The sequence below is a fragment of the Cupressus sempervirens genome, chromosome 9, assembly GCF_028749045.1.
Source record: "Cupressus sempervirens isolate cs-2001-9-10 chromosome 9, ASM2874904v1, whole genome shotgun sequence".
Classification (NCBI taxonomy): Eukaryota; Viridiplantae; Streptophyta; class Pinopsida; order Cupressales; family Cupressaceae; genus Cupressus; species Cupressus sempervirens.
In genome coordinates, this window is record NC_143126.1 from 534,689,489 (window position 1) to 534,761,577 (window position 72,089).

A 72,089-nucleotide genomic window follows, 5' to 3' on the forward strand; every position below is an offset into this window, starting at 1 on the left:
CAAGCAATTCAAATGAAGTCAATGAAGCAATCAGAGAACTCCTAGAAAAGAATGGTTCCCTACAAGAAGAAGTAAGAAAGCTAAGAAGCAATAAATTCAATCGGTAAGGTTATGTGAAGTCTTGGAATAGAGAAACAAGATAAAAGAAGAGATGGATGGAAGGAACAATGAAATCCAAAACCAATCCCTTTAGCAAGCAGACCTTATTGATCAACTCTCAAATGCAAATGAAGAAATCATGAGTCTAAGATTTAAAAATGAAAGAATGAGGAATGATCTAAATTCTAAAAGGCAAACAAATGAAAGAATGAAAAATGATTTGAAATTTGAAAGACAAATCAATGAAAGATTAAGGAATGATCTAAACTTTGAGAAGCAAATCAATGAAAGAATGATGAAATCTAAAGCGACATTAATCAATTGAATGAGAAAAACCTCTATAGGAAAAAAGGAAAAGCAAGAATTGGATATACAAAAGAAGGTGAATCATCCAAGCAAGGAGCTCAAAAGAACCAAAGACCTACTTGCAATCATTGTGGTAAGACAGGTCATACATCAAACAAGTGTTGGAGTAATGGAAAAGAAAAATTCAATGGAAAATGCTACAATTGCAATCAACATGGTCATAGAGCTAATGAATGCAAAGAGAAACCAAGATTTGAAATGTCACAAATTCAAGAAACATGGACACAAGTCATCAAAATGCAAAACCAAGGTATTAAATCTAGTAAAGCAAATTGTGAAAGCAATATTTGGATGGGACTACAACACTTGGTGCAGATGTCATTATTGTGGAGAATTTGGACACATTGGTATGAATTGTGCTAAACATCATATGAGGAAAAGAGATACCACTAAAAGATATTTCATTTGTATAGAACTTGGTCATCTTGCCAAGAACTGCATGAATACTAGTAAAATTGAAGATGAGAAGAAGGTAAAAGCTAATAACATTCGAAAGCAGATGAGACAACAATGGGTTCCTAAGTCTACCAAGGATACAAGTCCGAGCAATGATGGTCAAGTCACTCAAGAATTGGTGACTCTACCTTTTTTAATTAAGTTCTCATAAGAGAATTGGAACTAGGCTATCATAGATGACATCTAAAACAGTTCCAATTGAAAGGTGGCAAAGATCCAAATCTATATTTAGGATACAAAGGGACCACTAAGTGAGATCGGTATCAGTTACTACCGAGTTACTTCTCTACTGAGTGAGGTCAGGTCATAGACTCTACCGAGCAAGGTCGGGAGTAATAAAGATTCATATGGTTACCAAGTCACGAAGACTTCACCGAGTGTTCAATGCCAAGTAGTGGATGATAATCTATCAACATATCTATCATCATACTAAGCATTAATGGCAAAATTTCAACAAAAGGCATGGAATCAAAATCATTTCTCCTGTGAAATTTTGAGTGCTATTATGAAGAGTGATTTTCAATGCAATCAAAGCAATTTAAGTGAATCTCCAGCCAAAGTTTTTTGAATTCTCTCAAACCCTACCAAGTGAAAATGACATCTAGTAGTAGCAAGGTTAAGCAAGGATCTGACATGTTGGTTCGTGGAGTTGAGTGGAAGGCACTAGATTTCAAGCTCACTCCTGCTGTCACTGAAACCCTAGATCTAAGCGGTGTGCAATCCCAAATTCCTCCCAAGGTACTTCTTAGTAATGATATTCCCACTAATTTCAAATTTATTATTCAAGAAATTAGTACACTAGAAATGATGATGCCCTAGGTTAGTTATGTGTGAATGGAGTCCTAAAACCTGAGCATCAACATCTAGAAACTAAAGGGTTGACACACATCCCTCGCATGCCCTGAGAATTCCAAATCAAATGGATTAGGTTTATCCTCAGCCAGGTGCATAACGGGCAGCTATGGTTAGAACAACCAATTATGATAACAAAGAAGATGATTCATCAAATCACTGGCCTCCCTATGCTAGCCAAAGCCAAAACAACAAAAACCCTAGGTCGGGCAGAACTGGAAAAGAAAACCCTAGTTGAATGGGATGGCAGAGGAATGAAAATCAGCAATGTCACTAATGCAGAACTAAAGTTTGGTATTCACGTCATTGTGCACAAGATATACAGTTCGAGCATACTGAATAGTGTGTCATGTGAAGCTGTGGACTTAGATTACAAGGTGGTCAAGAACAATATATCATATGAGTTTACCGAGCTATTGCTGAGACAATTCAACAAGAACATGGAAAGCATAAGAACTTCGAAGAACAATCCATGTAAGTTTGGTTCCTTGTTGACTTGCCTATTCTTTTATGTACAGAAATTCTTTCCTTCTAAAGGTACTATAGTATGGAGAAAAGATGTGCCTATGCTTTATCAAATCAATGAGTATATTACAAAGATGGGTGAGAACTACAACAGTATTATGGAGAATTATTTTGATGTATTTAAGGAGAAAATAAACAACAAGTCCAGAATCCCCAAGAAGCTAGTTGGGGACTACAAAGATGATATATATTTTATGGTAGATAGTGATAAGGTGTATATTTAGACAACTAAGCCTAGAATAGTGTGGGTAAAACCTCTTGGCTACGAGGTCAACATTGATGAAGTAAAGGATATCATTGAAGCTCTTATCAATGAACCAGTTGATCCTAAGGTTGCATACTTTGGAACGTATGATGAAGTAAAGGCCAAGATTGAACTTGAAATAAAGCTCCCTCAAGTAGTCAACAAAGGGAAAAGAAGGATTGCAAAATTGAAATCAAGTTCACCCCTTTTGTTAACCGAGGGAAAAGGTGAGATGAGCAAGGTGAAGAAGTAGAGGATGAGGAAGAGTCTAAGGAAGAAGAACCTTTAAAGAAGAAAGGCAAGGTGATCATCACCAAGCTAGCAAAACCATCCACTATAGTTTTCACAAGGAGGTCAAAAAAGAAAGCTGGCAAAGAAGGAGGAGACATCATATTTAGAAAACTGTAAGGCCACACTAATACCCTATTATTGATAAGATGGAATGAATGTGATTAGGAGCCAATTAGGTTATGAATGACATTTTGTTACTAATAACGATTTATGAGATCCTATTAGAGACTAATGCAGATTTAGGTTATTATAAGTGTAATACCTATTCAAAATAATAGATCACATGAAATGAGACTCAACATGTTCAAGCTGAGAACCTAGTCACAAGATTCAAGGTATGATTTCCTAGAATTAGGGGAGATGAATTAACATTCACTCTCGTGAGAAATAACAATGAATATAGATCATATGATAACAAAACATAATGATTACACTCAAACATTGGTTTTAAAATATGATGACATAATTTGGAAACATTCAATGGCATGAGAAATTAACCCTAGGGGCACACACACACACCTCGTAATGAGATAAAAATGACATTGTTAGAAATATGACTTTGGTCAGTTGATTTGAAAGGATATTAGTTAACAAGTCTACACAATAGTGATTTTATCTTATGACATATATACTAAGATCGATTTTACATGTTTTAATAATTTAATAGATATGACTTCAGTGTTTCATTGCTATGATAGACACGGATTGCGATGGTATTTAGAATGGTAATGTTGTTATGATTAGAAAGATTAGTGTTATACATATCTTGATATTTCAATGTTTTGAATATTTTATGGAAACAATTAGATGAAAGTTAATTGAATATGTTAATGCAATTAAGTGATATTGGATTATTCTGCACTTATCTACATGTATTTCTATATTATTTCATTGGGCTACTAACATTGTTTTGAGTGTACAGGAAAGTGGAACCATGGAAATTATTCAGGGAAACAAGGTTCAAACCCATGTGAACACGGTAAAGCCAAGGTGAATCTTTGGAAGATTCAAAACTTTGTTGTAATTGTGTTTGTTTCGTAATGTGATTGTGCATGGGTGTTATAAATTTATAGATCGTGATTATTTAGGGACATGTCATTATGATGTGTAAGTGTTTTAATGTGTGTGTGTCATTTGAAACTTGTGTTTTCTATGCGTAAATGACATGTCATATAGGGTTTTGGGCATGAAGTCACTTAACCTGAATTTAATTCCTATTATGAAATTAAGTTAACCCACCCTAGAGAGTGTTAGGATGAGTCACCTTCATGATGGAATTCAAATTAAATTTGATAGTAACTTTAAAGAGAGCCTAAAAGTGGTTCCCAAGTGTTATTTTGGTGAAAATAAGTCACCCACATGGTAGAAGTATAGGTTGGGGGTTAAAATCTAACCATAAGTTGGCCTAGGGGACTTAGGAGATCTCTAAACTAGTCATTTTCAAGCCAATTCGAAAATTAGAGTGTCACATGACTCCTTCCTCATCCCACCACTTGGTTAAGGTCTTATTGGTAGAAAGGTACGAGGGTGTAAGAGGGGTAGGTGGGAATGGAAGTGGAGGTCCTTTTAGGGAGTTTGTGCCAAACTTTGTGGTTTTTCACCCACTCTAGTTGTAGAGACACTTAGGGTTTGGAGGGAGAAACTTGGAAGCAAAGAAGGGAAACTCTTCATCACCATTTTCATAACCCTATCTTGGAAGGAGGTTAGTGCGTCATGCCATGTTCTCTCTCATCTCATGAAAGTTAAAAGGAAATTGGAAGAATGTTCTTGTAAGATGTATATGTTTGCATTTGGTATGTAGTAGTTGTTAGGTAGGCAAATGAGCATGTTGGATTTACTTGCATTTGATTTTGTTTTTTGATTTTGTTATGGTGGATTGAGTGTTGAGTTGGGTGTGAAGGCTTCACTCACCCTTGGGAGGGAAGAGAAGCCTTGGGGTGAAGGGGTTAGTTGGGCTTTACATTGGAGTTGAGAAATCCTTTTCTTGGAGAGGGGATAGTTTTCATGGAGTATGGGCTCCAATGAAGCCAAATGCCTTTCTATTGTTCTATGGGAGGTATAAGAGAGCATATGTGAAGGAGCAAGTATAGATAGCCTTGTTGAAGAATGTGACTATTGATAGCCTTGGATGGCAAGTGTTTCTTGATAGCCTTATTGGAATATTGCAATTGCAAGATTTGTTGTTTCACAAGGATATGTCATTCTCCTCCTTGAAGAACCCACCTTCACCCAATGTTTATTATTCCATCTGTGAATCATTATGCAAGCCTTGGTTGGGAATTGTAGATGTGTTGTCAAACTGAGGTATTCATGTCAGTTCTTGTTATTGTGATATTGTTGCATGTATGTCGTTTGAGCCTTGTTTCCCCTGGCGCGGGGGTGGCCTCCTTGAGGCCTAGGTTGGGAGGTGAGCTTCCATGGTTCCATGATTTTGATCTTTGTAGGTTTTGATGCATTTGGGTATTTGGAAGTCATGAAGATTTCATTGCATAAGAGGAGGAAATACTGTTAGAGTTGGTTTGATAATGGAGTAGCAAACTCCATCTTGTTATGTGAGTCTAAATGTAGTGCAAGAGGATGTTATTGTCTTAGTTAAACTATCAAATGGAAAGGTTGTGAGCATTCATGTGTAGCTAAAAAGTATCTCCATTGTGTTTAATTTATACGTTGATTCCACCACCTTTGTGTATTATGAGAGTATCATGGAAGAGAGAATTCATTGTAATGATATTGTTGTCTCAATGTCTTGAATAGAAGTGTATTGATGTGAAGAGTTAAGCATCATTGTAAAATATGCATTCTAAGATAATGGATTGTATTTGACTTATGGTCATGTTATGAATATTAATGAGGAAATTAAAATACTTTAAGGTTCATGAGTTGTATAAATTAGGTTTCTCCAATCTTCTAATTCCATAGATAGGAATAATCAGTTTTGTTCACATAAGAATTCTGTCATGTTTCTATAAGTGTTTCTGTGTTGAGATTATTGTCCAATGAATCAATAAGATCATTAATTTAGTCTATCATAACATAATATAGTAAACCTTAAGGTATCATTGCAATAAATATCATGGTAGGATTAAAAGAAAATTAGTTTGAGAAGAATACATAGACCAAATGCATATGGAAACAATCTTGTAGGTGTATGTTATGTCCTCTAGAAAATGTATGGGGAAGAACATTAATTCCCCCCAAGATTATAGACCATTAAAATAATATAAAGAATATCCTTGGAATCTTGTGTATAGCTTGACAATAAAACAATACATTGTTGTTAAAGATGAAGACTCAAATATTAATAGGCAACTAACTCCTAAATATCTCATGAGTGAAGACCAATCAAGTCTGTCACAATATCAAAAGAAAATCTTCATGTCAGAAACCTAGGCGCTCATTTTTCCTTTGACCTAGGTAAAGGAGGAAGTACCATATAATAATTCCCCTATAAAAGAGAAGTAAATAAAAAAAAATCAAAAAAATAAAGCAACTTGAAATATGAGTATGGGCGCCATTTGATAAAGATACAAAAAAAAGTCATTTAAACACACATGTTGGGTGGGGAAAGAAAATGGTGGTCCCCACACTTACCTAGCACCTAAAAAAAAAAGAACAAGTCTTGACCTTGTTACATGGCAAGACCATCTTCGTAGGTGCTCCTTTCCTTTACTTGGACGCATGTAGTATGGTAAAAAGACAAAACTACCTTTACTTTGACCTAAGTCAAAATACCTTCATTTGGACACCACCTTCCTTGATTTGGGTAAGTGTGCTACCCTAGATGATTTGGCGCTTTGAAAAAATGAAAAGAGCAGTCTTAGGATAAAAGGGGGTAACTACTAGGTGGTAAGGAGATGTTGGGATCCTTGGAAATTGATAGTTGGCGCCTAGTTGGAGGGGATGCATTATAAACAAGAGACGCAATGCATCATAGTTCCTGCCTAACACATAATGGTTGTAGAGGTGTAGATGAGTGAGAATCTAAATTAACGTTATGAGTGCATTAATTTTTGCCTAGAAATGCACTTGTGATCTGATAGGATTGCTCATATTTTGTTGTTAAATTCTCATCCTAGAAATGCACTTATGATCTGATAGGATGGCTCATATTTTGTTGTTAAGTTCTCGTGCTATATTATTATATCTTTGGGCATTTAAGCCCAAGAATAAGAGGCAAAAGTCCCCAATATGACACTAAGTACTTAATTCATACTACGATCAATACATATGCTTTAGACAAATTTGCACCTTCTATATTGACAACTTAAATTATGTGCAATGAGGAAAGCTATCCATATCAATATTTGAATTATAGAACTTGAAGAAGTGATGAAGTATTTGGAGTATCGCATTATATGTTTAAGCATACCATGCATGCTACTAGACAACCAGAAGTAGTTGGAATAACTCCCCTAACTATGTATTATTCTCATCTTGATTATCAAATGGAACTCACACTATTTTTAATCATTAGCACTAGACAAAAACTAGGATAGAGATATAGATAGAGATAAATAGCAGTATACAACAATAACAACATAAACATATATGCAGACGAAAAAATGATAAATAATATAGAGGAGGAAGAGGAAGAGAGATAAAATAGTAAGATAGAGTGATACCAACATAAGTTGTGTGTGTGAGAGAGAGAATTAAATATAATTATTTTTCTTAATAAAACAAATAGTCAAAATAAAATCATGGTTATAATAAAGAATTAAAATATATTATATTTAAGTTAATGAAACAAAGAATTTAATTTTTATATTAAAACTCACATTTCTATAAGAAAAAATGAAATGTATTGAAATATAAAAATATTTTATAAGTAAAACTAATTGTTTAATTTTACACAATTAGAGAAGGTTTACTATTTAATGTTTTGTATTTCCAAACTTTTCATAAAATTAAGTAATTTTTAATTATGAAATAATATCTATATAATTTAATATGTACATTTGTAAATAATAAATAGATGTAATACATATAAATTTGATGTTGATGAATAAATATGATGTAATAAATAAGAAATAAAATATAATTATTTAACTTTAATAAATAGTTTATAAAAACCTAATAATAATATATATATCTTTTAGAATTGAATTATTTTTATTTTGTGGTTATTTCTTTAGTATGTTTTTTGATACAAAATATAATTATTAATTTAATATTAAAATATATATTTAGGTTTCAAATATATTTATACTAAATGATAAATTGTTTAAATAAATAATAATAATAATAAATAAATAATATAATTGCCAATAGTAGCATGTTGTGATGGTTAAGTTGTTGAGTGGGTATCCTTGCCATCAAAGTTCAAATCTAATGGGGATGAGGTCCCCCATTTGTGGCCTCACTAGTTCATAGCTCCAGGTCAAAGCGTTTACCCCTCTTTAAAAAATTTTAAAAAATAAAATTTAAAATGTAACACTTATCAATTATACATATTACAAACACTATTATAAAATATAATTGAAAAAAAATTGTTTAATTTATTTTTATAAAAGTAATATAATAGTAATAATTTAACTACTTTTATTAAAAAAGCAAAGTTTTAAAAAAATTTAAAATTCAAATACAAAGATATAACGTATTGAAATTATATTAAAAAGTCATATATATATATATATATATATATATATATATATATATATATATATATATATATATATATACATGTATACATATATATATACATGTATACACACATATGTATATACATATGTATATGTACATATGTGTATGTATATGTATATATATATATACACATATGTATATGTACGTATGTGTATGTACATATACATATGTATATACATATGTGTATATATATATACATATACATATGTATATACATATGTGTATATATATATATACATATACATATGTATATACATATGTGTATATATATATACATATACATATGTGTATATACATATACATATGTATATGTACATATACACATGTATACACATGTGTATACATGTATATACATGTATCTGTATATACATGTATATATATATATATCTACATGTATACACATGTATATATCTACATGTATATATGTATATATTTACATGTATACACATGTATATATATACATGTGTATATACATATATATACATATCTACATGTATATACATGTATATATATACATGTGTATACATGTATATATATATATATATATATATATATATATATATATATATATATATATATATATATATATATATATATATATATTGCCAATAGTGACATGTTGTAATGGTTAAGTTGTTGTGTTGTATATACATGTGTATATACATGTATATACATGTATGTATATACATATATATACATGTATATATATACATGTACATGTATATACATGTATATATATGTATATACATATATGTATATACATGTGTATATACATATATATACATATATATATACAAATGTATATACATGTAGATATATATATCTACATGTATATACATGTAGATATATATATCTACATGTATATACATGTATATATATATATATATCTACATGTATATACATGTATATATATATATATATCTACATGTATATACATGTAGATATATATATCTACATGTATATACATGTATATATATATATATCTATATATATACATGTATATATATATACATATATATATATATATATATATATGTATGTATATGTATATGTATATATATATATATATATACATACATATACATACAGATACATATATATATATATATATATATATATATATATATATATATATATATATATATATATATATATATTGCCAATAGTGGCATGTTGTGATGGTTAAGTTGTTGTGTTGTTATCCTTGCTATCCAGGTTCAAATCTGATGGGGATGAGGTCCTCCGTTTGTGGCCTCACTCGTTCATAGCTCCAGGTCAAAGCGTTGGTGGTACCGGTGGGCGTGTCGCGCCAGCGCTACCGGTCACGTTAAAAAGTTTACCAGGCGCATTAAAATATATATATATATATATATATATATATATATATATATATATATATATATATATATATATATATATATATATATATATATATATATAATTTCAACTTATGCATTACATGAAGTTTTAGAAACAAGTTATATCAAATAGTAAAAAATAAACATCAATGTAAAACTAATAATAAATATATTTAAAATAAGAAATTAAAAATATTTAATAGATTGTGATAATTAATATTGATTAGACATGTTGTGTGAGGTGGAGGATAAAATGATTGAAAAATAAAATCTTATCAACTTGTCACAAATGTGAAAAATATAAAGTTATAATTAATACATTCATTAATGCAAGAGGAAGTTGCTAGAAAATATTTGTATTTTTTGTTAAAGAAAATTAATTTTCTTCCCCACAAAAAATAGTATGGACCAATAGAATGGATAAAAAATGTGATTTATAAAATAATGAAAAATTAGAAAAAGATATAAACATTTGAAATCTCTTATAATCTTTTAAATTCTTGGATTTGATTGGTTAATGTTAATGTCATATTTGGATTGACATGAATGCATAAGTATTCCTGCCTTGGCACGAACTAATAAGAGGTGTTGGGATGTAATGTTAAGTAGAGTCAAGTGGTTGTAGGTGGGTTAGGTAAGTTAAGGGGGCAAGAAATGTTATTAATGGAAGAATTAGTGATTGGGTTGTAAGAAAATATGGAGTTTAGGAAAATAATTTGTTAAAAGTTAACATAGGGAGTAGGAAGGATGGTTAGAAAATATAGGAATCGTAGCACATAGTAATAGAGTGCTTAATTTAGGTAGGGGCCCTAGCTCGGTTGGTTAAATCTTTCCTATTGTAGGGGTTGGTCACGGGTTCTAGTCTCCCCTGTCCCCGTGGTACCGGTGGGCGTGTCGCGCTAGCGCTACCGATCACGTTAAAAAGTTTACCCGGCACATTAAAAGAGTAAAAATAAAATAAAAAATAGTGCTTAATTTAGTTTTAGGTTATGTCAGTTGTCAATTAATTAGTGATTGATATTTTTAGTGGGTGGTGAGTATGTTTACTAGTTTAGTGATAAAGTAAGTTAGTAGGAATGTTAGTTAGTATAGGATAATTAGAGATGAGATTATGTAATAGATTTATGGGTTGTAGGAAGCCACAATTTGTTTTTGATAAGGTAAACAGGTTTTAAGGGGTCCTGAAACCCATAAGTTTAACAACAAGAAAGGCTGAAAATAAGCGAAAAAACTCCCAGCCAAAACATAAGCCTTACGGCTGAAAATAAGCCCAAAGGCCCAGCCCGAAACAACTGCCCACTAAAAAGGCCAGAGAACCAACCAGAAAAACAGAGACCAGACAAAAAGCCAAAGCCAGGAGAAACAAAAACCAAAGGACAGAGACCCAACCTAGCAGACTACTTCTCCATCTCGAGCATGGTCTGGGCAGCTTCGGCGCACTCTTGTTGCTCTTCTGCCTTATGATCCTGGGCGTTCGTCAAATCCTGCTCCATAGTGTTGTCCTTGGCTTTATCCACATCCAGCCTATCTTTGTCTCTGTTATGTTTATCATCTTCCTCCATCTGGTTCCTGTCTTTGAGATTTTCCAAGAGAGAGAGGATGTTGTCGTTGATCGAAGCGAGGAGGGAGATCATTTGACTTGCCAGGTTGTGATTGTAGTTCTCAATATTTTTTACTCTCCTCTCCATCAGAGTCTCCCAGCTGTTCCGGTTGCCTTGGCTTTCTGCACCTGTCTTGCTCTTAATTTTTTCCATTTGGGAAACCCTATCTCTGACATCCTCAAGCTCATGGAAAAGCCATTTAATTGATCTGAAGTTGTCGATCATGCTATTGCGGGCATTGTTCAACAGATTCATGCCCGTTTCTCTTGCATTATCAGAAATAGCCACCATAGCTGGGTCAATTAGCTCATTGAGTCTAGGCTTCTCGAGGTCGTCCACCAGGAGTTGGGGGATCATTGCCTCTCTGTAGATTCCCATAGTGGCCGTTCTCACATTGAAGTTCTTCCAAGCCTTCCTTCTATTATTAACTTGCACTTCCCCCTCAATCTGTCCAGAGTTGTCATTTTCCTCCAAAGGAGGCTAAGGATGTATAGGGGAGAGGGGAATGGGCAGAGAATCCTTTCCCTGACTACTGGAGCGCTCCATGCTCTCTCCCACCCTCTTCTGTCTTTTTCTCAGTTTCTCCTCATCCAGCTCCTCCTTCGAAACCTTGTCAGAATCATCAGTATCCATTTCCTCCTCCACCTCAGCAGAGCCAGTTTTAGCTGGGGTATGACCTCTAGGGCTCTTTCTGCTTGGTAATTTGATAGAGGGGTAATCCTTCTTATGGCTTTTAGTCTTCTTACCTGAATGCTCAAAAACCTCATCAGAGCTGATGCTCTAGACATCGTCGGAATCTGAGGAAAAACTGGAGCTGCTCTTGTCAACATCCGCCCCCTGGATAGGGTTTTTGCTAATGGTTTGAGCGTGGAAATGCTCATGAATCAGAAGCAGAAGACCCTCATGCAGTGCCGGGTTGATGGTAGCTTTCTTTTTAAAACTAGAAATGGCCTTGTTCATCGAGTTAAAAAGATAATACGGGAAGGAGATCTTACTACCATGGCGAAAATGATTCAGAATCACAAAATGGTGAGTCCTAACCCTATCAAACCTGGGGTCTAGGGTTATATATTCAATGACAGCGTAGAGAACATACCTCCAGAGCTTCTTTATAGTATCCGTTACAAAAAACGTCTCTTTCTTGCCCAGCTTGTTCAGCTCTTCAGTGTTTTTCACAAAATCCTTGATTGCATTAGAAGACATCTTCTTGTCTCTGAAGAATTTATGGCCCTCCATCGGAATCCCCGTGACTTCAGCAACCACATCCTCAGTAATTTGAAAGTAGACCCCGTTCACCTTAACCTTACCATTATTCCACGAATTCACCATGCTGTTAGTGATCTCAGGATCCGAGCCATGAAGTTTCTCGAAGAAATTAGTAACCCCACCCTTTTCCAGCTCTCTCCAAACTTTGGCCTTGTTCTTCCACTTCTGAACTTCCCCCACCGGCTCCTTTCTGCTCCTCTCACCCGTCATGTTTACTTGATCAACTTCCACAATTCTCATGAACTCTGAACTGTGCAAGTTATTTGCATTCGAAAAAATGGTGATGTTTCTTTTATGATACCCGTGAATATACCCCTTTCTGAAAATAATGGTATCATCCTTTCGAATGTGTCGAAATGTCAGAGGAAACCCCTTTTGCTGGTGAAAATCACGATGCCAATCATGGCACTTACCATTTATTAAGCAAACTTTATTATCCATAATTGCATTGGATTTGAGCCGTCCTTCCCAAGATTTTATCTTGGTTGATAAGCAACTTTGCCTCCGCCAGAAAATCTTTTCCGGCATGCTAGGTCAGATTATTGGTGGCGTTAACCCCTTTATTAGCAAACCAATCAGCGACTGGGTTTGCCTCTCTGTAAACATGAGTGACATGGACCTTATCGAACTTTGTGAGAGTGGCACAAGTCTCAGCAATTATGTTTGCAATCGTCCACGAGGGAGGGGAAATACCATTAATGGTATTAATGATGTTTTTGGAGTCCCCCTCAAGCCAGAGTTTAGTAATCCCGGCTTCAAAAGCCAACTTGACCACCTTACTCGCAGCTCTTTCTTCAGCTAGATGAATAGTCTGGATTCCCAGCGAGGAAGCAAAGGTAGCTATTCCCTCCCCATAGCTATTTCTTATGATTCCACCGCAACCTGAAGGGCCTGGGTTACCCTTAGAAGCCCCATCAAAGTTGGCTTTTGACCAACCATCTGGGGGGAGAAGCCAGCTAGCATCCTGCCTTTTGAGGTTCCTGTCTTTTTTTTTTAGCTATCTTTCTGTCCCCTTCTTCTTCTTCTTCCTCCTTCTGCACTTGGAGATTTTCCTTTATATTCTTCGAGACCTTCCTGCCAAGGATTATAGCCGGCTCCTCTCTGTCTCTAAATATTCTATTATTCCTTTCCTTCCAAATTCCCCAGCAAAAATGGGGTAAAATCCAGTCCGAGTGATCCTGCCGACCAGCAATCTTACAAAGACCTTTCCACTGATGGAAAAAATCCATGAGATTATCCGGTTTGCACCAGAGGGTTTCATTATCATGTGTGATGACATTCCACACCTCCCTGGCATAGTCACATAAGATGAAAATGTGATTTCCGGTCTCAGCCTGATTCTTACACAAGGGACATCTACTGGGCATAACATGTCCTTGCTTCATGAGATTGTCATGAGTAAGGATTTTGTTCTGAAGAGCCAGCCAGTAAAAAATGTTGATCTTTGGAGTGAGACCCGGAATCCAAGCCTCCGCCCAAGGGGCCTTCTCTTTTAAGCTCCAAAGGGAATTATAGCCCGAGGCAACAGAGTATCTTCCATTGGGATTATCCCTCCAGACCAGCTCATCCCACAATTTGTTAGATGCCTACAATAGTAAGGTAATTTGGGATGTAGTTTTTGGCACATTATAATTTATTGATAGTTGTTTAATTCAATTTTTATAATAGAGGGTCACTGTGTGAATAGTGAATAATGGATTATTTCATAGATGATAATCTCTAATTAACCAAATTAGATTATTAGTGATAAATTAGTAGGTAAGAAGTATTGGTTAGATAGTAGATTTATTCAATTAAATTGCTTGCTAGTTCATGTAAAATTTAGGAAGCTAGAAAACGATAGGTAGTAAATTGTCTTAATTATTTTGTTAGACAATTCATTTTATGTGAGTGTGTTTAGATAAATGGGGTATTAATTTTATTTTTATGTTATTTAATGTTAGGAGTAAGATCACTTGGGGTGGTTAGTGGTAGAAGACTTAGGAATATATGGAAGTTGTTTTTAAATTATACATAATTAGTGAATAAGAAAATAAATAAATAATAATAATAACAGTGATACAATAATATAATAAAATAAAGCAAAGGGTATGGAATAATTATGTTTTGGGATAAATATTCTAGGAATCATTTATATAATGCTAAAATTCCGTACACAAGTCTCATATTTGAGAAGATGTAATCTAAAATAGGATAGGTTGAGTAGCAAACACGAATTGATACCATTAGGGCCATGATGTTGTAGGGCTAAGATATAGACACTTTATGTCCTAGGGTTCATCCTGTGAAAAGCGTAAGGATTGTTATGAAAGTATATAATAAATATACAAGTAAATTAAATGGTATTCTTATATTCACATAATTTCTTAAGTTGGGTACTTGGAATTTATAAGAAGGAAATGATATTCTATCATCTTAACAAAATGGATTCATAAGCAAGATTTAAATGAATTACATCAAAGTATATATATTGACTAGGGTTTTCACACAAAAGGTATGTATGCCAATGAAGACACGATTGCACCATTGCATTTAATTATGTAATTAAAATACTTGGTAGAGATTTAAATATGAGACTAGAGATATCATGTTCTTAGGTCATAGGATGTAAGTCATCTGCACTGTTCCGCAACTAGGGCTATAATGTACAATCATAATTGATTATGGATACAAACTTTATTGACGAGCATTAGAGAACGAATAACTAACCTAATGCTATCAAATATTAGTTGTAGGGGTAAATTAGTAAATTTTGATACTCGCTCACTAATTCGTAACAGTTTTCCCTCAAGATAAACTTAACCTCCTAACCGATCATCACATCATTTGATATCTCTGATGTATAATCCAAATGTCAAAAAATAAATAAAAAATTGAGATTGTGTTTTTGCCTTATAAAAATTAGGGCATGACAAAAACCTCCACCCACCTTCTAGGACAGATTAAAGCAATTGGAAGAAGGAGTAGGAATAATTTTTTTAAAATCATTGAAATATGAGATTAGGACAGCAAAGGAGTAGAAACAAGTTGAAAACCTAGTGTTGAATAAAGTGGGTAAGTGGAAATACTCACCAGATCAACTCACTTCTCAAGTTCCTAGTGAATTATTAGAAAAGATAAAGCCAAGATGGGATTTTGCTATGCAAACTATCAAGGATATATATGGACAAATTCCCGAGGTAGTTGCTACCGAGCATATCAGATGCTAAGGTGAAAGAGTCATTAAAAAAAAATGAAGAAAAATTGACTCTAAAGTTTAACACTTGTCTAGTTTTGATCAAGGACATTGAGCATGTTGTTAGGAATGCAACAAACACTTGGAAGAATATATATTTGTTACATAAACCAAGTGGTTTTCCAGTCAATGTCAAAGATGATGATGGAGAAGAAGATAAAGAGAAAGATGAAGAAGAGAATGTTGAAGAAGTAACTCACTTTGACAATGAAGAAGATGAAGAGGATCAAGGACAAGAGGTTGCTGAGGAAGAAAAGTAAGATGATGAGGAGACTTACCCAATCAAGATAGCTACAATAGTCATTGCCTCACTTCCTCACTCTCCAAGCAAGCTAGTGTCAACATCAAGTGTGGAGATAACATCAACAAGTTTGATTGTGACCACTAGTGATATGTCAAATGTCCAATCACTCTTTGTTCCCACTTAGCTCAGCACATCACTGACAGAAGTAACTTCCACTTCATCCACCGAGCTGTAGATTCTTCCTTCATCTACCGAGTCAAGTACTTCAGTTTTGACTTCGTCAGTTGTTAGTACATCGATTTTGACTTCTTCAATTTTGAGCACATCAATTTTGGGTTTGTCAAGCATTTCTGTAAGTATTCCTTTAGTCAATACAATATCAGTTTTTACTGCAAGCCCTAGCATCTCTACTATTGTTTCTATTCCAAATATAAAAGCAATGAGTGCAAGGACAATTGAGCCCAAGGCTCAACCGAGCACAATTTTTTTTGGGAAAAGGAAAGGAGATAGAGGAAGACATTGATTTAGATGAGGAAATAGTAATCCCCAATTGGGATATTTACAAGCTTACTCTAGACCAAATATAGGCATTTGGCAAACTCCTCCAAAAGAAGGCTAAACAACAAAGGCTAAGAGAGGAGAGAGATAAAGAGTATAAGATAATTGAAGATGCTAAAAACATTTTGACAGAGGCTACAGGAATTGAGATTGATTCTTCTCAACTTATTTTGTGTCAACTAGCAAAAGCAGTCCAAAAATTCAATGAAGACACTAATGGACAAGATAAGCTAGTGGAGAAGGCTAAAACAAAGTTTAACAATAAAGTGTTGGAGCACATTGCTCGACAGATTGCCATTCATCAAGTAGAGCTCTATACAATTTTGGCCAATTTAGAAACATCATGTTCAAATGTGTCATCACTTTTTGGGAAGCTATGTGATGTTTATGGTTTTACAAAGGAAATAAAGGACAAATTATCCAAAATAGATGATGATCTAAAGGCTAGTGCTCAATAGTTGCAACTTGACCCCAGTTCAAGCTCTGCACACTTCAAGAAAATAAGTTTCTTGTCATAAATGCAAGCATAATTGCTAAGGGAAGAAGCAAGGATCAAGTCCACATTGATTGACATACAGACCACGATCCTTCCCAACATGGATGCACTGCAAAAACATATTGCATATTCAAAAACTCTAATCCATGACAATTCAAAAACTCTAATCCATGACAATAACTTCTCCATTGTGGACCACATGATAGAATTGTTAGTAGAAGTACAAATTGCGATTCATACATGTAAGGTCCTACAAGAAAATTGGGACAAAACTTTGGCAATCATTCCTAAGGTACATTATGAATTTTTGTCTCATTTTGGTATTTCTATGTAAATAAAATAGAATAAAGCTTTGGCATTACTATCAAAAAGGGGGAGAAAAGTTATATTGGAGAAAGCCATATGTTATGGAGGAGAAATATGCTATGGGCAAGAACTTGCAATAAGTAAGACATGTTGTATATAGCAGGAAGATGTATAGTATACTGTATATACTTTACAAAATCAATTTTCAAAATCCCAAAAATAGTATACTCTACCAAGCATGGTGATTGATATAAGGTATTCAGTTTTCGCTGATAAGTGTTTTTGTCACTAATGCCAAAGGGGGAGATTGTTGACATATCATTCAAGTTTGTTGTTAGTGACACACACTTATTCAGATTGTAAATGGTTATCGAGCTCATTGTACAATTTATAGTGTTTGCCATGTATTTCAATTGTCACCGAGTTTTATAGTTGCTACCGAGTCCATTGGACACATCCCAGTGGTTACCGAGCAGATCTAGTTAATGTGAAGACCAGCAGTGCAAATCGTGCATTTCAGTTGATGTTGAGTTTATCAGTGGTTACTGAGAAGTACAATATTTACCAAGTTCATATTGTATGTGATGAGAGTCCAATGTTAACCAAGCTTTCCAGTGTTAACCAAGAGACTAAGTTTATATTGAGCTCGAGGTGAGAATATTTATCGAGTCATACAATGTAAATCAAGAGACTCATTTTATATGACGAGTTTCACAATGTCTATCGAGCCACTAGTGCAGACCGAGTTCAAGACTACTTAGAAGTGATCAGTATGGACCGAGCTTCTACATCTACCGAGTGCATGGTGATGCCAAGTATTGATGGTAGATGTCGAGTATCAGAATCTCACCGAGTTAGTCTTCAGAACTTGAATGTCTTCATGTGGGCTGACTTTGTAAAATTTGTGCTAACTTGTATGATGGCCGACTTTGTAATTTGTATAATTGGATTGATATATATGTAATGCATTATTTCATATCCAATGCATGGATGTATGTAATGTGTGGAAATATGAATGCAAATTACATTAGCGAAAAGTAGAAGGAGCGAATTGTAAAGGCCATAACAACATAAGAAGGAACATAGACATATCTATCAGAGAAAGGTGATCAATACACAAAGGAATCTTATTCAACAAACTAAGTTGCAGATCAAAGATCTACTATTGCTTCATCCTAACAGGTGGATCAATCAAATCCTTTCACAAGGTAGACCTAACAGTCTTTTGTAAATCTCTTTACTGAGTGCATACTTGATTGTATGTTTGTAAATCCTTTCACAAGGTGGACCTATATGAATGTATAGTTTCTGTCTTTTCAACTATGTTAATAACTAACCTGGTAATCTGGGTCAAACTATTTGATTTCTTCTAATAGTTCTAACTATACATTTAAGCTGCATTACTTAGTGGTAGGTGAGCAAGGAGTAATAGTTTAACCAAGAAAGATAGTAGAGTTTTGCACGCAAACTAAGTTCAAGAGGATCTTGCCTCCTTTACCATTCACCCTATCACAAATTTTCTATCAAGGATCGCAATATTGTATTGTAAATTTGTAATGAAAATCAAGAATTGACACTGAACCCTAAAGCTAAATATTGAAAATTGGAAACTTGGGTACGCCCCTTTTAATTTTGTAAAATTTAAGGACTTCGGTCTTGGGCAAGATTGGAGGTTTTCTTCTCTGTTCTTTCCTACCAGTGCTCGTTTGAATGAAGATACTCTGATGTATTTTTATTAAGTTAATATAATCAAAAGGCTTCAGTTCTTTATCGATAAAAATAAAATAAAAAATCTTTTCTTTCTTAGAATGATCATTTAATTAAATATTTTAATAATCTCTTTGGCTGATTTAATTACTCTTTAAATTAAAAAAAGAGCCACATACTCAAATAAGAAGTCAACTAAAATGCAAAGTAAGAAATCGAACTCAAGGGTCAAGATCTCAGATTCATGCCACTTTGAAAAATTTAGAAAGGTAAATAAATCAGATACTTATCCTTTATCTTAAGACAATTAGGCTCAGGTTTAAGATTTGGGCTTGAGAACTATCTCCCCTCTTTTACCATTGAGATATTGTGATAGGGCACACTCATCTTGGCAATTTAGGGAAGTCAATACCCGATACCTATAATTTGCATAAAAGTTGAACATGTACATATGCATATATATCTAAACTAAACAAGCAATGGCAAGGAGTGGTACATCATATAGATAACGACTAGAAGGTGACTACGACTCCCTCTCTCACATGCACACCATACACGTGCAAGTATGGGGTATGTAACCATATAACCACATATAAATCATCCATATAATTGTCATCATGAAAGAAACTAAAATCACTATATGAAGTATATAAAGCATCATCATCAAATGAATAACTATGAACACATAAAATATCCAAGTATGAAGTAGCTCATTAAATATATAGTCCAAACATGTATATAGTATCAACCAAATCAAGTAACCAAGTACCACTAAATCAAATCACATAATCATGAAAGCTAGCCTAAAAGAATTCAACACTATAACATACTTGAGAAAACTAGGGGTAGTCACTGTAAGAAAAATTTAATTTGTTCTTAATTTGCCTTCGTCATTCTCTTTAATCGACCCAAAACATGTCTTCCTATAAAACCAAATCAAACACAACTCTAACCATGATCCAACAACTTATTAAACATCGTAAATATTGAATTTAATTACTTGAAACAACACTTATTTGATAAACCAATCAAATCATTCATTGTCTATCACACGCTGGCCAATCCAATTAAATTGTCTCACTTTAATTAGTTATAACTCACTCAATACTAATGTGTAGTAATTAAAATTATATACACAACAACTAGAAATATACACGATTCTCCTATACAAATTGTGCACTCTAACTCATCACACAAATCAATCACACACTTGATTTGTCACTTACACAATAAATAATTTGGATTTCAAGTAAACAATTTATAACCAACTATTAAGTTAACATCAATGAAAAATAATAACTAATTCAATCACCGTAAAACATGTGCTTCAAGAAATCACCATCAATTATGCCAATATGTGTGTGCATATATATTGTTAAGTGATGTTATATTGTACATTTATAGAAGTCATGTTGGTTTGCACCACATTTTTTATTTGTTTGGTCAACAAGTATTAATAACTTCATACTTCATGGATAGCTCAAGTTGTTTTGATCCTTATAGTGGTGTGCAATGACCATGTTGAAATTTTTAGATCTAAGAGAAGGCACATGAACATGGTTTAATGCTCCACACACTTTAGTTTCTTTCTGCATACTTAAGAGATTGTGGATGGAATCAAGGGTCTATGTGTTATGGGCTACATCTTATTAGGTGATCTCAATAGATGTTATTTGTATTACATTGGATATAGAAAGGAGGACATCCTTCAGAGATTTAAGAAGTGTGATGACTATGATCATATGAGGTATTGAAAAATGCGAATGTGAACAAAAGTATATATGAAATCAATCACAAATATATTAAATAGAAAACTATAACCGACATTTCAAAGAATGTGCTTCAAATTAGTTCATTTAGCATAATTACATGTCTTCATTTAAATTGCATCTTGATCTAACATTGGTGCCTTAGTTTGCAAAAGTCTTTGTATCTTACCTTTAGATTGTTGCCTTGGCCAACAAGCTTTATCTAGGGGTGGTGCACCCCTTTGCATATGGCCTAAACTCCTGTAATAAGTTATTCATATAGTGAGTTTGATTCTCTTTATGGGTTTTCCTTCATTAGGTTTTCCACATTCAAATTTTGCATTCATGTATTTGTGTTGTCATTGCAATATCTTTTATTGATAGTGGGTTGGATAAAATAATTGATAATCATTTGCAGAAGTAAATGTTTTAGTTTTTAGTGCATGCTAATTCAACTCACCTCCCAAACATCTAGAGGAGTGTTCAACATATGAGTTCATAGTAACTATTTGGAAAACCTATAATGAATAATGGACCTCTCTAATAGAAAGGAAATTATAATATTCACATGCTAGAAGTTTTTCAATGTAGGAGAAGAGATTAGGGCAAGATTTGAGAGATGATGGATAGACGATTGAAGAGATAATTGAGAGTCAAGGGGAGAGTTGAATTATTTAGTGGGAGTGCTGATTAACAAGAGTACTTAATCACAAACAAAAATGGTGGCAAAATATTTTGGACAAAAGTAATCATGCATTCTCTAAAGATAATAGGGTCACCTATTTTTCCAAGGTTGGTTGCCTAAATGAACCTACAATTAAATCAAGCCACTTAAACATCCCTCTCGTTACTGATTTGCAAATAGTTTTTGGAAATGTGTGAAGACTTGGAGATTGAAGGAAAGACTTTATATGATAGTTGGGAGGACAAGAAATAAAAGAAAACTATCATCAAACTAGAGAAATATTAAAACTATCATCAAACTAGAGAAATATTAAGATGATGTATAGTTCATTCCACGTGGGTCAAAAATCAACATATGAGATTCACCAAATTGCCATATTTGCTTGTAAAATTTTAGGCATATATAAATACACAAAAAAAAAAAAAAAAAACTTACATACAATTCACAATCATAAACAAATAAATTATATTTTTCCTTTATAATTATCTACAATGTTCTCTAAATTAAAAAAGTTATCTAGCTAGACTATCGTAAATAATAAAAATAGTCGCCCTAGTGTAATGAAGCCCACATCAAATTGAAACATGTGGTAATGGCTAGTATTTGTCAAATAATTGATTATAGTTAGAACAATTAATATGTTTATGATTAAAATATTTATTATAAGTATTGTTATAATATTCAATTACATATAATTTAACTATTAATATATTTATAATTAATTTTCATTATAACTATTGTTATAATATTCAATTACATATAATTTAACTATATTAAATTTAATAATCTAATTTTAAAATAAAACCAATGATTTATTATTAACTTAAGTGTAAATGATAAATAATAAATTAATTTTTTAATAATACTAGAAAATATATATATTTTAAAATTATTTATTTTAAAATATAAAAATAGTATACAAAAGTTAAATTTTCATAATTTTAATATATATGTTGATTTATTTACATAAAAATCTCATCTTAATATTAAATATTGGATTTGTAAATTTAATCGAGAATAAGAGTGAAGATAAATCAATTTCATCATTTTACTATTTAAAATTTGTACATGTTACTTTATAAAATATTTCAAAACTTTTAAAAACTAAAAATAATAAATTTTAGTTGGTTGAAACCATTTTATTAATAACTAGTTAAAGTAAACCAATTACAATTATATATATATATATATATATATATATATATATATACCTTACACAAATATGCCTTTATCATTTTTTTTTCAACATTGTAAATTTCAACATAATTTTGTAATCAATGCTCATCATATTAAACAAATGAATGCATATCAAATTTACTAGGAGATAACCTCGAGTTCATGTATCGACCACAAAATTTGTAACCTTATCACAGGTAGGAGAAGAGGAAAAGAAAAATACGTTTCCTTAGATAATCCATGTTTTAATCGTATAAACCTAACATTGGAAATGTGCATACATGTTGGCCACAGAATCTAATATCTTTTGGCCTCTTTATACGACCATCATTTCATTTCATTCCAATTTTCTCAGGAGGGGGCGCTCGATCCACCAGTTTCCTCCACAGGTAATCCATTCCCTTTTTCATTTACGGGGTTGTTCTTTGGGAATGTTTATTTTAATTGTTTTTTTCATTGCTCCATGATAGAACTGTATAAACATTGTTTTGGCTGAAACCTGTATTGACCTCTCTCAATGATTTGTGTATTTCTAATCCGGGATTTAATGGAATTTCAACCCTGGTTTGGAATGTGGGGCGTTTATTTTTTCCTTATTATATCAACCAGATCGAATATTTTTCAGCTTTTCGATTCATAATGCATTTATCAGATCAGATATAGGCCTTCCTGCAATCCAATGCCCTTTTTTTTCTTATTTTGTCGAGAAGGATGGCATTCTGTCTTTGTTTCTGTTTATAAGACAACTCTTCTTCAATATGTATGTCGGTGTTTCTTTTTTATTTGAATAAGGGACTTTTGTCAGGTACCTGTCAATTTAAAGCCACGCCAAAAGGCCAACTGGTATCTCTGATGAGGAACGAACTTTTGTTTGACTTAATTTTGTATCCATTAAGCTCTATTAGGTGGAGAGTGAGCGTTTGTATTTACAGATAACATGCCACTTTCAAATGGGAATATAACGTAGGGAACCGAACCACCTGTAAATCTACATGTAGTAGGGAAAGGGGAGTTTGAATTAAAATTCATACGTGGTGCGGGTGGAGCTTCTATTTGTATAGCCCATTTCGAAATTATCAGTAACTTTTTAATTTCCGTCGTATTTTAATGGTAGATTAAACTTGTCTCAGGCAGTTTCGCATATTCAGCTAAAGTAAATTAGGATACCCTCAGGGCTACTTTCTTCAATATTCTGTTAAGGGAATCTGGTACGGTAAAACTTGAAGTGTCCTGATTAAGATTTAGAGTCATTTGCCTTTTTTTATAGCGTATCTTGCCTTTGTATTATAATCTATTTATTTAGTTTTCTCTCAAAAGTATCCCAGAAAACCTGTTTTGGTTCAGTTTGCCCTAGTCTGTCAGGTGCATATCAGTAATTCTTGGGGATCTTGTTTTTTGATCACTCTTTATGCGTTGATGCTAGACTAGAAAATAGTAACTGGCTAGTGATAACAATCTAGTTGTGTGACTGGAAGGCTGAGCCCGCCTAGTTCTTTTGTAAGACACAATATAAAACGTAGGATTAAATTTCAGAGCTTTGTAATCAATGCCAGTTTATGGCCTGCTTCTAGTTAGAGTTTCTGTTTTTTTGCTTTACCATTATATCCACGTTTAATCACGATTTATCAGAAATTTATGGGAAAGGAATGTTTTGGCAGCCTCAGAAATCTTGAGCACATATTGCAATGTTTCTTTTCAATTACCTTGAATTTACCAGCTATCATGTGAACACGAGTTTTTCTTGTAAAGTTCAAACTATAAATTGAAAGAAAAACTTTATTTTATCCATTGTTCTCATCATATTGTCAGAGTCTCATCATATTGTCAGAGTCTCTAGAAGTTATGCTTCAGTTGGCTAGTGTGCTTAAGGTTTGGTATTTTACTAATTCGAAAGCTTGTGTCAGACTGTTGATGCATAGGGAAAACTACATGTGCCCTCAATCTTAAACACACAACATCGGACAAAGTAACTTCTAAAATGCCTTATAATAACTTTAAAATCTGCAAAAACAGTCTCTTGTTTCTCATTTAGAATCTCTAGAAATTACATGCAAACATTGCGTAACTGAAATTACATTGATATGACAGCCATAGGGCTGATAAAAATCATTAAAATCATATAAAACTGATCTACAACAACCTTATATAAACTTCAATATGAATACAAACTATGAAACTGTCTGCGATTCTGAGCTTGATGGCTTCAGAAAATCACCTTCAAATTAGTATACCATAACAAAACCACCTGCAAGAAGAAATTACAACAGCAATACCTCCTGCAAATCTGATTTCTACCTTTACATATTCGAATCTGCAACTCATTCTCTGACTAGACCTCCTAGCTTTAACTAATTTCTCATTTTCAACCTGCAGCCAAAGCCCTTGATTCCAAATACAATGCATTACTTTATATGATTGAGTGAGCTGCAAAATAACTTTGGTTTTGCCATAGCATGGGTTGGAACAACTCCAAAAACCCACACCCACAACCTGCAAATTAGAACTTTTGACAAAAATTATCTACTAAATTGCCAAACCAATAATAAGTTAAAGCTTCCATAAACCCAATTTGGCCTTACTTAAATGCTATGCAAAACCTTGAAAAGCCATAAAATCTGTTTAGTAGTCGCCCTTAATAGCAAATAATGTTTTTCCTGCTTCACTTTGCAATATGCTAAAATGGTAGACTTGCCTTCCATCTCCTCCCAGATGGGGCAACACATGGGCACCCAGATGTCACTATTTTGTAGGACTAATTAAGGAGTTGTCATAAAGCTTATAACTCCTGATAACTCACCCGAAGATTGACAAATTTGAATTATCAAATATTAAAATTGTCTCCTACATTATGTCCTACCCAAAAATTTGCAACATTATTAAGTGACCAATAATTTAAAATAATTATTTGGTCTAATATTGCGACGTATTTTCTAACTTAATAAATTACCAAACTATAGCAAATTAAAAAATTTCACTCTTTTTGGTTGATGAAGATAGCTTTTTTACCATGTATGCTCCTTCATCAACTGCTAAGTCTGCCGTCTAGATTTATCTGTACGACTTGTGAATAATAAGTTTGCCATATAGATTTATCTGTTTGATTTGCAAATAGTAAGTTAAGAAAAAATTAAACTAACCTTCAAATAAACAATAAGGAATCATTTACCACTATAAACTCTAGAGATGTTCAGACACAGCATGCAATGATCGACTATAGGACTAGTTGTTTGGTATTTTTATATTGACATACTGATTATAGAATAATCAGCATTCCATGGGGATCCCTCCCTCTGTCGAGGCAGCATTCCTGATGTTGTATTAACATGTAGGGGATGCCTCCTTTTATTCAAGACTGGGTAGCCTCTTTTTTTTGGTGCAGATAACTAAAATAGGCAACTTTTGAGGGAATATAATTTAAAATTCTTTAAGGCTGAAAGGGGGGATTGTAATTGCAAATGCAGCACATGGTATTAACTTTTTAATTTCAGCTGCTTTTGATTTGTCAAAGTCGAATTTAATAGCCATCCCTTTGCCGACCTCAAAATTCACAATTTTTTTGCTTTTTCTGAAGGTGAATTAACTCCTTGCCACATCCTGGAAAACTCAGAGAAACACTGAGAATATTAGTATTTACTCTTAATCATAATGATAAACTGTCATGCCACCATGAACTTTACTGTCTTTAGTATTGAACTTCTCCATTTCCCTTTGCCAACCTCAAAATTAACAATTTTTTTGATTTCTCTGAACGTGAATTCCCTTGTTGCCACATCCTGGAAAACTCAGAGAAACACTGAGAATATTAGTATTTACACTTAATCATAATCATACACTGCCGTGCCACCATGAACTTTACTGTCTTTAGTATTGTACTTCTCCATTTCCCTTTGCCAACCTCAAAATTCACAATTTTTTTGCTTTCTCTGAAGGTGAATTCCCTCGTTGCCACATCCTGGAAAACTCAGAGAAACACTGAGAATATTAGTATTTACATCTAATCATAATGATAAACTGTCGTGCCACCATGAACTTTACTGTCTTTAGTATTGAACTTCTTCATTTCCTTGAGTTTGAATGGTGCCAAAGGTCCTTTGTTATGCACCCATCACAGTTATATAGAGTTGGATTAATACTTGTTTCACATAGATTGTTTAAATTAGGTACATACACATAATAAATTGCTTAATCTAATTAGTAAGTCAGTGACTTCTTCGCATCCCCAGGTATGATATTATGAATGCTACACTTTTTAAATTTATGTCTCATAGAAGGTCTTTTTTCTTTAGTTTGAATTTGGGCTGTCGAAAGAGCGACATCTTTGACTAAAAAGTTTTTCCTCCTGTGCAGAAAACATTGAATTAAACTTCAGGCCTGCACAGTGTATAATATAAAAGCCATAAGGGATGTCTTATTATGGCTATGACAATTGGAGCAAACAATGAAAAAATTGAGCTTGTGGTTTTTGTGAATGAGATGACAGATATCTAAATATAAATTAGGTTCCTCCTGCAGTATCACTCTAATCATCCATGACAGTCTGCTGTTATAGAAATTCTCATATGTGGGCAGCACAAGTATACAAATGAAGATGTAAAAGCAATTCAATTTTTTTTATGGTTAACCGTCATTTTAGTCATTCAGGTGATGGTAGCATTCTGAGAAAGTAGATTGTGAATGGCAGGATATTCAATGTGATCAAATTACCCTCGCTTTTTGCACCTGCCTACTGCATTTATTCTCTGTCTGGATTTTTGCAGTAGCTCTGCTTCTAGTTTCAACTTTCTTTTTGGTTCAATGAGTATTTAGTTCCCACTCTCTCAAATGCCCAGAAAAGTTTTTTTTAACGTTTAATGTTGAAGCTGCTTGACACTGTAATTTTTGTGTTTTTCACTTAAATTCTTGGTGGGTTGTGGATTTGACTTGCCCTTGATTCATTTATTTAGTGGATGGAATTCTTTTCTGAGCAGTTTATCAATTAGTTACTGCTTGTAAGAATTTGGTATAGCTCTGATACCATGTAAGAATTTTCCTTATGGCAAAATGACACCAAGATCAAGAAGCTCAAGAACTTAGCACAATATGGACCAATAATGTATGATCATAATAACAATAGTGAGAATGAAAATCTGATATGTATACACACTAGAAGTGCTTGTATATAAAGGCATCTAGAATGACTAGGAGTCAGCAAAGTGATAAGTATGACAACTAAGCACACATCCACTAGAAGTGGATTATCCTCCATTGAGCACAAAAGTTTGTGCGATGATGAGAGGATAAACTTGCATAGGTGTATCTCGTGAAGAAATGTTGTAGACACCATGTGCTTAAATTAGTTGCTAACTCCTGTGTTGTCAACAAGAGAACTCTTATGACAATGCATACTCCTAAGTGTCTACATGACAACTGATATAATAATGCATTAACCTAAGTGAACTTAAGTAAAGTGTAAATAGTAATTAATTATTTACACTAACACCCCGCCCGCTCACAAAGCTAAATGCAAGATGCAATGTGGGTTTCAGCTACTAGGCCATGTTAGGTACCGATGTGCAAATGCGATGCTCTACATACAATGCTATGCAATTTCTCTGAAAATGGAGAAAGAGGGAAAGCCTTGTGGGAAAAACTCGTCTCTAGAAAGAGAGATGAAGAAATACAAGATGCATACAAGGATGGAGTAATGAAGACTCCCCCATTATGACATACATCATGCATATACAATAGAGAATCCCTCCATAAGAAGGAAATATGGAGAAATGAAATCCCCCCCTTAGTGAAAGATCTCCTAATGATGAGTGCTTGAAGACAAAAGAGAATCCAATGCCTACAAACAACATTTCTTCCTTTAGGAAGAAGATACACCAAGTATAGGTGCGAGTATGCTTCCCACTGTGGATAGGAAGATGGATGAGGAATTCATATGTAGTATGCTATAGATGCTGCCTTTGAAGTCTGCTCATATGTTGACAAGTCCTTGATGAATGTAGATGCCACAAGCCAATCTGGTGGATGCCCAAAAGAAGGTGGCAAACAAGGTAACATGTCCATGTATCAAAGTGAATCAAACTCCAAGGACAAGGAATCATCCTTATAGGAAGATATGGGAAGAGAAGCAATGTAGCCTCCCCTCAATGATGAATGCACACCCATGAAAGAAGCTCCTTGATGACTGAAGAAGCTGCACCATGAAAACTGAATGATGTTCCTCCTTGTAGGAAGAATTGGTGCCATAGGTGTAGTAGAGAATGCTCCCCAACTAGTAGAAAGAATCCTCAAAAGGTATGATGTTTGAGGAAATTGGAATACAATCTTCAAAGACTAATATGTTTCCTTTGAAGTAAAAGAGTCCTCTTCCAACTGCTGAAAAGAAGTGTCCACAGTCATGTCAGTCTCAAAAGAAAGATCAAGTGGTTGAGGGTCAGAGTGTTCCCTTGCAACAAGTGAAGAAGAGTTCTCCTCAACAAAGAAAAGATGGATGTCATCAATAATGTCTCCCGCATCTTCAATGTAAGACTCCACAAACAACATTGCAATGTCTGGAAGGAAGTCATCCCATGAAGCTGAAATAGGAAGACATGGCGTTTCCTGCTGCACTGAATTAGGAGCATTTGTGGCTAGAACTGGATCAGTAGGAGCAACAGGAGCATCAGGAGGTATTATCTCAACTGGAGTTGTAGTTACCATAACTGGAGTGACTGGAGGGAGAATGTCCTTTGGGAATGGAGGGACTTGTGGATCTCCATATGCTTTCCAAAGACGCATCCAAAGGTCATAAGGATCACTTGCCTTTCTAAGGAGAACAAAACAATCCATACTGATATTTATAAAAAAGAGCTTGAAAAATTATTCTCAGAATCGATTGATCAGTGTAAGAGGGTAGCTCTTTGGAACATAGATAAGGAAATAATTCCTTATTTTCTCTTAGATGATCAATCATCAAAGCACTCCATTTTTGATAGTTCCTTTTTTGTCAATTTCAATTTTAAACCAAATTGACGCTTTTGACATGACTCCATGAGATCAAATAATGTATGCACCCCCAAAATGCAAAAAAATCAAAGAAACCCCCCCTAATGCATGATTTGACACTTTATATTTAGTGCAATTACTATAGCCACTTGCCAATTTAGGGCCTAAGTGGACTTCTGATTTTGCTGTTTACAACCTCCTCTTGGAGTTCAAATATGGTACTTAGCAATGTAGCTTAGATATACAACAATTTTGAAGTTTGATGAAAGCAATACAATACAAAAAAAGATTTGTTTCTGAAACTAGTATTTTTGTCCACAGAAGCCTTTAATCTGTTTGTAGATCTAGAAAGTAGACGAAAAATTATGCACTTTCAAAAAAAAGGAACTTGATTATGTGTCCAGATGAGCCCGAACTAAGCCTTTGAAGTTGCAAATATCGGAATTTGTGATTTGCAGAAAAATTCAGGAACAAAAATCTCAAACATCCTGCACCAATGTGTAGATCACGAAATTTTACCCTAAAACAAAAAAAATTGCTCGAACAAAGGAGTCCGTATAAGGAAGATATCGCTGTTTGAAAATCACCTCTTTAATTATTTTTCCTGAATCATCACTGTCGCACCTCCAAAAATCAAATGACTTTAGATTTCACATCAGATGTTCGATTTTGATGAAACAAAAGTTGATTTGGGGGTTTTTTGACCTTCTGAATATGATGTCAATATTTGATTTGTAGTAGCAAGCTCCAATTTTGACTTGCAAAAATCTCTCCTACTAGCCTAAAAGGCCAATTTTTTGTAGATGCAAATCCGAAAAAAATTGCACAAATGCAAAAATATTCAGATCTGAAAAATTAATTGCACAGATCTAAAGAGATCATGCCAATTTCGCAAATCAGGCCTTCGGGTTTCGGTTTGCAAATTTTTTTTGCCTCAGATTTGACTATGGCCTAGGGTAGGCAAATTTATAGTCAAAATTCACCGAATCGATGCTTCGAATGCAATGGTGAGGGTCGCTTTGGCTCTAAATGCTCCAAATAATTGCTGATACTCCGGATCTAAATCGTGGTCTTCCAAAAGGTGAAGCAAAAATGGTCTCCAATGGCTATGAAAGGAAGCTCCCTCAGCTCTAATACTATGTAAGAATTTGGTATAGCTCTGATACCATGTAAGAATTTGCCTTAGGGCAAAATGACACCAAGATCAAGAAGCTCAAGAACTTAACACAATATGGACCAGTAATGTATGATCATAATAACAATAGCGAGAATGAATATCTGATATGTATACACACTAGAAGTGCTTGTATATAAAGGCATCTAGGATAACTAGGAGTCAACAAAGTGATAAGTATGACAACTAAGCACACGTCCACCAGAAGTGGATTATCCTCCATTGAGCACAGACTTTTGTGCGATGAGGAGAGGATAAGCCTGCATAGGTTTATCTCGTGAAGAGATGTTGTAGACACCATGTGCTTAAATTAGTTGCTAACTCCTGTGTTGTCAACAAGACAACTCATATGACAATGCATACTTCTAGGTGTCTACATGACAACTAATATAATAATGCATTAACCTAAGTGAATTTAAGTAAAGTGTAAATAGTAATTAATTACTTACACTAACACTACCTACACAAGGGTAATGTTCTCAAGAAAACTTATATAAAAATATGCTTTGATACCTTTGCATTGCCCTTATTAAACTTATTAATATAAAATGTGTTCTAACATGTAATCTCTGTTGTCGAGACCCACAAAATATTTATGTAATTTTTTTACCAGTATTTGTTTACCAAGACCTTGTGAGGGCAAGGTGAGAGCATACGATGAGTAAATATTATTATTTAACTCATAAGTAATTTCAATCACCTAGATTCTACGAGGGGAAGGTGAGAGAATATGGTGGATGCGTAATAATTAATTTATATATTATTGAAATAAACACAATGTACACTAAGTTGTTACAAATTACAATGGGTTGCAAAATTAAAATAGATATGTCAAATATTAAAGGATAACACACAAATTGGAAAGAAGTTTCCTTTATTATAAAATGTTGCTTCAGTAATTACAAATGCATGCTTTCCAATATTGCACGTCTTCGTAATTACGAAACTTGCTTTAGTAAATTTCATGAATAATACCAACATGCTGGAGCTGGATATAACATTTAAATATGCTAGAAGTTCATCAAATAAGCAAATATCAATATCACTCAAATTTGCTATTACAATATGTTGTTGTACTAAGTACAAATGCTTGCTGGAAACTAAGACAAAAGCATTTGATGCAAATTGACTACTGAATGAGATTGACTGTAGGAAACCAAAAGAAAGACTATGATCTATGGTTTATAACATGTGCAGCTTTTCAACATGGTAGAAGCAGGACATGTACCTCTTGATTTTATTCTTTTTTCTTTTCTTTATGTAGGTGCTTGCTTGTACCTGTGAAATTTCTTTGACAAAAACCACTTTTCTCCATTTTGACAAATCTTTTTGGAAGCCTCATTCCACCCCCAATCTCGTGAATAAAGAAAGAGAACAACAATGACACAAACAACATTATCCTTTTGAAAATGATGAATTTTAGCTTTAAACCTGACACAATACAAAAATCTGTATGGATACAACAATTGGCTTTGCTAGGGGACCATGGTGTATACTTAGGGCATAGAACTATAATATCTTTGTTTTGTAGGAATACTGGTGCATTGTCAATTGGCCAAGAGAGATATAGACTATTCCTTAATCACCCAAACTACGAAGTTGATCACTCTAAATCACCTTAAGGATAACAAACTGTATATCACATCACAAAAAGGGAAACACCAAACTAAATACCATGGAAAACGGAAATGCTCTCTAACAGGTGGGAACATAGGGAACAAAGGGAACAAAAATGGGCCACACAAAACCATTTATAGGCTAGGGTAAATTGCAAGCTCTCCTTTGGAGCTAAGAATCTACTTTTGATAACATTTGACCTTTGAAATGATGTAAAAGATTTGTTGCAGAAAAAGGCTCAGGATAATATTAAGTGTCATGTAAAGTGAATTTTGGTAGGATCTAATCAATATTTTTAAATTTAGGATAGTATTACATCTCACAATGAAATATTTCAAGCATGCGCAAGACAGAATAGACAAAATGCAATGATAGACGAGCAATCTTTGATATCATTTATTGTTCAAATGATTGCAACTGCTTATTACAATCATGGAAATCTAAAGAAAACTCGCAGCTTGGTCTTCTAATGATTATTCCTCCTTGGAAGATGTGGAAGGACCATGTCAGTACGGCAGATGTGCCAATAACAGGGTGTTCAATGTGCAGATGTCTGAATTTTGGATATGCTGGTGTTAGCATGTCTGTCTTACTGATGTTGGCGCTGCTTCACACCGGTATTATACCACACTGAGTTGTAAGGGTTGTATCGCTGATGTGCTGTTGCCTCTGAAATGTATAAAACTCCCATTTTGTCTTTGATCTATATTTCTATTACTGCTGTTGATGCTGCTGCTGTTATATCCTTGATGGTAATCGGCAATGAATGATATTGTAGAGGTGTAAGATGTCACTGTATATCTTCACTGATATACTATTGGTGTCACCAATACTCAATTGCATATGTTTGTAGCAGATCCCTCTCTGCTATTTCTGACGATATATGTGCTGCTGCTTCTGTTATCTCAGAGTTACGAATCATGCTTACTCTTACTTCTCGCAGTGGTATGAATATATGTGCTGTTGTTATGTAGACTTCCTGCTGTTGCAAATCTGTATTTATCGCTGCTCCTGCTAAGACTGATGCCAATATCACAATTTTTATGTTCTGATGAATGACGCTGTGAACTGCGGCACTTGGAATCGCAGATGCAAGAATTGTATGATCGCTAATCTGCATATGACAAGATATGAAATGGTGGCAATCCAATTTACTCTTGAAGAGACTTCACCAAATTGGGATCGATAGCAAACTAGGGAGGAGGATATTTCACCTCTGAAACTGCTACCTCCCAATGAATTCCAATACAGATTTGCTAAGATAAATGAATACAAAAGTGGACCGATGATTATGATGCTCTCTCAAAGCCGAGATAAATATGATGTCAATGCATTTGAAAACAAGCAAGTCCGCAAGACAAGATATGGCACCACAGTTTCAAATGGAAAATAGGTCCAATCCAAGGAACGTGATGCCACAAGTGCACCACAAAATGGGCCTTTTACAAACATTTAATAGCTCATGGGGGACCCTATGAGCTGTAAGGTTTCTTCATGAATTTGTCCCGCTGAAGAAAGGGGGAACATTATAGTTTCCCCTTCTTGGAGTCACTTGCCTCCAAGCAATATCAGATTAGGATGCTCCAAATCATGCTCTCTCCCATGTGGCATCCTCAGCTGACAAGTCCTTCCACCTGATCAAATACTCCTTGATTGTACAGGACTTGGTCTCGTTTCATTGAAATCTATGACATCAACTGGCTCCTATCCAAACTTGACCTCATCATCAAGTGGCAGAAGCTCCTTCAAAATTGTCACTCGCTGCCCAGGAAGATTCTTCAGGCAAGAGACGTGAAACACATTAGTATCCTGTTGTTCTCTGAAAGCGCCAACTCACATGCCACCTCTCCAATCTGCCTAATCTCCTTATAGGGTCTATAGAAGTGAGGCTTAAGCTTCTTCGTGCACTACTTTTTAAAGAATATTGCCTGTAGAGCTGTAGATGAACATAGACCAAATCTCTTGGCTCAAAACTACACCCAATCCAATGTTAATGTGTGTACATTCTCTATTGATTCTAGGCTTGTTGTAGATTATCCTTGAGGGACTGAAAGATATCTTGACTCTTTTGCCACCAATCCTTGGCCTTAAGCACCCTACTATCTTTTAATGCCAAATCCAGAAACGGAATAGCCTCAGTCATAGAGTGGTTCTAGGGCAACATTCCAATTGATATGTAATAGGTGGTGTTGTAGCAGTACTCTCCTAGATGTAGCCAATGGATCCATGCCTTGTCTTGCATTGCTACGTAGTTTTGTGAGTAATCCTCCACCCACTTGTTCATGATCTCATTTTGTCCATTCGTTTGGGGGTGGTAACTAGTACTCAAAGTCAGCTTAGTGCTTGACAACTGGGAAAGCGCCATCTAGAAAGCATTGAGGATCATATTACCTCTGTCATTGATTATTTTCCTTAGAAGCCCATGTAACTCGAAAATCTCTTGAAAGTACAACATTACAACTTGAATTGCTTGAATCTTTGTTGAAATGGTGAAGGCGTGAGCATACTTGGTCAAACACTAAGCCAACATGTAAATACAATCCTTGCTTTGTGCTTTGGGAAGTCTTATAATGAAATCCATTGAAATGCTTTCCTATTGCTGGTTTGGAATGGTTAAGGGCTAAGGTAATCCCGTTGGTAAGGTATGCTTGTATTTGTTTTGTTGGTATGTGGCACACTCTCTGATGTATCGCAATACATCGCCTTGAGGCCCTTCCATGAGAACGTGTCATGTATTTGTCCATATCTCTTGATGTATCTAGGATGCCCTACTAATGATTACTCACAAACTTTTCTTAAGTTCTTCTCCTTCATCTTTGAAACCAAGAAAATCTTATCCTTGTAGTAGATGGCATTATCCACCACCTTATACCTCCATCTTTGTGAATTTGTCCAACCGCCAACTAGTAAGCAAAAGTTATCTTGGAGTCCTCAACCAACAAACAAGGCCTCCAATCAACCAATACTTGGGACGAAGAGCATATGTCAGGTTTCCAAGATAATGCATTGACCATCAGATTCTTCTTTCTCTCACACACTCAATGTCGAAGTCATAGGCTTGAATCTTGCTCCCTCACTTCTATTGTCTCATTTAAATCCTTTCGCTTCAAGAAGTATCGAAAGCTGTGGTCGGACCCAACAATGAACTTGCCACCAACCAAGTGTTGCTTGAGCTTGGCCGACATGTATGATTGCGAGCATCTCCTGGTAGATCAAATCAAACTCCTAGTTTCCTTGAGTTTTATATTCTCAACTAAAATGGGGTGACAATTTTACACAACATTGCTCCAATGCATTCCCCTAATGTGTTGTACTCCATGACATATGACTGAGAGAAGTCAGGCGCTGCCAAAAATGTGCATGTACTCATAGTCTTCTTGAGCTTGACAAATATTTGTTTTGCCTCCTCTTTCCAATAGAAACACCCCTCTTCACGAGGTTGGTTAACGAGGCTCTAAGCTATGGAAATCTTGTCATGAATCCCTTGCAAGTGGCACAAACAAAATAATCCTTGCAACTCCAAGAGTGTCCTCAATGGTGGCCAATCTAGAATTGCTTGCATCTTCTTCTAATGCATTGCATTCCATGTGCACTAATTTTGGAGCCCAAGTATAGAATCTCTGTATACTCACACTTGGACTTGTTCACAAATAATGATTGTGCCTCCTTGATGCCCAAAACCTTGTCTAAGGGCCTCAAATGTTCTTCCCTTATCTTGTTGTGTATGAGTATATCATCAAAGAACACCAATAGAAACTTCTATAATTGGTTGTTGGAAATGTGGTTCATGCAAGATAAGTGCATTGGTTAATCCTAAAGGCACGAACAAGTACTCATAGTGGCATGGGAAGGTGGTTTTGTGAACATCTCATTCCTTTATTTAAGTTTGGTAGTATTAGGATTTGAGATCAATCTTTGAGAAGTAGATTGCCCCATGAATGCCATCCAATAACTCATGTTTTGCAGGATGAGGTACTTGTTCATGATTGTCTTCTTGTTCAAGGCCAGATAGTCATTTCACATCCTGAGAGTCCCATCCTTCTAAGAAATACCATTGAAGATGGAAAAGGGCTTGAGCTAGGCCTGGTGTATCCCATAACAAGAAGCTCTTGAATCATCTTCTCTAGCTTGTCCTTGAACTTCTTGGGATGACGGCAAGGACTCATGATGGCTTGTTTAGCTTCTTCCTGTAGCTCTATTGCGTGCTCAGGCTCTGTTTGGTGGTACCTCTAGAGAATGTCATTGAAAACCAAACTATGCATGGTATTGTGTATGCTGGCCCACCAAGGGTTTGGATGAGACCAAGCATTGTGCCCCCCATACCACATTATCATGCCTAAAAATCGCCTCCATGCATTTGGCTAAAACCTTACTAGGCCCTCTATTAGGCATTCCTCACAAAACCACCTTCTCATGCATCTTGAATGAGAACTCAAAACACTTGAAATTTTGAGTGTATTTGTTGAGAGTCTCTGTCCATCAAATGCCCAAAATGACATCGGTATCACCCAATTCTATCACAAAAAAGTCATCCATGATTGTGTAGTTCCCCTTGGCGATGCTCTTTTGGGGTACCAAATGTGTGTAAGGTAGGAGTTGGCCTTCTGCCTCTTGGATCTAAACTGTGTGCAATTCTCTCTTGACAACTATGGAGGTGTTGATGAAGTTGAGTGTAGCCCCACTCTTGATCATAAGGATGACCCATTGTCTTTGTAGAGTAACACGAACCTAATAAGCTACAACATGGAGCGTCAAAAGTAGTAATGGTACCTCCTTTTTCATAGGTGTATATATCTTCTTTGCATGTGATGGAGTCTCATTACACCATTAAGTACTAATATAATGTAATGGATCTTCCCTTTGCCAAGGGATCTGCGGTCCGATTCTCATGTCTCCTTCGAGCCAAAACAAAGTTCTCTCCTTAGATATTGTTAGGTCGCATCATCCATTAGAGCCTTATTTTGAATTGGCTTCTTGCATTCATCCTTTTGTGTGATGGGTGCCTAATGGTAGCTCTGATTCTTGGAGGTTGATGTAAACATATCATGAGCCTTCTTGATTGCCTTAATGAGTGTGTTAGGGATAAGGGCCTTGACCCAACCCCTTGAAGGATCGATCAATCCATCCATGAAAAATGCTATCAATCTCCTTTCCAAAATGTTAGTCACCAAAACAAAAAGCCTTTGGAAGTCAGCAATATAGCTAATCATGGCTCTTCCTTGCCTCAGTTGTGCCAACTCTTTCAAATTGAGTTTAGGGTCCTTCTCATCGAATCTGTCAACAAGTTTCTTTGTGAGGTCAGCTTAAGATGTGATATGATCATGCCCGAATTCAACCATCCCATTTGTGAGCAGTCCTATCAAAGTGTAGTGATGCATACTTGGTTGCTTCATCTTCGGGCATTGGTTGAGTTGGAAATATGTGTTTGCCTTGTGCACCCAATCTTGAGCCATTGATCTTCCGGATCCATTGAATAAAGGGAGGCTTAGCTTGCCAATCTTTTTGCCTTGGATCATTATTGTCATCTCTATTATGCTTGGTTGGTAGATGCCTTGTCCTTAGGTCCATGTAGTTCTTCGAGAGAAATGTTCGGTTGTGTTCAGTTTTCAGATTTTAGGGCAGAGAAGAGATATAGTGCAACAACGGTGAATAATTACTTGCACATTATGTTTTGATGCATTATTTATTCACCACCACCCAACACATTATATATATATATATAAGATGAAGAGGTGCGTCTTCCAAAAGACATGACACTTCAAATGGGGCCAATTAAGTTTTCCCATTAATTGAATTATTATATAATAAAGTAATATATTTCATATTATTATTATTATATTGCTATTAAATATGTAGCCACTCTTGGCTTATTTTTGCATATTTAATTATTTATTGTTGGTCTTTGCCGTAAAGGCCACAAACATTAACACTCCCTTTTGGACTTCAGAAGAAGATCAACCAATAAATCTCAAGTCTATAAAAGACCTCAACTTCTCTATCCACAAATTGTAGAGCTACCAAAAACATAACTTCAATAGATCTCAAATCTATTAGATATCCCATACATCATCTCATGATGTAAAACTCATATAGATCTCAAAAGATCTCAAAGTCATCATCATATGCTCTTAAGTATTAGTTTCTTGAGTCTAATGGAGTCTAAGTAATAGTTACTATTACTGGGAGCTTACTATTTTTAGAAAGATTGTCATATGAGCTCGAAATGTTCTCATTTTCTACATGAAAGTTCATTTTAGAATTATAAGCCTACCATAAAAATCTCATTGCTCCAGCTTAAGTATTAGAGAAGTTATTGTGGATTCTGGATCAGATTGTGAGTGTATTTTTGTCATCAACATTTTGGATCACACTCAGTGATCCATCATCAGGATGCATGAGCAAGAGACGCAACATCATCAGTGATCCCTTATTTCTGTCAAGTTTTTTATGAAATAAGAAATAAATAAATATTAACAAATATAGCAAAGTAGGAAGCTCAAAGAGGCTGAGCATAAGCTCGTAATTTATGATAAGGAAATGGTAGCTATAATGCACGCGTTGACCAATTGTAGACAATATTCGGTGTGCAATATATTCTTGGTTAAAACTGATGACTTCCTCAGTCAAAGAGGTTTGAATGCTCAGCATAAAAAATGGGTGATATTGAGTTTGTTAAAGGGAATAACAATATGGTGTCTGCAACCTTGTCTTAAAAACCTCAATTATATAATATTTAAATATTTTGGATAAATCTGCTGATAGGAAATAATTAATCACTGCTGAGTATGTTGAAAATCAGTTTGCTAACAATATTGTGGAAGGCAAGGTGCAAGATGAGAGGTTCAAAGTGGTTGACAATCTTATTCTATACAAAGGATGGGTGTATCTCATAGCTGATTCCAAAATGAAGGAAATAATCTTGAATGCTTGCTATGACACTCCAGTTGTAGGCCAGCTGGGTCATCTGGGTTTGTTAAAAACATCTAAACAGGTAAGAGACTGTTTCTCTTGGAAGGGGCTAAATAGTGTCACGGGTCACCAAACCAAGGTGGGGCATGTTTTTTCAGCAGGTCTGCTACAACCTTTACCCATCCCAAGTCAGAAATGGGAAAGAAATGGATTTCATCATAGGTTTGTCTAAAGTCCAAGGTAATGATTGTCTATATGTGGTGGTAGACAAGCTTACAAAATATGTTCACCTTCATGCTATATCTTCAGAATTTAAAGAACCACAGGTGGTAGTTTGTTCTTCACAGAGATTTTCAAAGTTTATGGCTTGCCAAAGACAATATTGAGTGACAGAGACAACAAATTTCTTAGTTTGTTTTGGCAAGAACTCTTTTGTTTGACAAGGACAGAGTTAACACATAGCACTAGCTACCATCCACAAACAAATGGACGAACAACAGTAGTGAATAAGTTGATTGAGGCTATTTGAGTAATTATGTTACAGGATGGCAAACCACTTGGATTAAGTGGTTACATTTGGGGGAGTACTGTTATAATACCACTCACCACATATCCATTGGAATGTCTTCTTTTAAGGCACTCTATGGTTATGACACTACTTATTCGATGGATATAATCCATATACACTTAACAGGGTTCCTAGTGCAAAATATATGGTCCAACAGAGCAAGGATATCTTGGTAGTTCGTAAAGAAAACTTGCAGTGTGCTCAGAATCAGAAAAAAAAAATACTGATCGACACCAGACAGAAAGGTCTTTTGAGGAGGGTGAGCTGGTATTTTTTTGATTGCAACCATATAGGCAGTCATCCATTAAGGGGAATGGGGTAGAGAAGTTGAAACTATGTTTCCCATTGCCCTTATTGTTGAAGTTTGTAGCTGTGATGGAGATCTTTATCTCTAATTTTATGAGATAGAAATATGTTTGTTAAGACCGTTAGGGTTATCATCAGCTGAAAGAGATTTTTGTGATTATATTAAGTTAATATTATGCAAAAGACGTGTCATACATCATGTGAAGAGGCATGCATATTAAAATGTGAAGTGTTGAATATGTGGAAATATGAAGGGTCTTATTTTTGGGACTCAGAGACCTTTGCGTGTAAGATGAAGAGTCTTATGCAATCTATTTATATGATTGCTTGGTATATTGTAATTGCATCAAGTGAAAGCTTTGTACTGAACAATTTTATTATCAATAAAAGAGATATTTTGTTGGTGTGGCTGGGTTTTTCCCTTCAAATGGAAGGGTTTTCCCAGGATAAATCTTTTGTGTCTTCTGTACATTTTACTTGCTTTTCTTATGCTGTTTATTTAATTTCTGGCTTATAACTTAACACTTATCTGGTGACAAGGGAGGTGGGACAGGTTGTGTATGAGCTAGGCTTACCACCCCCCCAGTGCAAAATTTACAACACCTTTCATGTTTCTTGCCTACAAGAGGCATTGGACAGCAGATTGGATTACAAGGGCGAGTTAATATTAGAACCTGAAGCGTTGAAAGTAAGAGAGAAGAAATTGAGGAATAAGGTAATTCGGAAATAATTGATAAAATGAAAAGGACCACCATTGGAAGATCTACTTGGGAGGGGATATAGGATTTTGAACACCCCAATCTGTAATTGCTTGAAGTCAAGCAATTGGGGGATAGGACTGTGATTATCCTGAATTAGAAAGAGGCCTTAGGCCACATGCGGTGCTTCATAACACCCAAATAAGCTCTGCTATCATCGACTTATTTAAATAAATAAATTACCAAGATTAAAGCTATTTTATTTTGATAATTTTATTTTTCCTGGGCTGACCTGGCTAGCCTTGCTGAGTGTCTATTTATAGGTGAATGGTGGTTTATATTGTTATGCTTGGATAGTCCGATTCGCCTCTGTGCAAAGTTGGAACTGAGATGACAATCTCAGCTCTTTGGCAAGGATTGTGATAAATCACACTGGGAGGAATCACAGAATATTGCGGAGACAAATGAAAGGAAGAAAGCAGTTGCTAGGACAGAGACATTAGTTACATTGTTGTTCAGCAAAACTACCACACCATATTCAGACGTCATTATCACAATAGGTGATAGAACACGTGAGGTACTCAACCACAAACTTATTATCAGCTACACAGTTATCTGATTGGGCCTAGCTCTGCCTAGGGGATGGGACAAGCTGCTCTGTTTTGCAGTGTGTCTGTGATACCTGCAAGCTAAAGGTTAAAAATATCTAATCTTGCCAGACTAAGCCTGAAGTCAGGTAAATCAATAAGTTTCAGAACAACGAGACATTTAAGGTCTGCTCTTAATTTTTTTATAGCATTGGTATTGATCGAGCCCGAGTTTTGCACAGTTTATGCATTGTTTTGAATTCACTGTGAGATTTCTGATTTAATAAATATGTACAGAAATTGTGCCCATCTCAGATTGCTTTTATGTGATTATGTTATATTTGAGCTCAACACTTTTCATCCATGGAGAGAAAATAAGGGTAAATTAAAAGTGCAAGTGATTAAGCTAAAAATGGAACAAAAACTTATAAAAACAACTGATAAGAAAGATTACCCCGTGTTCGATTGGCTAAAGTGTCTTGTTGCAGACGAGATATCATGAGGTCCAATCTTTACCACATCCTTTTGGTGCTGGAGGGTGTGTCATGTCAGCACCACTGGTTACCTGAAAAAAGTTTACCCGGTGTTCTGCAGGTTATGGGGGTGCTACCTGATTCCTGCATTTAAAAAAAAAATGTAAAGAAATAGATTAAAACAACACAACCCAAAAGTTTTACTTCTACGTCACAAGTTTTTATTTTATTTTAAGGTTTTAAATTTAATAACGTATAAAACTGAAATTCTTAAAAAGATTACCATTAATGAGACAAAAAATGCTGATATACAACTTACCTTGACAAAAATGTTTGAAGTTGAAAATGCATAGCTGAGAGCCAAGGCCTCATATCAGCTCTTCCTTGGCAAAAATTTACCATCACTTGAACTCTATCAGCTCCTCACAAAAAAATATTTGGCTCCTTTGAAGATAAAATGATATCCAAGTAGAATGAAAATAGCTGCAAAGGAAATGGACAAGTGAAAAAATGTTCAAAAGAGCAAATGAAATGTGTTCTGATGTCCTTAGGGGCCTTTTAGGTTTACCTTTGTTGTGTTTTTAATATTTGAATTAATGTTTTTTCTATTTTATTTATGTTTCTAGTACTCGACGTGGGTCTTGCAGACCAGCTGAGTCTTATGCCAGAACTTGCAGTTCTCTGGAGATGTAATTGCAATTCAGATTGACAACCTCGCTAGGTTTGCATGAACTTGGACTAGGGAGTCCAGTTTAGGACATGATGAGTCTTAGTGCTATGGTTTTTAGGCCTGTAACTTGATTGATCTTTGGCATTGTTCATGGCCTGAAGGTTGCTGACATTCTTAATGGCTAAATCTCCTCCCTATATTTCCAATTGGTATGGGTGCTACTGCTATTTGATCTTCAAAAAATCCCGTGCCCTCCTGTAGCCTCCACAAGAAGTAATTGAGCCCTCAATCAAACTTGCCTCTGTTGGAATTCACTTTGTCGATTTGGAAATCAGAGATCCATCCTTTTATTTGGATCCTAGGGGCACCATTAAAACTTCATCAACTTTTCAGTTAGTCCTCAAAAATCTTCTTTGACCAATTCACAGCCCACTACTTTCTATCTTGCAGGCACCATTAAAATTTCATCGACCTTTCAGTTAGTCCTAAAAAATATGCTAGACCCGCCATATATTTGCCAGTTGAGATCACTTGGTGCCATTTCATGCTCTTGATCCCATCACTCTGTGCTTTCAAACTATAAATTCAAGCTCTAATGCTTTACGGATGGCTCAAATGCATCTGCTGCCACAAATTAATGACAGTAGTTCATCGGTACAGTGCCAAACTGCTTTTTATCTACTTGATTATTGAACTATGTCCAATAGAGATGAGCCATCTGCCTCCAAACAATATCATTAAGTGCTAGACCTGATTGGTGATCCGCAACAGCTTATGTCTTAGATCAATGATAGCAGTGCATTGGCCGATCATCAAAGGCAGATTTATTCATTTCACTGATAATCTGTTGCTATTGATTCACCCATGCAACACTGAAATCAATGGTTCTTGAGATCTTTGGAGATCAGTCGAACTAGACACAGCATCCTTAGATTCACACCAATCACGTTCCCTGCTATTGACACCTTTGCTGCTGAGATATTGAGATGGTAAGAGTCATTGATCTTGACAAATCAATGGTGCAGGAGACCAGATGATGTTATGGCCCTTTGACCTTGTTGTACTTGAACATGATTGATGGCACAAATTATTTACTCTTAGATCATCAGTTAGAGGCAGTGTGGAGGCTGGCCGATGAACTGCTAGGAAACCAAAGGTGCCAAAAATTTTCTATTTTCTCAGATCCTTTTGTTAATCTACAGCCTATGCACTTGTTGATTGTGTTTCAATCAATGGCTGCTACTTTTTGAAGAAATCATCATCAAATCATAATGAACAGCAAGGGCCAAGGCAAAGCTTAAGCCTTTTTCAAAAACTTTTGAACCCAATTGCTATGGAAGAAAACAGAGAGCCCAACCAAATCATAAGATTCATACAGGGGCAAGACATTTTTGTTGCTAGTTTTCCTTCTCACAGACACTAGATCTTATTGGATCACTCTTGGAAAAATTACACTGACTAAGGCAACAAATATCAAGTGAAGTGACAAGGCATAGATACTTTGCATGAACAAACAAAATTAAGCTTGACAGAAGCACAAAGAAGTTGGCGTCATTAAAAGGATCAAGATCCAAAGAACTCAGGATCCTGGGGAACTTCAAAATTGGTTCCTTGATTTTCATAGGAAAATTAATACTATGCATGATATAACATGCCTAATGTTCTTATGTGTAACTCTAACATAGTTGTATTGATTATTTCTTGATGGAATTGACCATCTTTATTTATGTTTATCATCCTCATATACCTTGTGGAATATTATCTATCATTTTAATATGTGATACCTTGCAGGGATTCTACTCAGTTGTGTTCCTTGTCCACTTCCAGAGGTCTCCAGGGTCAGCCTGGTGTTTCTTCTCGCCCGCTAGCTTACCCTTCTGTTTCTTGAGTTTTTCTTGAATTGCTACTGGGCAATAGCCTGTGGTTTATGGTTTTTTGCTTTTGGTGGTGGTGTTTTTTTTCTCCTTTTCAGGCACCGTTTGGTGTCCCTGCTGTGGGCTGGCCTTTTCTTTATTTCGGTAGTCCCTCGGACTATCTTTGTGGTCTTTTGTTGGACATTAATAAACTTATCCTAGGTAGAGCTTTTATTTTCTCTTCACTGTGGAATGTTTTCAATTTATTGGATTGAGATAGCAAAACGAATTTTGACAGTGTTTAGTGGCATGCCCTGGAAAAGTTGGTTTTGTGATGTCAATGTTTCATGAGAGAAATTTCATTGTATTGCTTCAATTTATGGTGAAAATCTTGTAAGCAGTTTTTGAGCAGAGTTGGTTCTAAATACATCAAGTATTCTTAATTTTGGATTGATAAATTGATGCGACTGATGGATATCAAGCATCTACAGTAATTACTGTGACTGACATTTTACCATTGAAGAAATCTTATCTCATTAATTGAAGAAATCTTACACACAGTAAGTTGGATGTTTGTGAGCATTTTGAGGGTCTCCATAAGTATTTGTATTTAAGGATATGTTTTTGTTGCTAAAATCTTGTTCTTACCTAAAATTTGTGTAATGTACCTATTCTGTTTGGCTTTGACAATTCAAAATAGATACCCATGTTAAAACTCTAACTTTGATAGTCAGACTGGTCTGACTCTGCAGATTGCACATTCTTCTCTACTCTTAGAATACTATTCTAAAGGCCTTTAATACATTACTTTTGGTTAAAGCATGAATCGGTGATCCTTGGTAATAACCATTTGTTAAGGATTAAACATCAACTAGTTAGTTATGTTTGTTAATGTTAATCATCTCCTTCTAGGCGCCAATTTATGGAAGGTATTATGGGCCGACCTAGATAGGGTGGACATGCCCTTTGGTTATGGTAAATGAGGTGGGTGTAGTTGTAGTTTTAGGACACACAATTGAACACCAAGTCTGCTCTTAAAACAACTCTGCCACAAATATATATTTGCTGTGATAAATACATTTCGGAAAAGAACAATTAACATTGTTACCAATTTCAAGATTAGACATAAAAGAAGATCAGAACAACTAGCATAGTTAAAGGTATTATCTCAGATCTGAAACTATATAATTTGCAGAAACTTTACATGGTATCAAAGCTCTGGTAGTCGAACCTAGGCTCTGCAAATTAAATAATCAGACTTGAGATATATTTAGCATCATTCTCCTATCTTCAATGGCATACACAATTTTCAATGGCATACACAATTAGATCCGAGGATATGTTTGATGGGAAAGAACACTTTGATGCTTGAAAATTCAGAATTATGATGATTCTTGAAAAAAAATGATGTAAAACAATTTGTTGATTCAGCATCCAAACAACTTAATGTTGAATCTCATAAAACTATCTGGAGTAAAGGAAATAGAAAAGCCATTTAGATCATATTAGATGGAGTGAAAAATGATATTGTACCTACGTTAATGAAACATCAAACAACATTTGATATGATGAATGCATTACTAAATGCATATAGGTCAGCAATGCAATTAGAGATCTCGCATTGAAAAGGCAACTAAATCACATACAAATAAAGAAAGGAGAATTGATGAATTCTTACTTCCTAAGGGTTGCCAGTCTAAGAGATGAACTTACAAGTGTAGGAACCATCATTAGTGACATGAAAGTAACACTGATGGCTATAGATGGATTACCAGATTCATGGGTAACATTCACATAAGGAGTAAGTACCAGAGACAAACTTCTTGACTTCAATAGACTTAAAGGAGATTGCCTTCAGGAATAATCCAGAAAACTTAAGAAAGGAGGAAAATTGAAAATAAAAGATAAAGAACATGTTCTTAATACAAATTCTTATAAAGGCAAGAAGAAGCATTTCAAGAAGAAAAGGGGTAATCAAAAGAATGACAAACATAAGAAAGATCTATCCAAAATAAAATGCTTCAGATGCAAAATTTTTGGACACTACAGATCTAATTGCCCTGAGAATTCTAAACAAGCCAACTGTACAAACATTACTAAGGAAGAAGATAACTATGATCTTGAGAATCATGTATTGTATTCAACACTATCAAATGAAGTCCAAGTAAAGCATGGGTGATTGATAGTGGATTATCTTGACATATTACAAGATACAAAGAAGCACTCCACTTTATGTCAAAAAAGGTTAATGGCGAAGTCACCATCGGTGATAATTTAGCACACTGCGTCAAAAGAATTAGAAATTGCACCTTGAAACTAAAGTCGAGTAGTTTTTTTCTTCTCAAGGGAGTACTCTATGTACCAGGAATAAAAAGGAATCCAATCTGGTTACAACACTTGAAGATGATGGACATAATGTTGCATTCATGGACAGTAAAGTCATAACTTGGGCTAAGAACTCCTCAATTAAGAAAGCAAAATTGATTGGTTAAAGAAAAGAGTATTTGTATGAATTAAACTCAGAACCCAGTCAACCGATTCAAGCCTTAATTCATGAAGCTGCAGATATAAATGAAATATGGCACAGAAGGTTAGGACATCTAAATTTCAAAACTTTATCAACTATGGAGAAGATGGTTACTGGTTTACCTAAATTGAATAAAGATCACTCAAGCATATGCAAAGGATGCACTTTGGGCAAGAACACCAAAAGTCCATTTCATGATAGCACTAGAAAAATTGACAATGTTTTGGAATTAATCCATTCAGATTTATGTGGACCTATGTCTGTTCCCCCTCTTGGAGGAGTTTGGTACTATATACTTTTTATAGATGACTTCTCTAGGAAAACTTGGATTTACTTCTTAAAATGCAAAGAATTAGAAGAAATCCTAAAGAGATTTAAAGAATTTAAAACCTTCACTGAAAACTTATCAGGACATAAAATTAAAACTCTTAGAATTGATAATGGAGGAGAATACACCTTAGATTTGTTTAAAAGGTTTTGTAAAGAAACAAGAATTAAGAGGGAGTGTACCATTTCTTATAACCCACAACAAAATGGGGTAGCAAAAAGGAAGAATAAAACATTTATAGAAGCTGCAAGATCTATGATATTAGATCAAAATCTAGAAATTATTATCTTTGGGCAGAGGCCTCTTGTACTGTTGTCTATATTCAAATCATAAGTCCTCACTCCTACCTTAATAGATAAAACTCCTAAAGAAGTCTTTACTAAGGTTAAATCCAATATAAGTGGTCATAGGATTTTTGGGTGCCTCGTATATATCCATGTTCCAAAAGAAAAGAGAATTAAGTTAGAGCCCTTTGGGAGGAAAGGTATTTTTGTTGGGTATAGTTAAACATCTAAAGCATATAGGATTTTCATACCTGGTCAGAAAAATATTGAACTTAGTAGGGATGTAATTTTTGAAGAAGATTTAGCATTTAAAAGAACCCCAAGTTCAGAGGGAGAACATTGAAGAAATTGAAGATGAAATTCAAAATCTTAATCTTGAAGAAACTCAAAATTCTAAGAAAAGACCACTTTGGGCTGTTAAGACAGTAGAGGAAGCACAAGACTTCACTGCACCATCTAGAACAATCAGAGAAAGCAAAAGACCCAAAAGATTTTCTAGTTATACAACAAACATGAATGATATGTCTAAATCAGAACCAACCAATATTTCAGATGCTATTAAACATACAACTTAGAAAGATGCTATGACAAAAGAATACCAATCTATTATGAAAAATGATGTTTGGGAAATTGTTCCAAGACCTGAGAGAAAATTTGTTGTTTCTTCCAAGTGGATATTTAAAATAAAGCATGTTGTTGATGATACCATTGAAAAATACAAAGCCAGATTTGTAGCTAGGGGATTCTCTCATAAAGAGGGGATTGATTATGAAGAAACCTTTGCTCCTGTTGCCAGATACACATTTGTAAGAGTAGCCCTAGCCGTTGCGACATCAAAGGGATGGAAAGTAACATCAAATGGATGTAAAAACAACATTCCTGAATGAAAAGATTACAGAAGAGGTATATTTAAAACAACCTGAAGGTTTTGAAACTCATGACCCTAAAGTTTATTTTTGCAGGCTCAAGAAAGCTCTCTATGGGCTTAAACAGGGTCCAAGGGCTTGGTACGAAAGAATTGATAAGTATCTCAACGGCTTAGGATTCTCCAAGAACGAAGCTGATCCAAATCTATATTATAAAAGAGATAAAGATGATATGGTAATTTTAATATTGTATGTTGATGATTTACTAATAACAGGTGATGATTATCTCATAGATCAATGCAAGAAAGATCTATTCAGAGAATTCAAGATGAAAGATTTGGGACTCCTTCATTACTTCCTAGGATTGGAAGTACGATAGAATTCTGACAACATTATACTTAATCAAGGGAAGTATACTTTAGATATCTTGAAAAGATTTGGAATGTGGAATTGCAAGTCTATGTCTTCTCCAATCAAGACTAATCTACATAAACTTAAAGAAGCAACAACAAAATCACCTTCCATAGATTCTGCTCTCTACAGATAGATGATTGGGTCTTTTATGTACTTGGTAAATACAAGACCTGATATTTGCTATGCTGTTAATGCTTTAAGTTAGCTTATGTGTGAGCCTAATGAGATTCACCTAGTTGCAGTCAAACACATTATGAGATATTTACGAGGCATTCTTAACCTTGGGCTCAAATATGAGAAAGTTGACTTGGATTTACATGGATTCACTGACTCAGATTGGTGTGGAAGTGTTAAGGATAGAAAAAGTACTTCAGGATGTTGTTTTAGTTTAGGATCAACAATGATGTCTTGGATATACAGAAAACAATCTTCGGTAGCACAAAGTTCAATAGAAGTCGAATACATTGCAACAGTTATGGCCTCTCGAGAGGTAGTTTGGCTTAAAAAGTTACTTGTGAGATTATTTGGTCAAGCCATGAATCCTACGATTATTCATTGTGATAATCAGAGTTCCATAAAGCTTTCGGTGAATCCAGTTTTCGATGACAAGTCCAAGCATATTGAAATTTCTTACCATAATGTAAGAGATATGGTAGACAAGAATACTATAAAATTAGAATACATTTGCACTGCAGATCAGACAACAAATTTTCTCACCAAACCTCTCTCTAGAGTAATGATATCAAGAAAAGACTTGGTATGGTTGAATTGTAATTCATTTGTATTTTTTAAATTATTAATAAAATAATTTTATTGTCAGGTTTATTGATTGTTATGGGCTCCACCATTTGTATTCATTATTTTAGAGGTGACGATCTCTGAGTTGAACATTTGTATGAAAGACATTATGAGAGATGACGATCTCTTAGATAATGTGCTAATCAGTAGAGATCTACTATCAGATCTAGATGATTTTAAGATCACATTGTGATATAGACATTGTTATGCCTATAAGTCACAATTTGGATAAAAGAAGACTTTTATTATTCTCCGGAGTTTATCCTATGTTTTGGTAGATCTTAACTTAGGATCATGTTGTGATATAGGAATATCAGTACCTATGAGTCACAACTTGGATAAATGAAGAATTTAATTATTCTTCGGATTTTATCCTTTGTGTTGCATTCCATGCAATGTTGTTATCACTAGTATAAGTCATATCACAAGATGGTAATATGACATGCCCTTTGGTTATGGTATATGAGGTGGGTGTAGTTTTAGTTTTAGGACACACAATTGAACACCAAGTCTGCTCCTAAAACAACTCTGCCAGAAATATATATTTGCTGTGATAAATATATTTCAGAAAAGAACAATCAACATTGTTATCCAATTTCAAGATCAGACATAAAAGAAGATCAGAACAGCAATCATAGATAAAGGTATTTATATCAGATCTGAAATTATAAAATTTGCAGAAACTTTACAACCCGGGAATTCCCTTTTCTCACTAAATTTGGCACATAGTTTTGTATATAATAAATGCAATTCCTCATGCACTCTATTACAATACGAGTAGTGTTATAGTATCTGCACCTTCAACTACCCAATGTGATAACAATATTATAGTATTCTACATCACCTCTACCACTGTAATCTACCACTCTAATGTTCCTTGTCTAACTTATGAGATATGGGACTATCTTAATTGCAAGAAAATGCCTTTCTATCCAAACTCATACCCAACTCTCTTATTGATAGCTATTGATCTTCAATCTGATTTAAATAATTGGTGGCCTATTCTTCTCTGATATAATCTATTGATAGAGTGACCAATAAAATAGATAGTTCTTTAGTATGAGTATATAGTTGCCGAGCTTTCTTCATAATTTATATATCTAATGTTGTATTCCTCTCTATATTCTCCTATTACAGTGGTGTTATTTCCCTGATATAGTTATGAGTTATATAATCTATTACAGTCATCTAGCATAACCATCTGTGCTTATATTGTGTATATATAAGGCTGACGATTATGAGGTATCCTTCTAAACATGTTAAGAGGTGGTGGTTTCATTAACTTGATGTATATGACTTTGCTATATATTTTTGGATTTTCTGATTGATTCTGCTTTTTATCAATCTCCTTAGCGTATATTATATGCTGGTGGTATTGTTTTGCTTCCTTTTACGGAGTGCACACCTCACTATCTTGTATGATTCTATGCGTGGCTCTCCCAAGCTGGTTTAACGCCCTTTTGTTGTATGAGTTCACCGAATACCTGTTGATTCAATGAGTTTTATTGATTTATATCTATGCCTCTGTCCAAGAAACCTGCTCACATTCTGCAACTGGTATGTGCCATATGTAATATCGAATGATTACTGAATCTGTTTTTCTTTCCTTGGCTGATTATTGATCCTAAACACTGACTGGCTGCTGAATATCTCAGACCCCTCTTCTTCTATTCAATCACCCACTTGTGTATTGAATTCACTGTTTCTATTGAAACGGAATCTTCATCTGTTTGCCAGATATCTTTTCGCTGTTTCACCATGCTGAGTTGGTTACTGTATGAAGTAATCCTGTAAATTCTGTAATGTGTTTTTTCTTTTGCTTGGCCCCTCTGATCATCTAATTATCCACTATTTATATATCTGTTCAATTTGTTTGGATGATTGTGATGCCTTTGCAAGAGTTGCGCCCCTTTTCCTTTATAGTCATTTAGATTAGACAAGGCTTTTGATCACCGAAAACCAGTTTGTTAGGATGAGTCAACTAATCATAGATTAGCCGGTTCATCCCTTAGTCATTATTTTATAACAATTTAGTTACTTATGTCACCTCTTATCCTTTAATATCTCTGGTTAGCTTGTTATTGCTAATCAATGCTACAGATCCTTTGCTTATCAACAGTGGAGAGGCTCATCTGTTCATAACCACTGACTAATATTAGGCTAAGTAAATTATTGTCGACGACTAATTGCTATTGCGACGATTCTTTATTCAATTGTTAGCTGGTCCTTAATGTTAACTACCATTCTGATCGTTATCTTCTGATATAATAAGGTTTTCTATATTGATAAATAATCACTGATGTATCTGTTCAATATCTGGTCTGGTGAAGATGTTTGATTCCTCTTATCCAATAATATCTAATAGCTAAGGTCTTACATCTTCCAATTAGCAGTGTGGAAATAATATATCAAGTCTTTCTTTCACCTATACTATTGAAGTTGTTATATTAGTAATATATTATTACATTATTATATTTAACGATAGATTATAAAATACCACAATAATATTATAATTGTTTTTTAATATACAGTTACCATCCTGGGGGGCTCGGAGATGTTGGGATGGGGAGAAAGTTTCTGGGCACGGGGGACAAAGGGGCCTCAATTTTGGGGATGATGGCGGGGGATGGGGTGGAGGTATAAACTATATACTATACATGTGGCACTTAAAATGCTAGTTATGAAAAGATGTATAACAATATAAAACAATCAAGATGTAAAATACTAATTTTCTAAAATATAAATACTTGATCATCACATTGAACATTGAACATGAAAGTGGGACATTGAACATTGAACAATAAATATTAAATTTTAAACGAATTAGCAAATGGAAGAGTTCTAACTTCTTTATATAAATATTAAATAACAAGTCATAGATATCAAGAATATGAGTATCTCATCATAAAGATGATTACATTGAGCAACGTGATATGATTTTCAATATGACCAATAAAATATCAATAACATGTTTTATTTATTTTTTCAAACAAATTCATTTACTTTGGTTGGAGGGGGGGAAGCCTGACTGTTCCCTGGAGGGGTCAAGGGACCCCTTGATCCCTTTAGGGGACGCTGGGACATCCTTCCATCTCCTCAGGGGATGTCGGGCCGTTCCCCTATCTCTGCTGGAATGATGGTGGACTGGTGGGGCCGCTGGAGATGCTGGAATGATGTCCCCCATCTTTTGTATGTCCTTGTCTCGGGTACGCTGGCTTTTTTTGAGTGGGACACATTCCCGTGTGACACTATTAATATATTATATTATATTCTCTTGTCTTATTATATTAATACTATAGCTAATTTAGAATATAGTATTATAATTTATTATTAAATCTATTCATTTATTTTTATTAGTTATGTAATAAAATTCTATTTGAGAAAGGGGACATTACAATCTCTCTCATTGATTTTCATTTTAAATTGCTACAACTGTCAGAAACGACTTTTGAAAGTTCACTGAATAGGAAAGCAAACTACGCATGTTACAAGAATGTCAGAGTATCGCTTAGACTGGTCATCGTTGCTATGTGCATTTTGTTATTACAGAAATGAGAAAGTGAATAGTAAAGAAATAAGGATGAAGGTTTCTATTAAGCCAAATCAAGAAACTTTTGTGAAGATTTGAAAAGTTGGAGTTGAGTGGACTATTTTATTTGAAATTATATTGAGCGCGATAATTAAAAAAGTCACTGGAACAAAGCTGATATTCATGCATTATAATCTCCCAATTGAAGCATCTTTAGGAAAACCAATTTTAATAATGCTTTATTTCATTGATCGACACAAGTCTTACATCAGCTAATGTTTCTGAAATTCAGGGGTTGATGCACATCTGTGTTATGCATGTGTGTGATCACTGAAAATCCAAGCATATCAAATGCTTATGCGCTGTGTATTTGTCAATAGGTGGCAGCGACACATGATTAACTTCCCAGATGCACCCCAGGCTAGCATTGCAAGTATGCTACGGGGAGGAAAATATATATTGACTAAAATTAAATTTAATAAGAGGGCAAGGAAACATCAAATATCTATTAGAAAGAGGGGGAGGTGAGAGGTGAGAGAGGAAGAAGATTGGCCACAGAAAAGACAATTTAAGAATAACTTGCATTCATATGCTGCTAATGCTTCAGCAATTACTTTTGGCAGGTTCCCAACTGTGTATGGATATTATTGTCAGTATCTAAAGTTGGATTTTGATATATTTAATACCCATATCCAGGTACTCAAGCTTTGGGGATCCGCTTTATCTTCTCTCTAACCTGTAACCTGCTTACTTTTAGAATTTAAACTACATACCCAAGTAATAATGACACATTTTGATTAATTTGTTGTGACAGATTTTACTATTCTGAGAAAATACTGCATTTATTTAGAGTAGATAATAATTTCAAAACCGTCAAAAGTGAATGAAATTTTCAGTATATGTTAACATTATGATAATAATTTTATAAACCATAAAGGGTGAAAGTAAATCTTTGGTATATGTTTAAAATTATTTGGCATAGTTTCTAATCCTTACACGGTTTTTACAGGTTTTCTCCGTCTGACCTTGTTTCTCACCAGACTTAAAATCTGATTAAAGATGGCGGGGACACTAGCACAATGTGCAGTCCTTCCTTCTGGAATAATCAGTGCAAGTCATTCTCAAATTCAGAGCTCTAAAAGAGTAACACAAGTCCCAAAGATGATAGGGAGTACATCATCACATTCCCTTAGAATTAAAAGTTACCTTGGTTTGTGCCAAGTAACAGGACAAGCCAAGGTTGCAAATCCCATGAAAAACTTTAAGGTGGGAGCATCAGTCTATTCTTCAGCAAAGAAAGGCAGGAAACCCAGGAGAAGTGTGGTTACTTGTATGTTTGAACGATTTACAGAGAAGGCCATAAAGGTAATAATGCTATCTCAAGAGGAAGCACGGCGCCTTGGGCACAACTTTGTAGGTACAGAGCAGATTCTGTTGGGTCTCATTGGTGAAGGGACTGGTATTGCAGCAAAAGTCCTGAAATCCATGGGAGTCAATTTAAAGGAGGCTCGTATAGAGGTTGAGAAAATCATTGGCAGAGGTGGGGGGTTTGTTGCTGTGGAGATTCCATTCACTCCAAGAGCTAAGCGTGTGTTAGAACTTGCACTTGAAGAAGCTCGACAACTTGGTTTGTTATACTGATCTAGTCTCAGCTTTTCAGCGATGCTGATTGCAATGATGAATTTATCATTTACCAGTTTCAACTTTGCCTGGTTTAAACTTTTTAATTTTTATATTATAATGCCAAAATATGTGAAATGTCATTGTTTTTCCGATCCTGCAGGACATAATTACATAGGATCGGAACACTTGCTTTTAGGGTTGTTGCGTGAGGGTGAAGGTGTTGCCGCTCGTGTGCTTGAGAAACTTGGTGCTGACCCCAGCAATATTCGTACTCAAGTATGTAGTAGTTGTCTGATTGATTTATGGGGTGCTTTCGGTCACTGGCTTGAGTTTTAAACTCCCAGAGGTGATTGAGGTTTGGGTGTGTGGTTCTTTAAACTTTATCTAGACACTGTCCTCATTACTGAAGTGATTTATCAACAGGTCATTCGGATGGTTGGTGAAAGCACAGAAGCTGTTGGGGCTGGAGTAGGAGGTGGTACCAGCAGCAACAAGATGCCAACTCTTGAGGAGTATGGAACCAATTTGACAAAACAAGCAGAAGAAGTATGCTGTAGGATGGCTGTTTATTATACTGTTACAGTATTTTAGTAATTTTCTAAGCCTTGATAACCATAAACATACCATGTGGACTTCAGGGAAAGCTTGATCCAGTAGTTGGGAGGCAACCACAAATTGAAAGAGTTACACAAATATTGGGACGCCGCACAAAAAACAATCCTTGCCTTATTGGTGAACCTGGAGTAGGAAAGACAGCTATTGCTGAGGGACTTGCTCAACGAATAGCTTCTGGAGATGTTCCTGAAACAATTGAGGGTAAAAAGGTGAGCTGCTTACCTATGCCGTGTTAAGTTTCAGTGTTGCCTGAATGCTGAATGTTAATTCAGAGATTCTTGACTGTCTGGGTGCAGTATAATAGTTATTGAGTAGGAAACTGTTTCTCATGTGACGTCTGTGCCTAGGTTTAGATGAGGCTGATAGAAAGTAATTCCTTGATGCAGGTTATTACTCTAGACATGGGGCTACTTGTTGCAGGTACCAAGTATCGTGGAGAGTTTGAAGAAAGACTGAAAAAACTAATGGATGAAATCAAACAGAGTGATGAGATCATACTTTTCATAGATGAAGTCCATACTCTAATTGGAGCAGGTGCAGCAGAAGGGGCAATTGATGCAGCCAATATACTAAAGCCAGCTCTCGCGCGAGGTGAACTACAGGTGTTATAGCTAGCCTCAAGTGTGAAAATATTGAACGCTCAACAATCTTGTTTTAAATCTCTTAAAATAAGACAGTACATATCGATGTTTTAATATGGTTATCCTTAAAAAGAAGTAATATATTGTCTGCTACAGTGCATTGGGGCAACCACCTTGGATGAATACAGAAAACACATTGAAAAAGATCCAGCTTTAGAGAGAAGATTCCAACCTGTGCAAGTGCCAGAGCCATCTGTGGATGAGACAATACAGATATTGGGAGGACTACGTGAACGATATGAACTTCATCATAAGCTCCGTTATTCTGATGAGGCTTTAGAGGCTGCTGCCAAATTATCATATCAATACATCAGGTATATTCTTTTCATATGATACTAGTAGTTATTAATTGCATGTGCATTTTGAGAGCTTTGGATGAATTCGAAAGCAAGTGATTGCATCTAAGCTCCATCATAGTGATGGAATTTGATCCTCTGCCTTTTTTGGGCAATCTGTGGGAAATTTTATGCATTTTCTTTATTCTTTTGCTTGCAAATTTTAGGAAATGCACAACTACATTTTAATGACATCCATTATGTGCAGTGATCGTTTCCTCCCTGATAAAGCAATTGATCTAGTTGATGAGGCTGGCTCTCGTGTGCACCTCCGCCATTCACAGGTTCATTGTCATTTGTGTCTGTTAACTTGTTAACCAATCGATGGTCTGCCTTTGAGGAAAGTTCATTGATCATGTTGAACTTTGTTGTTTCTAATGAAACCTTTTTTTGTCGGAAACAGCTTCCTGAAGAAGCAAAAGAGCTTGACAAAGAACTGAGGCAGATCACAAAAGAGAAGAATGAAGCTGTTCGAGGCCAAGATTTCGAAAAGGTATCAGATTTTGTTTGAGTTTGATTAATGCACTCCTTGAATATGCCTTTTTAAATTTTTTTTGAAAGTGCGTACCTAATTTTTTTAATTTATAATAATTTCTAAGACTATTTTGTTGCTGCAATATCTTCTGGTGAAAGGCTGGAGAGCTCCGGGATCGTGAGATGGAACTGAGGGCACAAATTGCGGCTGTAACGCAGAAAGGAAAAGAGAAATCAAAGGCAGAGAATGAATCAGGGGATGGAGGCCCAGTTGTAACTGAGGCAGATATTCAGCAAATTGTGTCTGCATGGACAGGCATTCCAGTTGAAAAGGTATCGTCAGATGAGTCTAACAAACTCTTGAAGATGGAAGATACACTCCATCAACGTGTCGTTGGGCAACATGAGGCCGTCAGAGCTATCAGCCGAGCCATCCGCCGTGCAAGAGTTGGCTTGAAAAACCCGAACAGGCCAATTGCAAGTTTCATTTTCTCAGGTCCTACAGGTGTTGGGAAGTCAGAGCTTGCCAAGACATTGGCATCATACTATTTTGGTTCTGAGGAGGCAATGATAAGGCTGGATATGAGTGAATACATGGAAAGGCACACTGTTTCCAAGCTGATTGGCTCACCCCCAGGATATGTGGGATACACTGAAGGAGGCCAACTGACTGAAGCTGTTAGACGACGCCCTTATAGTGTTGTCCTTTTTGATGAAATTGAGAAGGCTCACCCTGATGTATTCAATATGATGCTTCAAATCCTTGAAGACGGAAGACTGACAGACAGCAAAGGTAGGACTGTCGACTTTAAGAATACTCTCTTGATCATGACTTCTAATGTTGGCAGTAAAGTGATTCTGGGGGTGGAAGATAAACCTCGTAGATCTGGTTTCCTTTTTGATTTTGAAGAGAAAACAGTAGAAAAAGATCGCAGCTACACAAGAATAAAAAGACTCGTCTTGGAAGAGCTGAAGAGTTATTTTCGCCCCGAGTTCTTGAATCGACTAGATGAGACAATTGTTTTTAGACAGCTCACCAAGAAAGAGGTGAAAGAAATTGCAGGTATAATGCTAAAAGAAGTCATTGAACGACTTAAAGTCAAAGAAATTGATCTTCAAGTAACAGAACGCTTCACAGACAAAGTTGTAGATCAAGGTTATAGTCCCAGCTATGGTGCAAGATCACTACGCAGAGCAATTATGAGGTTGTTAGAGGATAGCATGGCTGAAAAGATGCTCTCTGGTAAGATCAAAGAGGGTGACTCAGCTATAGTTGATGTAAATGCGAATGGGAAAGTGGTTGTATTAAATGGAAATCGAAGCAGTCTCATTGCAACTCCATCTCCAGCAGCAGTTCTGTCATCCCCAGAAGCAGCTCTGTCATCCTCAGAAGCAGTGTCATCCCCAGCAGCAGAACCATCTTCCCCAGAAGCAGCTCCATCATCCTCGACAGCTGTTGTGTAGGAAAAAATATCATACATTTGGGAGGCCAAGGATTGCTGAAAGTTGTTAGTATTACATAAATGACAAATGTAATAAGTTCTTCCAAGCTAGAAGTTCTTTTTTGTTTTACTGGAATTTCATTCCCTACTTGGATATAAGACTAGCATGGGCTGAAAATTTGAGAGCATCTGTTTGGTTGGATTCTGAAGATAAATTATTAATACTCTTTTATGTATTGTATTACTTCCCCTGGGTTAGACCTGTCATTTCCCCCAGTTATATTGGTGATGGATACCTAAGTTTGGTGCAAGGGAATTGACCAAAACAAATGTCGTTTCTTCAATGTTTATTAGCTTCTTAAGAGGGGAATGGTAGTTGTAGTCATTTTTATGTTTTTCTCTTATTGAAAAAGGTCAAAACCTATTTGTAACCTTGTCATATCAAATATTTTGTCCAATTGCTGTGGTGAAATAATTTCAATGAGAGGCTTAAAAAACCAGAGATTTTTGTTCTAATTTTTAGATGTATTTGTGTGTACCTACATGCACAAGAAATGGTCACAATTATTGTCCATCACTTCAGTATTTAAAATGTCTTGTATTTAATGGTCTTTATGTAATCAGGGAAAAGGGAAAACTGGAGTTGGTTTCATTCAATCTAAACGAAATCATTTCTGGTTCATTCTTTCCTGACAGTTATTCTTTTGAATTGTGTTTGGTCGGTAGCCATGCATGATTGATTGATTCAAGCTTACTTGAGATGATGAAAACTGATGTGCTAGGGATAATATATTTTCATCAGAAAAACTTTCCCGTCATAAATACAAGTATTGATCAGAGCTAGAGACGTTTGGTGGTCTTATTTTGTTTTATAAAGCTAATATAAACAGTATTATATATCTTGCTTGTAAAATTTATTTACCTGCCGAGCATATTCTTTTCCAGATATGATTGGGCATGTCAGCTCAATGACAAATATCTATGTCATACTAGAATTTAGGCTGGAATACATATTTTTTCATTGGAAAAACCTAGGTAAGCCAAGGGTTTGATATTTTTTACCAGTTGAATTTAGGCTTCCTCACTTTATGAGGCTCTGGATTCTTTTTGTTTTATCTGAATTGATGCAGGGTCTATTAATTAGTGTTTAGTCTTAGCTTTGAACAGTGTATTGATGGAGTTGTTTTGATGGTTTAGCTTATTTGTTTCTGCAAAAGTAAATATTATTCCATTATTGTAATGTGTTTTCAGTTATTAGTATTTGCTATTTGAGACTAATTCTGTGATGCTTGCACTCATTGTGTCTGTATTTGATGCCTGTCTGTTGGACATCTATCAAACATTATTTTCTACTTTTCCTAGGGTGCTGTTCAATTGCCATGCAAGCGATCTGGTGAAGATTTACACCAATTGCAACGTATTCAGAGTATACTGGACATCAATATTGCCATGCTGCAGTTGCATTATGAATCCAATGCATGGCCATCTCAATGTGTTTTGACTATTAATGGAACTGTAAATATTTTGTTTTATGGCAGCACTCTGATTATTTATTCAAATCTTGCAAGTTCCATCCTCTTGGAAGCCAAGCTTTTGACACAACTGTCGTAATTATTGTCTCGCATGAGCTGTCCTCTGGTCTCTGTAGAAAAAGAACTTGATTTGCACTTGTCCATGCAATTGGACCACCGCTGAAGGTGATGATGTAACCAGAAGTACATCTCTGATTATCCTCATCATGATCATAACCAGGATCTGAATAACCGTTTAAACCTAAGTTCTTTTGTTGCTGCTTCTGAGTTGAGTTTACCATGTGCTAATTTTAGGTAGAGAAGCCTTACATGCCTTTATCATAGCCATGAGTGCGAAGTTCACCTTGTCCTTTTCTTCAAGTCTTTCCTTTCACATCTGCTAGCTCTAATGATTTTTACGGAACATTTTCCAAAATCTTGTCAGCTTTGACCAAAATTACTCATACAGGTGCTGGACACATAAGCAATTATACCAAACATTCTGTTATACTGTAAATATGATTGCCACGGTCACCAGTGGGATTTACCATGTGCATACAGCTTGAGATATGTCTATGAAAACAGCAGTATCTTTTGTTTCATTGGAGCACCATTGGAGATTTTGAGGAATGAATGTGATCTGAGAGTAGCAAAACTGAAAGTGAAGATAATCCATCCAGGAGAAGAAAACCTCAGTGAATTTCTGCTCGCTTCTCTCTTAAATCCTCTCGATAGTAGGTCAAGTGTCAATATATTTTATAAGTATAATCTTACTATTATGCAAAGAAGCAGTCTTTGGGCTGCATGCTTGGTTCTTCTCACTTGGAATAAAATTTTATATAATGAATAATCACAAGACTAATAGTACTGAAGATACGGAACAGATACGGAACATTGAATTATGAAATGTCACAGCAGAAACTTGAATTATAATAGTAAAATAACTGAATTTCATAATTTTTTAGTTAGGGACAGACAAGGGCAAAATCAGTTATCAACAAGAGACGCAATGTGTCATAGTTCCTGCCTAATGAATAATGGTTGTAGAGGTGTAGATGAGTGAGAATGTAAATTAACATTATGAATGCATTATTTTTTTGCCTCAAAATGCACTTGTGATATGATAGGATTGCTCATATTTTGTTGTTAAATTCTCATCTTACAAATGCGCTTGTGATATGATAGGATGACTCATATTTTGTTGTTAAGTTCTCGTTCTATATTACTATATCTTTGGGCATTTAAGCCCAAGAATAAGAGGCCAAAGTCTCCAATATGACACTAAGTACTTAATATCATACTACGATCAATACATATGCTTTAGACAAATTTGCACTTTCTACATTGACAACTTAAATTATGTGCAATGAGGAAAGATATCCATATCAATATTTGAATTATAGAACTTTAAGAAGTGATGAAGCATTTGGAGTATCACATTGTATGTTTATGCATACCATGCATGCTACTAGACAACCATAAGTAGTTGGAATAACTCCTCCAATTATATATTATTCTTATCTTGATTATCAAATGGAAGTCACATTATTTTTAATCATTAGCACTGGACAAAAATTAGGATAGAGATATAGATAGAGATAAATAACAGTATACAACAATAACAACATAAACATATATGCAGAGGAAAAAAGGATAGAGAATATAGAGGAGGAAGAGGAAGAGAGATAAAATAGTAAGATAGAGTGATACTAACATAAGTTGTGTGTGTGTGAGAGAGAGTGTGTGTGTTAAATATAATTATTTTTTCTTAATAAAACAAACAGTCAAAATAAAATCATGGTTATAATAAAGAATTAAAATATATTATATTTTAATTAATGAAACTAAGAATTTAATTTTTATATCAAAACTCACATTTTAATAAGAAAAAATAAAATGTATTGAAATATAAAAATATTTTTTAAGTAAAATTAATTGTTTAATTTTACACAATTAGAGAAGGTTTACTATTTAATGTTTTGTATTTCCAAAATTTTCATAAAATTAAGTAATTTTTAATTACAAATAATATCTATATAATTTAATATGTACATTTGTAAATAATAAATAGATGTAATACATATAAATTTGATATTCATGAATAAATATGATGTAATAAATAAGAAATAAAATATAACTATTTAATTTTAATACATAGTCTATAAAGACCTAACAATAATTTATATATCTTTTAGAATTGAATTAGTTCTATTTTGTGGTTATTTCTTTAGTATGTTTTTTGATATAAAATATAATCAATAATTTAATATTAAAATATATATTTAAGTTTTAAATGTATTTAAACTAAATGATAAATTGTTTAAATAAAAAATACTACTAATAATAAATAATATAATTTAAAAATTGTAACACTTATCAATTATACATATTACAAACACTATTATAAAATATAATTAAAAAATAATATTGTTTAATTTATTTTTATAAAAGTAAAATAATAGTGATAATTTAACTACTTTTATTAAAAAAATAAAATTTAAAAAAAATTAGAAATTCAAATATAAAGATATAACATATTGAAATTAAATTAAAAAGACATACTTATTAGTGTTATATATATAAAATTTGAACTTACGCATTACATGAAGTTTTAGGAACAAGTTATATCAAATAGTTAAAAATAAACATCAATGTAAAACTAATAATAAATATATTTAAAATAAGAAATCAAAAATATTTAATAGATTGTGATAATTAATATTGATTAGACATGTTGTGTGAGGTGGAAGATAAAATGATTGAAAAAATAAAATCTTATCAACTTGTTACAAATGTGGAAAAGATAAAGTTATAATTAATACATTCATTAATGCAAGATGGAGTTGTTAGAAAATATTTGTATTTTTTCTTGAAGAAAATTAATTTTCTCCCCCACAAAAAATAGTATGGACCAATAGAATGGATGAAAAATGTGATTTATAAAATAATGAAATATTAGAAAAAAATATAAATATTTGAAATCTCATATAATATTTTAAATTGTTAAATTTGATTGGTTAGTGTTAATGTCATATTTGGATTAAGTATTCCTGCCTTGACGGGAACTAACAATTACCAAAATAATGATATACTACACAAATAACATGTATCAGAGAATTAAGTGACCAATCATGTAGCATCAATGAGCACAAGATACAGGTCAATCTTAAATTATTATTGTTGAACGATTCCTTTCCAAACGTGTCTAATCTTGCAATATTTTATTTGAACAATTTTATTTTGTACCGGTTCACCAAAAGCTCATCTAAGAAATGCAATTTAATTGAAGGCTAGCAGTCCACATTATTTGTTAGTTTCTTAAATGGATCAACACTTAATGAAATTAGATTTCGAAGTACATTTTGAAATATATTATTATACAATTATCGAGGATCAATTGTATAAGGAAATGTAATTTAATTCAATTACACACACACCAGTTGATTGAAATACATGAATTGAAATTGAAGCTTAATCATTCTAAGATTCTACGGACAAATGATGTAATCCTAATTTAAATTTGGATTATAAAAGAGTTTTAAAGTGGATGAAAGGTTGACATCTAATATTTTATCAAAGCCTACAATCATGACTATCTTTTAAAACTTTGTTTATATAATGTTGGTTTAAAAACATCACAAGTTGACCCAATTATGCCTAGTTTTCCATCCTTTTGGAGTGAGTTTGTAATGAGTATGATCAATGCTATAGACATAAAGCTGGAATGTGTACCAAAAATGTAAAAGAAAGTGATCAATATTTATAAGAAGCTTAAGGATTATGGAATTATTATGTCTATTAAAGTGGGTAGAAGGTATTCAACATTTTTTTTTTTCAGTTTTTATGACACGTAAAAGTATTATTGGGGAGCAAATGTATCTATAATATTCGTAGACGGCACAAAATCATTCTAACATTTCCATATTGAAAACATCATCATAAATTATTTATATTGTTTAACTAATCTAGTTTATCAATTAATTAAATAAATATTTTTAAAAGTATTCTTTTAATCTAATGCCATATCTAATTATATAATGAGATTAGTGAAGCACATTTAATTAAATAATAATATTATATAATTACTTTAATATCCACCTTAAATGCTTAATTAATCAAAGGAACAAAAATCTATTATTCAATTTACTAATATATTCTCCACTATTTTTTGAAATATATACATATCCAAATCTATAAGTCGACACATTATCCAATTTGAACTTCCTATAATAGGCGTACATTGTGAATATTTCAACCTACCATCTTCACTTGAACAAATCTAGTTATCAATGAAGTTCATTTAGTAATTTTGTTTTGTTTTAGTGTAGTTTTCTTAAAATCATGAATTTAACATTTTAAGATGTATTTTATATATTGATTCTCTTTCTAATTCTAAAATTTGTATTCTGCATTTTGGCAACCATGGTTGGATAAGAACTCTTATATTCATAATATTATTATGTACTACATTTTTTTTTAAGGCTTCAAGATTTTCGATTGGTTTTAATGCTTATATTCCTTTTGTTGATTTTGTAGATCATTTTCTCCAAATGTAATAACACTGCCATAATATTGGTGTGTTCCAAATGCAGATTTGAATGACTTATAAATATGAGAGGAGAGATGTCTAATGAAGAGACACATCTCCATGGTTAATCATCACTAGATTACACACACACACACACACACACACACACATGTATATGTATACACACACACAAACATGCACACGCACACACACGTGTGCACACATACACTAACAAGTATTTGTCTAAATGATGATTTACCAATAACCATAAAAGAATTATCTATAGATCAATTCAATCTGACTGAAGCTACAACCTTAAACACTTTAATTGTTTGAAACCATGTAGAGATTTGACCATACTAAGTTGATGATAGATGCTTTCATGGCTTCACTGTCCAAATGGCTCTTCTTATACTGTTCTCTCTATGCAACTATTTGGATGATTTATGCTTCATATGAAGTTTCGTATCATTGTGACCTTTAGCCATCCATACTTTATATTGGGTCCCAGTTCTTACGTACTTGCGAATGCATTAAAAAATATTTTCAACAAATCTATAAATATGTCCTTCATTTGTATGACCAACTATCAAATGCAGATATCAAGTCCTCATAGTCCATGATCAATTTCTCACATTCGCAACCTCACTCTAATACCATTTTGATTTCGTAGATCGTTTTCTACACATGTAATAACGCTGTCATAATATTGGTGTGTTCCAAATGCAAATTTGTAACCATAAAAGAATTATCTCCAAGTCAATTCAGTCTGACTGAAGCTACAACCTTAACACCTTCTACAAAGATGACTTCTCATGGTATCCATGCTTTTGTTGTTATGGTATAAATTCAAGGGTATTTCTTGCTATGAGTTTTTACATTCCTTTATTCTTTTTATGTCTATGGATGGAGCCTTGGTGGTGGGATCTCCCGAACTTCTCCCAAATCTAAGAACTTTGATGATAATATTTCTTAGATAATTGTACAAAGTCAGAATAAAAGGTTTGGGGTTAAGGTTGACTCTGACAATGTTTAGGTCATATTACAAGATTTATTATTATGATAGTTAAGGTTGACTTTGACAATATTTTTTGAGTCAATCATGGGTTTATCAAAAAAACAATTTGGATAGTTGGACTACAACTTCTTGCATTATACTACAGGATTGATTATTATGAACAAGCCTTTATAAATGGCATTTGATTACCAAATAATCATAGTCACTTATATGCTCATATGTACTAAAGGATTTAGTCTGGTGTTGGAATATTGATATTAAAAGTTTAAAAAAAAACCTAAATGCATTAATATTATCAATATTCCAACACTAGACTAAATCCTTCAGTACATATGAACATATAAGTGACCATGATTATTTGGTAATCAAATGCCCTTTATAAAAACTTGCTCATAATAATAAATCTTGTAATATAATGCAAGAAGTTGCAGTCCAACTATCCAAATTGTTACTTTGATAAACCTATGATTTTTGTAATGTCATAGATGTTGATAATCCTACTTGTAACCACATGATTTTTGTAATTCCATACAGGTTGATAATTCTACTAGTTATTAGTTTCCTCCAAAGTTTGGAATGGGATACAAATTGATGATGAGAACTAAGTTTGTGAGAAATTCTTATTGAATATGGAGAAAATATATTTGCTTGTTTACAAGGAAAAATGTGCATTTACCATACATAGGGGATAGCACACAATTATAGTTATAAATAGACTCCTATTATAAATATAAAATTATGGATTCATAAGAATCATGGTTTCAAATCATAAATACAAAATTCACAAAAATGAAAAGATTTATTATAGTTATACATAGTATATTTTTACTTAAAATATCTGTCATCAAATTGATAGTTAAATTGTCCAACTGAACACCTTTCTGAACATCTAAATTAAGGTCCTGATTTGATAAACTTTCTAAACCATGTAGGGGAGCTAACATTCCCTTGAAACCCTTAATTACAAGTAGATGGTTAAGCTATAAACCTTCAACCTAGGTTTTTTAACATCTATTTCTTGAGGGTAGTCCAGGTTTTATGAACATAATAAGGCTCTGACAAACCTATACTTTTTGCAAGATTCAGATATTATTTTCAGATTAACTAATGCTTCTGATTCACCTTATTCTATGACTACTGATAAATGACATGCACCGATATTAAACTCTCTTTAATTCTTTAGATCTATTTAGATTAGGCCACCCTTAAACATCACACACTAAGTGAAGAATTAAGCTTGGGAAACAAAAGTCAACTTTGACCATTTAATACTTTTGGTCTAGGAATTAAACTTAGTGTGTGATGTTTAAGCTGTTCCTTTTATATTATAAGAATTTCTCCCGTTGATAAAACTATGATTCCTTTACACTTGAGTACACGATTTGTTTGATAATATTGACATTTCAATGCAAAGTATAAAATCAGTCCATGATATCTTTATTGATGATGACATGTTTCATTGAGATGAACTCTTTTTCCTATAAATGAATGCAAGAGTTTCCATTTTGATTGAATTCCAAAAAAAAGGACATCAAGTATATGATAATGCGTCGAGTGCATGAGAAATATTTGGTCTTATCAAATGCACTTATAAATTTGTGTTTGTTTCTGGATGCACAAGTGATATGTACTCCTTATGAATGTGTAGATACAAGCATCCAACAAATGCATAGATATTTCCTTTACTGACATCACAAAAATGTTTGATGCCTACAAAGAAAAGATCAAGTTCTATGATCAAAACAAATTGAATGATATAACAACATGCAAGGAAATTGAAGCTTGTCAAAAATAAACCTACAAGTAAAGAAAACTACATGATAAAAAGCTTAATTTTAATTTTTTAAAACAATTTCTTAGAGAATGCATATCCAAAAGCAAAAATCCCCATGCATTGATTCTTTTCTTTTCCAAAAATACATCGAAGGTAATAGAAGAAGACCATCTCCAAAAATGGTTGTTTCTTCCTCCTCTTAGCAATCCCTCAAGAAAATGATAAATCATAAACTAGAAAACTATTCAATGAATGAATGAATATTTTTAATGACGTTCACAAGACCATCAATCTAAGGCACCACCAATCACAACCTTATACTCTATATTCCTTTTCATATCTAATCTCCTTCTATGAATCTTGATAATCAACCTAGCAGTTTTCTGCTTATCCTTCTCAAATAAATTGTACATGGTGTCAGCCTTCAAGACGACCTTGTACTATGCTTGAATATGATCTTCATATGTCGTGTACTTAATGAGAAAGTGCCATTCAATATTAATCATATAATTTTCATAGAAGCTGCAAATTGTCTCATTCCACTCCGCTTTGAACCTTTTCCATCTACCCACATCACATTAGAGATGTGAGCCTTGTAATCACCCCAAAATGGTCTAGTAAACTATAAGTCCCCTTTTCAACATTTTCAATCTCTATGCTAGACTACATCTTACACTTAATCAATTTTGCATGATTATCTAATCACTTAGCTTTGATCAAATCACCACTTTATTATTTATTGGATTATGTCCTACGGTTTGACCACCTTATCCTAAGTTTTTATTTAATTAGAATAACATGCTTCCTTTTAATTAAACAAAATCCCCTTTATCCTTTGTGTGCAAATAAAAAAGGATTTTTCTAATTTAAAAATAAAAGAAAAAGACTTTTGTTTACACATTGAATGCACACTTTCCAAGGTGAGTGGAATCTCTTTTTCCTCTTCATCCCTCTAACTCATCTTTTACATCTTAAGCATATCCATGGATTTCGCTTCTTGAGAATCTTGTGCACCAAAGTCAAAATGAGAATTATTCTCCACTATTGCTTTTGCCTCTTAATCTCAACCATCCATGTTTCTTTGAAGGGAGGCCCTCTCCTCATTTCATAACACATCTCATCACACCTCTCTCTTGTGTTCTTACACATATCTCTCTCCATTTTCTCTTTTATGTTCTTTAACATTATCTTTTTCTTTCTCTCTTGCATTCTCATCCTAGCATAACATTTATTTTTCTTGCAATCATCTTAGCTTTGATCATTTAGCTTAATCTTGCACTTTTAGCTTAGTTTACTTTCTTATAGTTGCATAATCATAGTAACTTTATCTTGAATTTCATCTTAGCTTACTCTTGCATCTCTCATATAGTTTAATTTGCATTGCATATTCATTTGAGAATTTTGGATACTAGCATTCATATTGCCTGATACCTTTGAATCTCTCATTCTATGGTGCACCTTGCAAGGGTCATAACACTTGATCTCTTTTGAGAGCCACCATTACTACTATTGCTTATTTGTCCCTTGCACGTCATGGATAGAGAGCTATAAGCTGCTTCTTGAGACTCCCTTTTCCATGGATTCTCTCAAGAGTAATGGTTATAGAAGTGTGCCACATTTTTGACACCTATCATAGGGTAACCCACAAGTTTTGCAAACTTATTTTGGGTTTTAAGGCTAACTCTTGTATAGGTTGAGTTGAAGGCAAGAACCCTAGGGTTTTGAAAGATTTGATCATATCTTCCAATCAAATTTGTATGTAGGTCTAAAATATTTGTGGTAGGTTGGAGATGGATCAAAGGTGTCTCACTCTAAAAATAAATTTTTTTTGATCAGTTTTATGTGAGTTGTAATTTTTTCTTTAATTTTTTAATGAAAATTTGTTTTTGGTCGCAAATCAATGCAATTTTTTTTTTGGAAAAATGTACAATTTTGGAAAGTTCTGATAATTATAAAGGGCTTTTAATTTTTTTGTTTTTTATTTTGATGCAATAACACAACTCAAAAACTCGATTTAGGAAAACTAATATGTTGTGGCAAAATGGGTCCCTAGGGTACAAATTAAGATATATTCTTGAAATTCTTGAATTTTTGGAGATTTTAAAATTTTTTTCTATAGGGTTATTCTTTTCATTTTCATTTTTTGGGCCAAAATACTAGCATACAAAACCAATCTTGTCGAGTAGGCCAAAAGCAAAAAACAAAAAAAAGGGCATTTTGTGATTAGCTTGCACTTTATTTGCACAATTTTGATGCATGATATGAGATATCATTTTCTATGGAATCAAATATTTCAATATGTTTTCTTTGAATCATCATATATCTTCATGATTTCATGCACTTGATTGAATTTTGTGAAGGCAACTTGGAGGTCAAAGGTTCAAAAAATGGAAAAAATTGGAAAGTGCAAAATCAATGTGGATATGCTCTAAACCTTCTAATTTGTATTGTAAATATTGATCATTTTCCTCTCTTTCATCATCACATCATTTCTTTCTTTTTGTCAACTTTTTTGGTGTGTCATACTAATATAAAAAAAGGGCTTAAAATTAATCATTCACACTTGGATTTGGGCTTAAAATGAACCTCTTTGTCTTTCAATCCCTAAGGTTTTCTTATTTATATTTTCTTCTTACATCCTTGTTAAGGATTACAGGGGAACATAAATGAGGACTCTTGTTTTTAATTTTTAGGGGTCCTATTTAGAGAAGTGATCACTCTAGGGGATGACCTCAACTCGCATGTTCTGATAGCAGGGCTTGCCTGTTGGAAGTAGCAATATTTTCAATCTTCACTAAGCCCCAAATTGTTGAAATTTTATTGGGAAACTAAGATACTGAGATTGGGGGGGGGGAGTGGTGGTGAGTGAATCAGGATCTATAAAACTTTTATCCTTCAAAACAACTTGACCACATTCACCATATTTTCCATCTCATATCTAGCTTATGCATAACATAACTTGAAATATCAAATGCTAAAAAAAATCTAGTACTATGTATCACATCTATGAAATGTAAACACATAACACAAGATTTTGGTAACCCAAAAACCCTCCAAGGTGAAGGTAAAACTGGGGTAGGAATGATACCCACAAATCTTCACTACTATGGTAACAAAATTAGCCTATTAGGACTACAAATTTGATCACTTCTGATGATCTTCCCTATGAGGGGTTTGCTTTGTTAAAACTTTACAAAACTGTTAGGTCTACCTTGATTAAAGGATTTAACACTTACAAAGAAATAAGGACTTTGTTAAGAGATTTACAAAGATCTTTTAAAACTACTATGTTAAGAGATATACCCTAATTCAATATGCCAAAACTGATTCAGTACCTGATCTTTCGGTTTGCACTTACAAACTTACAAGAGCTGATTACAGATCTCCTCCTTCCAATCTCTAATCTAATCTCTTATCTAATATATCTTTATTCTGTTCTTCACTACTTCATTAGGTCACTAATTCTATTGTTTCATAACTTTCGCTTGTAGCCTCCAAAACCTAACTTCTTTGCATAATACTTCACTTCCTTCGTCTCATCTATCATCTCACTATATCAAAATAGGGGTTGGATCTACCCATTTAAAGGCATCGGTGGAGTCTTCTAGACATTTCCCTTTCTACCTCTTCATCTAATTGGTTGCCCTCCCTTCATAGGGATTGATGATCCATGCCAAAATGCATAACAACCATTGTAATGAACTCTACGATCATTAGATATTATTTTACTTGCCGGCTCGAGATAGTTTACCTTAAAGTTTGTACCATTTCAGACATTCTTGTTCAACATGTGTTACTTGACACACACTGTCTTTGATGCTCAGTAATAACTATTCTTCCTCTAGTTACTCGGCCTTAACTTGACTCCTTCTGTATAACTTGACATCTATGTGCTTTGTCTTCTCCACATTCATTGAACTCGACTTGTATGGAAGTACTTGGCGACCAAAGACTTGCTTGACTACTATAAAAATCAACTTATACATGGTTATTTACAAGTCTTTACATGACTCAGCCTATATAGAGTAACTCGGTCATAGTGATGATTGACTAACTCTACTTATATATGATTAAGTGTTTGACACTGATAGATGACAAAAATTTAGACAGGCCAACACAAACAACTTTATATCTTTGGGATGTGGAGGTGGATATTGGGTTACAATTTCCTCCTGGCTTTTTGGCAGTATTCTTTTTCATCTACAAATTTGGGCCTCACATACCTTGTGTATATCGAGGACATCTCTTAGTTGAGTATGTACATCCTAGTTGAAACTTGAATAGGTTGTTGGTGTGTTTCATGTTCTTGAATGTTTTCAACCATCCCTACTTGGAATAAAAGGGGACACCTCCATCAAATTAAGCCTTAGGAATTTTACCTTTTGTACGGTTGCATTGTGTGTTTTTATTCAAAATAAAAAATAAATAATAAAATTCAAAAAATACTAAAAAAAAAAAGAAATCTCAAAAAACATTTTCCTCCAAGTCAAAATGTCCAAAATAGTCAACCATAACAACCACAATTTGAATGAGTCTTTGGGGTCAAACTATCCAAACCTAGCTCAAACATCGGCAACATAGTTTTTTCACTATCATACTTATCTCTTTTTGTCCTTTGGTCTTATCTCAACATGTTAGGATTATCTTTTGTTGAAAAGTTAACTTGAGCTACTTGACTACGACCTTGGTTAGTGAATTC

The 72,089-nt window shown here is 34.2% G+C and overlaps 1 protein-coding gene across 1 annotated transcript; it reads left to right on the top strand.

Annotated features, from left to right (window-relative positions):
* The first annotated feature begins 23,200 nt into the window (after positions 1 to 23,200).
* On the top strand, positions 23,201 to 59,075 carry LOC149539701 (chaperone protein ClpC2, chloroplastic-like). The gene is made up of 10 exons (XM_089800914.1): positions 23,201 to 23,245; positions 54,439 to 55,056; positions 55,213 to 55,328; positions 55,476 to 55,598; positions 55,691 to 55,876; positions 56,054 to 56,269; positions 56,405 to 56,622; positions 56,852 to 56,927; positions 57,047 to 57,136; positions 57,277 to 59,075. Exons 2-10 carry the CDS (start codon positions 54,489 to 54,491, stop codon positions 58,579 to 58,581), a joined length of 2,898 nt encoding a protein of 965 aa, XP_089657040.1. The 5' UTR covers positions 23,201 to 23,245; positions 54,439 to 54,488; the 3' UTR covers positions 58,582 to 59,075.
* The last annotated feature ends 13,014 nt before the right edge of the window (positions 59,076 to 72,089 follow it).

What these genes read in the sequence shown, in the direction of transcription:
- LOC149539701 (XM_089800914.1), top strand. Translation starts at nt 54,489, where the DNA reads ATGGCGGGGACACTAGCACAATGTGCAGTCCTTCCTTCTGGAATAATC. An exon ending in TGACAAAACAAGCAGAAGAA is followed by an intron (nt 55,599 to 55,690) that starts GTATGCTGTAGG and finishes TGTGGACTTCAG; the next exon opens with GGAAAGCTTGATCCAGTAGT. An exon ending in GAGGCCAAGATTTCGAAAAG is followed by an intron (nt 57,137 to 57,276) that starts GTATCAGATTTT and finishes TTCTGGTGAAAG; the next exon opens with GCTGGAGAGCTCCGGGATCG.